Here is a 72,089-nt window from a genome sequence, read left to right on the forward strand (position 1 = left end):
TATATTTGCTACATATCAAAACATGAGACATCATTTGATATTTAACTACAAGGAACCACAGTGGGATCAGAATTTGATAGTTAATGGGAAAAATTCAACATATTTGATGGTGACTAAGGAGATACTCAAAGCAGACTTATATAGAGTTCTGTCAGTCAATGTAATAATTATAATTCTATGTATTCATATTGTAATTCTATAAATCCATTTATTATAGAGTCAAAGAAATATGGCAGTATTAGCATTAATTATCATGCATAAAGATATTAAAAAGAAATACCAAGCATTAACAAAATTTTCCTGAAGAGAAGACAATAAGAAATGTTGTTTGGCTTCTTTTCTTCCACTCTGTATGGATTTTTTCATAATATTTTTATTTTGTACTAGAAAACAAATAATTTTAATTGTTCATGAACATCTTATTTATTTGGATGTAGTTGGAGATAAAGTGCATACACACAATAGTTTCATAATTTTTCTAATTACTGAGGCTACGCAACTGTGAGCTTTTCTAAATAAGAAACTTACGTATATCAGTCCTCTTTTTAGTCTTACATTTTCTTACAACTATAAAGAAGACAAAGAAACTCTGGAAAGATAATCTGTTGACAATATAGTTTAGCTTTCTCCCAGGGCAAAACTTCTTTAGTCGTTCACTGAAAATGTTATTGTGCATTACTTATATCAACTGAAATTGGATCTTCCTTACCTTAGGTGATTCACAGTTTTAACTGCTTAGGCCTGCCAGGTTGCTGTCATATTTCTCCACACATCAGTGTCAGAGATAGCCTGGGCAGTCACCATTTATTTGTAATTGTGTTCTTAAGAATGGAAATAAGTGAAAATGGTAGAAAACTGCAGTCACTCTGCTGAACAGAATCTGGACTCTAAACCGTTAGGGCTGTCCAATAAAGACCAAATTATTTTGCTGAACAGAAATGGGGAAAAAAATGTCAAACTGTCAACAGTAGAAAAAATGCAGGTGTCATTTCTTAGGAACTTAGGAGACTAGATCATACCTTTTCTCAGGTACAGAGAAAGAGAAAGAGACAGAGAGAGAGAAAGAAAATTGAGAGAGAGAAAAGGAAAACGATCTGTCAAAACTACAAGACTTACATTTTGAAGCCATTCTGCTTCCAAACCTTAATATCTATTACTTTTCTTTCTCAGATATACAGCACTCTCAGAAGAGTTAGAGTTTCACCCGCTATTTCTTCGACCTCAGTACAAACTCCTGCGTTAGCGATTGCAAAATTCTCACTCATTCTAGAAGATTCAGCTCAAATTCTACCTTCCTGGACTGCTCTAGGTAGACTTTCCTGCTCATACTTCTATTCACCCAGTTTATCATCCCCTTTATAACAATTGTCTTCTATTGAAACAGATTGGATATTTGTTGAGGACAGAGACAATATAGTTTGACCTTTGTATTCCAAAATCCAAGCAAAATAAATATTTCTGAACCAAAGATCTTAGCAGTGTAACGGTCTGATTCTAATACTCAAACATTTGCTAGCTTTGGGAACATCAACAAAAGAGTTATGCTTCTATTTCTTTAATCATGAAATTAAAATAATGACACACCCTATCTTGTAGAGATGCTGTGAGGGTTAACTCAGATAATATTTGTACAACACTTTGGAAAGGGCCTGGCAGGTAATAAGCCCTCAATAAATACTAGCTTTTATTTCAATAACCAATAGAAGTTTTGGTTTTGTGAAGTAAATTTCACCTATGCCAGATAGGATGGATGGATAGATAGATAAATAGATGATAGATAGATAGATAGATAGATAGATAGATAGATAGATAGATAGAACAAATAGACTAAATAAAAATGAAATAATCTCATTTATTTAAATAGAAACAGAAAAATTAAATTCACACTAAGTATTAGCATCCTCATTTATCCTACTCATTATATACCATTTTTACTAAAATGGAAAGTTATTTTCGCCAAAACCTTTTTTTTATGAATAAACTGTTTCATTTACTTTTTCCATATGAAAACCTTTTTTAAACAAGTGGAAAACAAAAGTATATCCTGTATCTGATTTCTGATGAGAAAACACAGATGTGATATATTTATTCTTAAAGCTTCCTTCTGTATTATCAATCATTTTTCTGACATTCTCATTTACTGTAAGAAGGTTTTAACCTGAACTAGGTAAGTTTGAATTCCTAGCCAGTTCTTCTAAGAGGTGAATAAAGTCATTGTTACAGATGACTGGATTTGCAGGTCTTTAATTTGACTTTTAACTTACCAATGGATCATTAAATACTTCACATGCCATTCTTTTAAATGTAGTCAATCTAGTTGAAATCTAAGTCATTAAATAGTAAGCTCAACTGGGACAAATTTAGGCTGCATTTGTACCAAGAAAATTGTTTCCAAACATTGTGATATGATGATTTCTTAAAGCTAAAATTTAAAAACTACTAAAGTATTTCAGGTATTGTATCACCTTAAAATGTATGTAATGCATGTAGGAAATTTGGATGTGAGTCAAAGAAGTAATATTTATTAAAATGTTAAAAACTAAATGTTTTGAGAACAGTTGACTACTCATACATCCTTCTCATCCTTACCAATCCTGTAGATCGTATTCCCTTGTCCAAAATTCAATTTAAGTAGTTTTAAGAAAATGCTAGGATTACTTCTACCTCTAAACTATCTTTAAATTAAGGAAATAAATGTAATAATGACTTTCTCTGTTATCTGTTTTCCGTAAAACACACATGCACACACAGTGAGAATGTACCTCAACCAACCACAGTGCTTCAGGAATTTTAGGAATATTGGAGACAAATGGATTTAGAGTAAGAGATGTGATAATATGATACATCAGCCTAAGATTCAGCACAGGCAAAAAAGGGAACTTCCTGAAAAATTATGGTAGATTTCTGCAATGCAACACTTAGGAAGTTCCAGAACCAGAGAAGCAGAGGCTTGGAAAAATAGTGCATAATCAAGCAATTTGGATGTAAATTAAAAACAAATTACTTAGAACCCCCCTAATGTCTGGGATTAGAAACAACTTGATTTGGCATTTCATCCCAGGTCCTGAGTTAAGTAATCAGCCCTCAGCCCAGAGTCACATAGGCAGTAGTTAGAACCTGGATCTCTGAACAGGTTCTCACTCACTATTATAAACTGGTATCAGTACAGAACATGAAGAAGTAGAGAGCCAAAGGACACTAATACTTTGGTTCCATCCTCCTAAAATCCTATTGGAATGACAGAAGAAATATTTAAAAATTAAGACATATAAAGAAAATCACAGTGTCGTTAGAAATCATGGGAAGTGATACAGTTCAGATTGGTGATACAGTACAGAGCATGGCAGGTGGGGCCATTGGTCAATTATGCTCCCTACAGTCAGAAATCTAACCGATGCATCTTCATGACCATTCCAGCTCTTACAACCACTGTCCCTGCTTCTTAACAGAAAATAATATGTGGCAATTGTCTTTTTACTTTGGAGGAGATGTGTTGGCATGCTCCTCTCATAAGCAGATGCCAAGTTGGAATTAGCTGTATAAGAGATTTATGAAAAGCAAGTCCAGTGAGACGTAAAATGGGGAGGGAGCCAGGAGAGGCTGAGAGAATGATCAGACCATGGTGTAGGTTTGACTGATTGAAGGAAAGAGGAAAGAAGGAAGATTGGCAGGAAGTGTCTTAGACTGCAGTACAAGCATATAAGAGTACATTGCGGAGTCTTTTAACCAAAATCATTACCTGTCAGAGGAGTCCCACAACTCCTAAGAATAAGCCTTACTTAGTATCCCTGTTGGCCTCAGTCACCTACCCCAGGGATATAGCTTCATTGCAAAAATGATGACGAATTTCTGAGCACCACAATTGGGGGCATTAGTCAACAATACTCTCTGCATATTCTCTGATATTGAGAAACACATCTTTTTGGCCACCATAGTCATAGACAGATACAGATCAAAGCTCAATATTGAACAAAGAAAATATTACATGTTCCTTTAAAAGTAAAGATAATTTTGAATATGTGGAAATATAATGTACTGTGTATTTCAAAAAGCAAACCCAAACCTCTAATAAAAAAATTGAAAATTCTACTAGTAAAGAAAAATTCAAAATTAAAAGATATATTAATGTGGTAACAATATGACACAAATAGAACCAGGTATATTAATTGTCATTGAAAATAAAAATGGGTTATAAATAACTATAAAAATACAGATGCCTTCCAATTTGCTACAAATCTAGAAATATGTGTTCCTGAGAGATGCACCTAAACTTTTACAAAACATTGAAATAAACAAATGTCTGAGATACACTAGAGAAATCTTTATTAGGAAGAATGAAGAACAGGAATGATGAAACAGATATAAATTGAGTTCACAAACTAGATTTATAAGAAATTTAAGATGATGCATTACTGTTTTTCTGTAAATTTATTTAATTTTAACTCCAAGCCCATATCCTCTGAAGCTATAATAAAATTCAGACCACAGCTATTCTTGGAAGATCCCTTTAGGATTAAGGTAAGGTCTTGGATGTTATTCAGCACTAGGATATTGGGGGTGGGTGTCTAATTTAGTCATTATTTTTTCATAATGATTATCATTTAGTCCCTCATTTTTCTACCCATATGGCTCTTTCAAATCTGTCATTCGTTTCATCATTTTTGTGGCACACCTTGGGTCTTGAGTCTTTAATAATATTAGGATTCTTTTCCTAGTGTATGCCATGGCCATATCCTTTTATGACTGCCATATATGAATATCACTGCCAGGGCACAGGGTGTAGGTCTCTGTGGTGCATGGCACAGATCATTCTTTCATATCTCTAGCAAAAAAAAAAAAAGAAAGAAAAATCTCTGTTGTCTGTGGAAAATCACTCTCAGTAGCCTTTGGAAATTCTATGGGCTCTGGATGGTCTCTTCCATTAAACTCTATTGTCTTAAATGAACTACGGTCTTTGGAAACCAAAGCCAGAAAACAAGAGAAATAACTGGAATACAACATCTACTTTTACCTTGCCAGAAAAATGACAGAATTAACTTATTCAATGGGATATGGATAATGAGAAAATACCAAAAGAAAATGCATATGAATATGCCAAAAATTTTTCTGTCACAAAAATATATTGCTGAGATTACAGAACAATGTGTTTCAGAGACTATTATTTCATAGAATGTATGTGCCCCTGTAGATTTTTACGGGTATAACTGGAATAAGACACAGCATATCCTAAAAGAAAGAATCCTGAATTTTTAATCAGAAAACCCTAATATAAGAGCTTTATTATTGTCATGGATCTGAAAAAAGTACCTAATCTCTCTAGGCTACCATTTCTTCATTCATGAAGTAAAGATTTCTCACAGAAACATTGGGAAATTAGATAGGTGCAAATGTAATACAGCAATATTACTAGAATTTATTCTTTCTTCTACTCTACAGACTTCGAATAGATAGAATGAACTGATTTATATCCCAGTAGAGCAAGGCTATAACCAGAGGTTCTTACTACTTAATATTTCTCCACTTTTTGCCTTACTATGCAAGAGAAGAAAAATTAGTAAGTATTAGCATTATCCCTGAATATCTTATTCAAAATACAGTGTGCCCAACCTCCCAAAATTCAATCATGAAGAAGCTGAAAGCCTAAACAGACCAATATCAAGTTCTTAAATTGAACCAGTAATAAAAAGCTACCAATTAACCAACAGGAATGTAGAAGAAAGTGGCAAAATAGAAGCCTCCAGTGACTGTCACCTCCACAGGAATATCAAATTGAACAATTATCCATCCAACAAAGCACCTTCATATGAACCAAAAATCAGTCAAGCAATCACAGGACCTAGTTTTAACATCATATCAAATAAAGAGGCACTAAGGAGGGTAGGAAAGATAGTTTTGAATTGCTGACACCACCCCTCCCCTATCCCCCCCAGCAGTGGCTACATGGCACAGAGATAAAATCTGTGTGCTTAGGGGAGAGAGAGCACAGTGATTGCGAGACTTTGCATTGGAACTCAGTGCTGCCCCATCACACTGGAAAACACCAAAGGGTAGAATCTGAAGGTGCCCATCCAGGGAGCATTTAGACCAGCCCTAGCCAGGTGGGCATCATCAATCCCAGCAGAACCTGAGTTCTAGTTAGCCCCGCCACAAGCTAAAGTACTCTGCGATCCTAAATAAACTTGAAAGGCAGCCTAGGCCACAAGGACTGTAATTTCTGGTTAAGTCCTGGTGCTGTGATGGGCTTGGAGCCAGCGGACTTGGAGTGCATATGACCTAATGAGATACCAGTTAGGGCAGCAAAGGGAGTGCTTGTGTTATCCCTCCCCTAACCCCAGGTAGCTGACAGCTCCAGGAGAAACTCTTTCTTTCTGCTTGAGGAGAAGAGAGGAGAGAGTAAAGAAGACTTTATCTTACTTACAACATGGATTGCAGTTCAGCTACAGTAAAACAGAGTACCAGTTTTGAGGCCCTCATTGCAGGTCGTAGCTCCTAGTTGACATTGCTAGACCTACCTTGGGCCAGAAGGGAACCCACTGCCTTGATGGAAATGACCCAGTTCTGGCAGGGTTTATTACCTGCTGACTAAAGAATCCTTGGGTTTTAAATAAACATCAGTGGTACCCAGGCAGTTCTCACCATAGGCCCTGGGTGAGACCCAAGACCACGCTGGCTTCAGGTGTAACCCAGCACATTCTCAGCTGTGGTGACCCTGGGGAGAGACTTCTTCTGCTCAAGGAAAGGAGAATAAGAGTAAAGGGGACCTTGTTACCTCTACAGCTTGGGTACCAGCTCAGCCACAGTGAGAGAGTACCCAGCAGGCTCTGAGGGTCATTGTTTCCAGGCCCTGGCTCCTGGATGGCACTTCTGGTCATGTCCTGGGCCACAGGGGAGCCGACTGACCTGAAGAGAGATCTAGGCCTGGAAGCATTCACAATCTAACTGCGCCTTGAGTGAACATTGGCAATAGTCAGGTAGTAATTACCAAAGGCCTGGAGAAGTGGTGGCCATGGAGAGATACTCTGTCTGCATGAGGAAAGTACTTTGTCTTGCAGCTTGTGTATTAGCTCAGTCACAGTAAAATGAAGCACAAGTAGGTTCCTGACTCCAGGCCCTGGCTCCTGGATGGCATTCTGGGAACTGCCATGGGCCAGTAGGGAGCTGAATTCCATGAAAAGTAGAAGACTAGCCAGGCTGAATTCACCACCTGCTGACTTAAGAGGCCTTGGACCTTGAGTGAACCTTGGTGGTAGTCAGACAGTGGTTGCTGCAGGGCAAGGAGTACAAGAAGATTATAGAACACCAAGCAGATTAACCCAAAGAAGACTATCTCAAGGTATTTAATAATTAAGCTCCCAAAGGTCAATGATAAAGAAAAGATCCAAAAAGCTGTAAGAGAAAATAAATGACATAAAATGAGCCCCAATACATCTGGCAGCAGAATTCTTAAGGAAACCTTACAGGGCAGGAGAGAGTGGCATGACATACCTAAAGTGCCAAAGGAAAAAAATTTTATCCAAGAATAGTATATCTGGAAAAAACATCCTTCAAACAGAAAGAAGAAATGAATACTTTCCCAGACAAAAGCTGAGAAATTTCATCAACACCAGACCTGTCCAACAAGAAGTGCTAAAGGGAGTTCTTCAATCTGAAAGAAAAGGACATTAATGAACAACAAGAAATCACCTGAAGGTACAAACTCTCTGATAATAAGTACACAGAAATACACAGAATATTAGACCACTGTAACTGTGTTGTACAAACTACTCATACTTCAAGTAGAACAACTAAAAGATATACCTATCAAAATAATAACTACAATAATAACTACAACAACTTCTCAAGACACAGACAGTATGAGATTTAAATAGAAACAACAAAAAGTTAAAAAGAGGTGACCAAGTTAAACTGTACAGTTTCTTTTAGTTCTCTCTTTGCTTGTTTTTGTAATCAGTGATGAGTTTAAATTTGTTTAAAATAATGTATTATATTATTTGCAAACTTCATGGTAACCTCAAATCAAAAACTACATGGATACACAAAAAAATAAGAAGCAAGAAATTAAAACATGCCACCAGAGAAAACTATCTACACCAAAAAGAATACAGGAAGGAAAGGATGGAAGAGAAGGCCACAAAACAACCAAGAAACAAATTACAAAACAGCAGTAATAAGTCCTTACTTACCAATAATAACATGGAACGTTAGCAGACTAAACTCTCCAAGCAAAAGAGGTAGTATAACTAAATAGACAATAAAAACCAAGACCTAATAATCTGTTGTCTACCAGAAACATGCTTTACCTACAAAGGCATGTAGAGACTGAAAATAAAGGGACGGTAAAAGATATTCCATGACAATGGAAACCAAAAAAGAGCAGGAGTAGCTATACTCATATCAGAAAAAAAAAAAAATAGATTTCAAGACAAAAACTACGAGAAGAGACACAGAAGGTCACCATATAATGATAAAAGGGTCAAATCAGTAAGAAGATATAACAATTGTAAATATATATGTACCCAATATCAGAGCACCAAGATCTAAAAAGCAATTATTAATGGAACTAAAGAAAAAAACAGACCCCAATACAATAATAGCTGGAGATTTCAGTACCGCCATTTTCAACACTGGACGGATCTTCCAGGCAAAATATTAACAAAGACATATTAGACTTAATCTGCACTATAGATCAAATGGATCTAACAGATTTTTACATAATGGTTCATTCAAAGGTTGCAAAATATACTTTCTTCTCCTCAGCACATGGATTATTCTCAAGAATAAACCATATGTTAGACCACAAAACAAGTCTTCCAAAATTCAAACAGACTGGGTGTCGTATCTCATGCCTGTAATTCCAGCACTTTGGGAGGCCAAGGTGGGTGGAACATGAGGTCAAAAGATCAAGACCATCCTGGCCAACATGGTGAAACCTCATCTCCACTAAAAACACAAAAATTATTAGCTGGGCGTGGTGGCATGTGCCTGTAGTCCCAGCTACTGGGGAGGCTGAAGCAGTATAATTGCTTGAACCTGGGAGGCAGAGAGAACCTGGGTTGCAGTGAGCTGAGATTGTGCCACTGCACTCCAGCCTGGGAACAAAGTGGGACTCTGTCTCAAAAAAAAAAAAAAAAAAATCAAACAAACTGAAATTATATCAAGTAGCTTATCTAATCACAATGGAATAAAACTAGAAATCAACAACAAAAGGAACTTTGGGAACTATACAAACATATATAAATTAAACAATATGCTCCTGAATGACCAGTTAGTCAATGAAGAAGTTAAGAAGGAAATTTTGAAACTCTTGAAGTTTCTAAATGCAAGAATGGTTCAACATATTTCCATTTTCATTTTGAATGGAACAAATAAACAACCTAATGATGCATCTTAAAGAATTAGAAAAGCAAGAGCAAACCAAACCCCAAGTTAGTAGAAGAAAGGAAAAAAGTCGTAACAGAATAAAATTGAAGTAAAAAGTACAAAAGATTAATGACACAAAAATTGGTATTTTGAAATGGTAAACAATACCAACAAAATATTAGCCACACTATCTAAGAAAAAAAGGACAGAAGAGCTAATAAAACCAGAGATGAAAAGAAAGAAAATAAAACTGAAACTACAAAAATTCAAAGAATCATTTGAGACTGCTATAAGCAATTATATGCCAATAAATTAGAAAATCTAGAAGAAATGGATAAAATCTTAGGCATATACAAACTACCAAGATTGAACCATGAAGAAATCCAAAAGGTGAATAGACCAATAGCAACTAATGAGATCAAGACTCCATCTCTACTAAAAATACAAAAATTAGCCAGGTATAGTAGTGCCTGCATATAATCCTAGCTGTTTAGGAGGCTGAGGCCGGAGAATCACTGGAACCTGGGAGACAGAGGCTGCAGTGAGCCAAGATCATGCCAGTGCAGTCCAGCCTTGGCAACAGAGTGATACTCTGTCTCAAGGGGGAAAAAAAAAAAAAAGAAAAAAAAAAACTGTAGTAAAGTCTCCCAGCAAAGAAAAGCCTGGGACCCAACGGCTTCACTACTACATTTTACCAAACATAAGCACTAATACCAATCTTACTCAAACTATTCTGAAAAATAGAGAAGGAGGGAATACTTTGAAATGCATTCCATGAGGCCCGTATTACTGATACCAAAATAAGATAAAGACACATAAAAAAAAAACTACAGAACAATATCCATGATAAATATTGATGCCAAAATCCTCAACAAAATACTAGCAAACTGAATTCAACAATGCATTAAAAAGAACAGTCATCATGACCAACTGGGATTTAGCCCAGGGATGCGAGAATGGTTCAACATATGCAAATCAATGTGATACATCATATCAACAGAATGAAGAACAAAAAACATATGATCATTTCAACTGATGCTGAAAAATCATTACATAAAATTCAATATCCCTTCATAAAATACTTCAAAAAGCTGAGTATAGAAGGAACACACTTCAACAGAATAAAGGTCATATATAACAGAAGCACTGCTAGTGTCATACAGAATGGAGAAAAACAAAGAGTATTTCCTCTAAGATATGGAGGAAGACAAGGATGCCCTCTTTCAGTACTTGTATTCAGCATAATATTGGAAGTTCTAGCTAGAGCAATCAAACAAGAGAAATAAACAAAGGGCATGTAAATAGGAAAGGAAGAAATCAACTTATTCTTGTTTGCAGACCAAATGATCTTATTTTTGGAAAAACCTAACAACTCCACTAAAGGACTATTAGAACTGATAAATGAATTAAATGAAGTTACAGGATACAAAATCAACATATAAAAATCAGTAGCATTTCTAAATGCCCACAGTGAACAATCTGAAAAGAAAATCAAGAAATAATCCCACTTACAATAGCTAAAAATAAAATAAGATACCTAGGAATAAGCTTGGACTAAGAAGTGAAAGATCTCTACAACAAAAACTATAAAACAATGAGACAAAAAATAGAGGACACACAAAAATTAAAAGATATTTCATACTTATTGATTGGAAGAATCAACATTGTGAAAATATCCATACTAACCAAAGACATCAATAGATTCAATGCAATCTCTATCAAAATACCAATGACATTCTTCACAGAAATAGAAAAAATAACCATATAATTTATATAGAACCACAAAAGACTCAGCCAGAATAGTCAAAGTCATCCTGAGCAAATGGAACAAAACTGGAGGAATCACATTACTGACTTCAGATTATACTACAAAGCTATAGTAACAAAAACAGCATGGCACTGGTCCAAACACAGACACACTGACTTACATGGTTAGGATCTGTGTCTTCACCCAAATCTCATGTTGAAATGTAATCTTCCATGCTGGAGGTGGGGCCTGGTGGGATGTGATTGGATCAGGGATGTAGATTCCCTTCTTGGCATTGTGTCAAAATAATGAGTTCTCATGAGACATAGTTGTTTAAAAATGTGTAGTGCCTCATGCCTGCTTCCCCTTTACCTTTTGCCATGATTGTAGGTTTTCTGAGGCCTCCCTGAAGCAAGTCCTGCCGTGCTTCCTGTACAGCCTGCAGAACTGTGAGCCATTTAAACTTCTTTTCTTTATAAATCACTGAGTCTTCGGTATTTCTTTATAATACTGTGAGAATGGACTAAGACAGAAAATTGGTACCCATGAGTAGGGCATAGCTATAAAGATACCCAAAAATGTGGAAGCAGCTTTGGAACTGGGTAACAAGCAGATGAGGGAAAGTTTGAACCTTCCTAGAGACTTGTTAAATTGTTGTGACCAAAATGCTGACTGTGATATGGACAATGAAATTCAAGCTGAGGAGGTCTTAGATGGAGATGAGGAACTTATTGGGCACTTGAGCAAAGGTAAATTTTGTTATGCATTAGCAAAGAAGTTGGCTGCACTGTGCCTCTAACCTAGATATCTGTGGAACTTTGTACTTGAGAATGATGATTTGGGACATCTGGCAGAAGAAATTTCTAAAGAGCAAAGTGTTGCAGATGTGGCCTGTCTGCTTCTAATAGCATATGATCCTATGCATAAGCAAAGAAATGACCTGAAACTGGAACTTATATTTAAAAGGCAAACAGAGCATAAAACCTTATAAAATTTGCACCCTGGCCATGTTGGTAGGAAAAAAAAAAAAAGAGGAGTCAAATGCTAATATCAGAGACAATGGAAAAAAATGTCTTGAAGGCATTTAGAGATTTTCAGGGATACCCTTCACATCACAGGTCTGGAGGTTTAGGAGGAAAGAATGGCTTCATGGGCCAGGTCGGGGCCCCACTGCCCTTACAGCCTTGGGACACTGCTTGCTCTTTCCCAGTCACTCCAGCTCCAACCATAGCTAAAAGGGGCCCAGGCACAGCTCACACTGCTGCTTTGGAGGTTGCAAGCCATAAGCCTTGGTGGCTTCCACATGGTGTTAAGCCTGCAGGTGCACAGAGTGCAAGTGTTGAGGCTTGGGAGTCTCCACCTAGATTTCAGCAGATGTATGGAAAAGCCTGGATGTCTAGGCACAAGCCTGCTACAAGGGCAGAGTCCTCAAGGAGGACCTCTATTAGGGCAATGCAGAGGGGAAATGTGGGGTTGGATCCCACACAGAGAGTCCCCACTGGGGCACTGCCTCCTGGAGCTATGAGCAGAAGGTCACAATCTCCTTGACTCCATATGGTACAGCCACTGGCAGCTTGCATCCTGTACCTGGAAAAAGCCATAGGCATTCAAAGCCAGTCCATGAGAGCAGCAGTGGGGAATGAACCCTGCAAAGTCACAGGGGCAGAGCTGCCCAAGACCATGGGAGCCCACCCTTTGAATCAGCATGCCCTGGATGTGGGACATGGAGTTGAAGGAGATTATTTGGGACCTTTAAGATGTAATGACTGCCCTGCTGGGTTTCAGATTTGCATGGGACCTGTAGCTCATTTTTTTTGGCTGATTTCTCACTTTTGGAATGGGAGTATTTGTGCAATGCCCATATGCCCATTGTATCTTGGAAGTAACTAACTTGTTTTGTTGTTGTTGTTACAGGCTCTTTGGCAGCAGTGACTATCTTTATTTCAGATGAGACTTTAGGCTGTGGACATTTTAGCTAATGCTGGAATGAGTTAAGACTTTGGTAGACTGTTGGGAGGGCATGATTGTATTTTGAAATGTGAGAAGAACATGAGATTTGGGAGGGGCCACTAAATGTGTGTCCCCACTTAATCTCAAGTTGAAATTTAATCCCCAGTGCTGGAGGTGGGGCCTGGTGGGATGTAATAGGATGATGGGAGTGGATTTGCCTTTGGTACTGTGTTGCAATAGTGAGTGAGCTCTTGTGTGATCTGGTTGTTTAAAATTGTATAGCACCTCTTCTCTCTCTCTCTCTTTCTTCCTACTGTTCCAGCCATGTAAGATGTTCCTGCTTCCACTTGCCTTCTGCTGTATTTGTAAGTCTCCTGAGGCCTCCATGAAGCAGATGTCATACTTCAAGTACAGCACGTGGAGCCATGAGCTAATTAAACTTCTTTTCTTTATAAATCACTGAATCTCAGATGTTTCCGTATAGCAGTATGAGAAAGAACTAATACAAAGACTACTGGAACAGAGTAGAGAATCCAGAAATAAATCCATATACCTATGATGAAATCATTTTTGACAAAGGTGTGAAAAACATAGAATAAGGAAAAAATAACTTTTTCTATAAATTTTGCTGGAAAAACTAGATATCTGTATGCAGAAAAATAAAACTAGACCCCTACATCTCACCATATATAAATATCAAATCAGAATGGATTAAAGACTAAAATCTAAGTCCTCAAATTATGAAACTACTACAGGAAAATATTGGGAAAAATCTCCAAGACATTGGGTTGGGCAAAGATTTCTTGAGTAATAGCTCACAACCACAGACAATCAAACCTCAAACAAATGAGATTACATCAAGTTAAAAAAACTCTGCACAACAAAGAAAACAATCAACAAAATGCAGAGACAGACAACATAATGGAAGAAAATATTTGCAAACTATTCATCTGACAGGATATATACGTGTGTGTGTGTGTGTATGTATATATATAGATATATAAGGATATATATATATATAAGGATATATATAAAAAAATAGAAGGAGCTCAAACAATTCAATTTTTAAAAGTCCAATAATCCTATTAAAAGACGGGCAAAGATCTTAATAAACACTTCTCAAAAGAAGACTTACAAATGGCAAACAGGTATATCAAAAGGTGCTCAACAACACTGACAATCAGGTAAATGCAAATCAAAACTACAATGAGATATCATCTGATCCCAGTTAAAATTGTTTTTATCCAAAAGACAGGCAATAATGAATGCTGGCGAAGACGTGGAGAAAGATGAGTACTCATTCACTGTTGGTAGGAATGTAAATTAGTATAGCCACTATAAAGAACAGTACGAAAATTCTTCAAAAACCTAAAAAATAAACTCCCGTGTGCTCCAGGAATCCCACTACTAGGTACATCCCCAAAAGATCAGTACATCATATAGATACTTGTACTCATATGTTTATTGCAGCACTATTCACAAAAGCCAAGATTTAGAATCAACCTAAGTGTCTATCAACAGAAGAATAAATAAAATGTGGTATACATACACAATGGAGTACTATTCAGCTATTAAAATAATGAAAGCCTGTTGACTTCAGTAATATAAATGGAATTTGACAAGATTATTTTAAGTGAAATTAGCCAGGCACAGAAAGACAATCTTTACAATTTTTCATTCATCTGTGGAACCTAAAAATTAAGACAATTGAACTCATGGAGATAGAGAGTAGAATAAAGGTTACTAGAGTCTGGGAAAGGTGAAGCATGGGGAATGGGGAGGGTTAATAGATACAAAAATATACTTAGAATGAATAAGATCTATCATTCGATAGCACAAGATGACTACAGTCAGCAATAATTTGTTGTACATCTAAGAATAACTGAGTGAGTACAATTGGAAAGCTCATAATGCAAAGAAAGGATGAATGCTTGAGGTGAATGATACCCCATTTTCCCTGATGTGATTATTATATATTGTATACCTGCACCAAAATATTTCATGTAGCCCATACATATATACACCTACTATATATCCATAAAAACTAAAAATGAAAAAATTTTAAAGAAAATAAATCCTGCAATTTGTGACAACATACATGAACCTGAAAGATATTATGCTAAGTAAAAGCCAGAAACAAAAAGACTGCATAGTTACACGTATATGTGAAATCTTAAATACAGTCAAATTCATAGAAACAGAGAGTAGAATAGTGATTATGACAGTGAGGGTGAGGAAAAGGGAAATTTTGACTAAAATAAGCAATAATTTATTACACATTTTAACATAAATAAAAGAGTATAATTGGAATGTTTGTAATATAAAGAAATGATAAAAGTGTGAGGTGATGAATACTCCACTTAAGAAAAACGAAAAACACTACCAGATCAGGAGGATTCAAAGCCAAATTCTACTAGATATATTTAAAAAAAAAAGGCATGGGACCAAATCTAAGAAACTATTCCAAAAATTGAGGAGAAGGAATTAAAGATTTAAATGTAAGACTCTGAACTATAGGAATCATAGAAGAAAATCTAGGAAGCACCATTCTGGATATTGGCCTTAGGAAAGAAGTTATACTAAGTCCTCAAAAGCAATTACCAAAAAAAAAAAAAAGAAGACAATTGGGACCTAATTAAACTAAAGAGCTTTTGTACAGCAAAAGAAACTAAGAGTAAACTGACAACCTACAGACGGGTAGAAAATTTTTGCAAACTATGAATTCAACAAAGGTCTATTATCCAGAATCTATAAGAAACTTAATTCACCAAGCAAAAAACAAACAATCCAATTAAAAAGTGGGCAAAAGATATGAACAGACACTTCTCAAAAGAAGACATAGAAACCAGCAACAAACGTAAAAAAAAACGCACATCATCACTAACCATCAAAGAAATGCAAATCAAAACCACAGTGAGATCTCTTATCACACCTATCAGAATGGCTATTACTAAAAAAGTCAAAAAAGCAACAGATTGTGACAAGGCAGCAGGGAACAAGGAATACTTCTACATTGTTGGTGGGAATGTAAATCAATTCAGCCACTGTGGAAAGCAGTTTAAATATTTTTCAAGGAACAGAACTACTGTTTGACCCAGCAATTCTATTACTGGGTATGTAGCCAAAGGAATATAAATCATTCTACCAAAAAGAAACATGTACTCATGTTCATTACCGCACTATTCACAATAGCAAAAATGAAATCAACCTATGTACCCATCAATGGTGGATTAAATAAAGAAAATGTGGTCCATATACACTATAGAATACTATGCAGCTATTTTAAAAGTACAAAGTCACATCCTTTGCAGCATTATGGATGGCTGGAGGCCATCATCCTAAGCAAATTAATGCAGAACCAGAAAACCAAATGCCACGTTCTCACTTATAAGTGGGAGTTAACGTTGGAACTCATGGACATAAAGATGGCAACAACAGACACTGGAAACCACAAGAGGTGGGAGAAAGGGAGGGGGGCAAGAATTGAAAAACTTCCTGGGTACTATGCACATTACCTGGGTGATGGGATCAATACTACCCCAAACTTCAGCATCATGCAATGTACCCATGTAACAAACCTGTATGTATACCCCAGAATCGAAAATAAAATTTGAAATTATAAAAAATAAATATAATAAAAAAAGCAGTGTGTCATGCTCCTTGTTGAGTTATTCTATTTGCAAAGTTGAAGCATTCCCAAGACTACTGTCATTCTGACACCAAATGCCAAGTTCCATGTTCCCCCATAATCCTCACTCTGGTACCTATTACAAGTTCAGGGGTCCTCCAGACCACCCTTAGTCTCAACAGTTTGCTGGAATTCACTGTGAAAGCTGTTGTACTAATAGTCATGGTTTATCACAGTGAAAGGATACAGTTTAAAATCAGTCATGGGAGGTGGCAAAAAAGAGTACAAACAAGTTCCACATGTGGAATTTCCAGGTGTTCTCTCTCAGTGAGGTTACAGATAATGCTACCTTCTCCAGGCTATCATGTGTTACCATACGCAAGGAGTACTGCCGATTAGAGAAGCTCAAGTAAGCCTTGATATTCAGAGTTTCTATTGGCGCTTGTTAAGATAGATATGGTCGACCACCATATGACTGACCTTTAGTCTCTAGCCCTTCCAGAAGTTGAGTTGATACTACATGATCCAAAATCCACATTATTTATCACATTGTGAGATTATCCAATGTGATCCAAGGCCTTTAACTAAACAGACACTCTTTTCAGGCAGGTCAATCCAAGGCTTAGAGATTACCTTCCAGGAACAAAGAACAAAGGTTATATTTTTCTTTAGGTATGATTAATTATTTAGTAATGTGGTTCAGGGACCAATACTCCAAAATATGGCATGTTGACATGGTGAACCAAAGAAGAAGTCTCAAGTGTTCTGACCTTCTTCCCACCACCATCTTTCCCAAAACCTTTATCTGCCTAAGCTCTAGACTCACAAAAAGAAATAACTGTTTCTTCTTCTCCTTCCTTTACAACCAAGAACAGACCCTTTAATTGTCAAAGAGAACTATTCACAAGTTAATCTCTCTTCCAGGATCCATTCAATCTCCCCAGTAATCCTCTCAACAGAACTTTTCTTCTCCCTACTCCCATAACCTGTTTTGCCAGGATGGTATAAAAGCTTCTGAACCATTTGGGGGATGGGCACTCACTCTGTGATTCTCCCCGTGGACACATTGTGTACATTTCTTAAATAAATTTATATGCTTTTTCCTCTTATTAATCTGCCTTGTGTCAGTGATTTTCAGTGAATCTTCAGAGGGCCAAGGCTCTTGACCCCTACACTACACAGCACCTTTCAAGTGATAGAGTACAAAACAATCATCAGTAGTGTTGGCTGACAACTCCTCAAAAGAGCACTAGGAAAAATGTTACCTAGCAAAGCTAAATGTATTAGACTTAACATAGTAAGGGACTATTGCACTGACCTAATATATATAGTTTTAGGGTCTGAGATCAAGTAGTTTAAGGCTGGTCTTTCAAGGTAGGAAACTGATTTGAATTGGGCGAAGTCCATGATATAGATTAGGATTTGTGGACACAGGAAGAGCACATTGTGAGCACATGTGCTCTTCCTGTGAAGACGAAGTACATCTTCATAAGTCAACTAACTTTTTATTATGTTTGCTGTTTGCCCAAGCAGCAAATCTCTTCCCAGGCAAGAATTTTTTGGAACAAATATTTAGTCATGTTGACACATGTGATCTCATTTCTTACTTCCAAATGTTTAGCTGTGTGAATGCACATGGTCTCAATTTTCCAATGGTAAGAACAGAATTTCTAAGTGATTTTTTTTTTTGAGACAGAGTCTTGCTCAATAGCCAAGCTGGAGTGCAGTGGTGTGATCTCAGTGGTGTGAACCTGCAACCTCCACCTCCCAGGTTCAAGTCATTCTCCTGCCTCAGCCTCCCAAGTAGCTGAGACTACAGGTGCACATCACCATGCCCAGCCTTTTTTTTTTTTTTTTTTTTTTGGTAGAGACGGAGTTTCACCATGTTGGCCAGGATGGTCTCGATCTCTTGACCTCACGATCCACCCGCCTCAGCCTCCCAAAGTGCTGGATTACAGGCATGAACCACCACGCCCAGCCTCTAAGCTTATTTTTAAGTCTTAGAGAAAACTAGTACTACAGAAGACCATGTTAGGCTGCTGGTGTCTGTGACGTTTTTGAGTCATCAAAGCCAGTTGAGATTGTTTTCCTCAAACTTTTGGCTGATCTGTTAAAGCATAAACGGTTGAGACTTGTAAAGCTCCTCAGATTTGGTCTTCTTATCTTTAACGTGGAAAAATATCTCTATTGAAGTATCGTACAAAGTCAAATAGCCACTAAGTGACAAAACTGTGCTGCAAACTCAATCTGTTGGACTCCTAAGCCTCCCACGATACCACCTTGCCCTACACATAGTCTCAATTTTTGTTAAAATAACTGAAATCTTAAATAATATATATGAAAACACTTTCTAGAACATAGTACATAGTGGCTAAGAAGCATCAATATACACTAATGTCCTTCTTTGACTTGTGAGGATTATTGTTCTCATACCTAATTTCAATGACAAAGAAAAAAGGATCTAAATAATAGGAGAAGATATTTAAGTCAAACCCATCACAAACTGAGTTCTTCTCTCCTCCTTGTAATTGAAATACACATCTATTATTAGTAGACAGGTAGGAGTGGCAGGTAAGGTGTAAGGACACAAAATGTTCTTTGGAATCTAGGGTTGAAAAGGCAAGAATTTAAGAACTTCTGCACATATGTTTAATGTTAAAATACTTTGATAAACTGTGAATAGAGCTTTTGTGTTTCTGTTAGTTGACTCTTGTTCCCTTATCACCCACAGTTCCAAAATAATTCTCTGTCTCCAGCAAATGAGTTAAGTATTCTTTTGCAGTTAATTTACAAGTCAAACTCAAGGCTCTATGTTAAAGTAACAGTGAAAGTATTTGTCCTTGAACCTCGTATATTGGGTGATAGCAAGAAAGCATGGAAAGAGGATATAAAGTGAAACTGAAAATAAGCAAGATTGCTAATATTGAATGAATGGGTCCTGGCATTATCATTTACTTCAATGGCAATAGCCTGATGTTCTTACAATTTCATGTCTTAACATAGAAAGTCTGGAAAAGTTGCTGTAAATAGGGCTAGACTGTTCATTAAATGTGCATTTATTTAAACAAAAGTTCCCAAGCTCAGCTACAAAATTTACATCTTTTTGCAGCAATACTTTACTACTTTGCCAACTCACTACCATGATTCAGAAAGTTGGTGCATTTTCTGTACCTGGAGAATATTAAAGCATCATAAACTTGTTCAGGCCTTCAGGTACCTCCCATTCTTGTAAATATTGATTGCTCCTTTAAAATGGCAATAACATATATGGAAGTGTCAAGTTTAGACTGATGCTTAATGGGGGAATAAATAAAACCTTAGACTAAGTCAGTTAAGACTGCTGTCAGCTGCATTTAATAGGAACTTTACTGTGGTATTACTCATTTGTAACAAAAGGTTCATTGGTGAGCAATTCAGGACCAATAAGGCTGAGGAGTCACTGAAGACTCAGTTTCCTTATAACTTACTGTTATATTATCCTTAGGATGAGGCTTCTTTTTTTTTTTTTTTTTTTTTTTTTTTGAGACGGAGTTTTGCTCTGTCGCCCAGGCTGGGGCAATCTTGGCCCTCTGCAACCTCCGCCTCCCAGGTTCAAGCGATTCTCCTGCCTCAGCCTCCCAAGTAGCTGGGATTATAGGCACTCACCACCACACCCGGCTAATTTTTGTATTTTTAGTAGAGATGGGGTTTCACCATGTTGGTCAAGCTGGCCTCGATCTCCTAATCTCATGATCCACCCACCTCGGCCTCCCAAAGTGCTGGGATTACAGGCGTGAGCCACCGAGCCCAGCCGAGGCTTCTATTCTTATGATTTTAAGATGGCTATTCCATTTTAAGACATATCACATTCCAAGCAGGAAGAAGGGGAAGGATGATGGGCAAAAAGCAAAAGGTACATGCTAGCTGAGTATGGACCATTTCCAAATATTCCCTGACATTTCACCCAGAAGTTTTTCCTTATACTCATAGCATCAAAACTCTGTGTCATGTTGCCTCATGGTGCCCTAGCAAATTCATGGGGAAGGAGGGGTGGTGACAGGATATTTTAAATATTTGAGGAAAACATACTAATATTCAACATTTAATCAGACACTGAGTGAACTACTAGCTTGAGAAAATTCAGTTTTAACATTTGCTTTTACTGGTGTGAAATGATGTATCTCAGGAAAACTGCATTTTTAGTGAATATTGTTGTATAAAAAATGCAAGTACTATGTTAAAATCAATATAGAACAGCTTATGAGGATAGTGGTGTCCAATCTGATTCCAAGACTTGAAAAGTTGTGCACCAAAGGACCATCTATTCCAACAACAATATACATGTGGCCAAAAAACATATGAGAAAAGCTCCACATTACTGATCATGAAGAAATGCAAATCACACTAGTCAGAACAGCTATTATTAAAAAGTCAAAAGATAACAGATGCTGGTGAGGTTGTTGAGAAAAAGAATGCCTTATACACTGTTGGTGGGAGTATAAATTAGGTCACCTATTGTGGAAGACAGTGTGGTGATTCCTCGAAGACATAAAGACAGAAATATCATTTGATGCAGAATCCCATTACTGGGCCCAAACCCAAAGAAATATTAGACATTCTACTATAAAGACACACCCACGTGTATGTTCATTGCAGCACTATTCACAATAGCAAAGACAAAGAATCAACCTAAATGCCCATCAATGATAGAATGGATAAAGAAAATGTGGTACATATAATACACCATGGACTACCACACGGCCACAGAAAAGAACAAGACCATGTCGTTTGCAGAGACACAGATGGAGCTGGAGGCCATTATCCTTAGCAAACTAACACAGGAACAGAAAACCAAACACCTCATGTTCTCACTTACAAGTGGGAGCTAAATGATGAGAACACATGAACACATAGAGGCAAACAACATACACTGGGGCCTACTTGAAGGCAGAGTGACGGAGGAGGCAGTAGATCAGGAATAATACTAATGAGTACTAGGCTTAATACCTGGGTGATGATATAACCAATACAACAAACCTCCATGGCGCAAGTTTACCTAGGTAACACACCTGCACATGTACCCCTGAACTTAAATTTTTTTTTAAAAAGTTATGTCACATTCACATCACTAACTTCTAATAGGTAATTTTGGTTGGTAAAGACTGAAATTAAAATAGTTTTTTGTTAATTTATATATATTAGTTCTTCAAATGGCTGCTGCTAGCTTGTTAGAATAGAGATAAGTATTAAGTGATTTGAAGTAAAATACTTAATACAACTGTTAGGTATTTCTTTTGGTTTAAGGGGGCCATGAAAAAATTACTGAGGCACTAAGAGCAGTGACAAAGAAAGTTTGGTAAATGCCGCCTTATACCTTTAGCCATCTCTAGCTGCAGGAAAAGTGGGAAGGTTAGAACTTTTGTTAGACACAAAACCAGGATTCTGCTAATAAGGAAAAAGGAGATAATTAATATTAAGCAGGCAGCAAGCAGTGCCTGCCACACAGATCAAAAATTTTAATGCTACAGCTAATTATTTTCTTTTTGTAACATTTTATTTTCAAGTCCAAGCAAAGGACAATTCAATAATTGAATATGATAAATTAGCAGTCAATGCTCATGCTTGCTATTTACATATTTGAATACATTTGTGCATTTTCAAAAACTCACATCATTTAGTTTATTATATATTAGTTAATATGTTATAAATCTTAAGTTATTTGAAGTATGTTAATTTTCACTATCACTTACAAAGGATCAAATAAATGAGGGTTAAATTAAATGCATTATGGAGTTTCATTAACATTTGCCAAAATTGCATCCCAATAATTAAGCGAGTCAGTTCAGCTTTCCAAACTCAAGAGAGGAAGTAATTTAGAAATCAGAAATATCTAGTAATGACAAAAGTTTAAGCGGTTAGTGAAAGAGCTTAAAATTGGCATTCATATATGTTCAATTCATTCTAAGTCAATAACCTGGGGCTATATTGAGTTAAAGGAGGCAATAATTAACAAGGAATACAGTTCTTTAGAACTCTGTGTTACCATCTCATATATATTGTATAATGACAATTGTAATGCAAGTACGTAAAAGAAATAACCAAGTAGTACTTAGGGAACCAAAACAACCATCCCAAATTTTACTTCAGCAAATTGATATTCGTTTAGATTACAGAACATTGGTATAATGTGTTTTTTTGTAATCACACCCAGAATTACTTAGACTTTAAAATATACAATGACTACATCAGGCTGAAGATTACAGCCAAAAGACAAAATATACAGAGTAACCAGCATATTTAATAATAAAAAAAAAAAATCCTTGATAAATTTGACAGAAACTCTATTCCAAGCCAAAATTGTTACCTCAGTCTATAAAAACTGATTGACATATGGTACACCTTACGATGTAAATTGAATCTCCTCCCGTCCAAATATAAAATAAAATTTTAAAAAGGTAAAAAGGTAAACTCAAACTGGAAAACCCATTATATCTGGAAGGCTCTGATTATCCATATTGTTTGATTACTATAATGTGGAGTTATTAATACTAATAATCTAAACCTTAAAGTATCCAGCTTTCAGATTAAACCAATGTCACTGTGGTGGAAGACCTGAAATAAGTATTATGTGCCTCTCTGACATCTAAGCCTGGGAAGGACTAGCTGCTCAAGAGGTTGAGGTAGGAGGATCATTTAAGCTCAGGAGTTTGAGGTTACAGTTATGATCATGCCACTGCACTCCCACCTGGATGACACAGCAAGACTCTGTCTCTAAAAATAAATAAATAAATATAATGAAATAATTAAAAATAATGCCTTTAGATGTTACTTGGTACAATGCAATTTTTGGACACAAATAAAAGTCAGTCACTAAAATTGCGTGGCGGGACTCACAGGTGAGATCCAGCTAGTGCAGAAACTGCATTTATTAAAATTTTTCATTATAAACAATTTGAAAACTATGCTGGGGGATGCATGGACACCTGGCTTAGCTCATCCTAGTAATACTAGGAATCAAGAATTATTATCTCCACTTCAGTATGTACTAATAAAATAAAGTATAAAAACTACTAATCGAAACAAATTTAAAAATATTAAAAACTGAGCTTGAAAACAACAAATTCCATTTCAATTTGATATAAATTATACTAAAGCTTAATTATATATAAAACAAATTTCCTAAGTCTATTTAGCAAAATAGTAAAAATAAGTTAACCACTTCCTCCAGAAAATACTTCTTCCAGTAATATAAAATTGTAAACCATCTAAAACAGCTTATTTATCAAGATTAACAACTAGTTCATCAAGACTATTCTGATAACAGTTTGTTCATTAAGATATGCCTCTAATCCCTCACCCTATTGTGCCTGCCAATTTAAAGCTATTAGACTGGTATATTATAGACTTTCCCAGTCTGACTCAGTTCCCCATGTTGTAAAGCCTTCCCTTTAAAATCACCCGATTCAGGCGCAGAGATTCTATGTTTTCTTTCCTAAACATCTCCCTTTTTATATGCTGCTAAGACCCTATCAATGTACTGTTGTCTGTGTTGCAATAGGTATAATAAACTTTTTCAACAGTTTTTTTTTCTGGAAATCTTTATGGGGGGTGTTGGTATAATTTTACAAGAAAGGAAATTGAGACCCAAAGAGGTTACACGTAATAAAAAGCAGAGTAAGATAACGACCTATAAAGTTAAGCTCTCAAATAATTCTACTCTGTCCCTCTTAAATTAATGGGAACAAAATTAAAGCATCTAAAGGCATGATTCCATGCATAAACTCCAGTAAATATATACTTTGTTGTTGGGGTGATCGTATAATTAACCATCTCAGCTGGGACATTTTAAGAGTGAAGAGAATTGGCAATCCTATCGAGACACAGCATATACCAGAACTGAAGCTAGCAAACTAAAATATGTGGTCATCATATCTCTCTCACATTTTTAAGTCCAGAGAGAATGATTTCTAAAAATCTCTAGCCATGAGACAAACAAGGTAGAAGTGCAGAAAAGAAAATAAAAAATATGTATAAAGCATGGAAAATATTTTGATACATCACAAATAGTCACTTTTCCATTTGTCCAAGGGCCAAAATCTTCTTTGTAAAAAAACATGCACAGCCTTTGTTACAATTTGCAAGTTGAACTAAGTATTATCTATAAAATATTAATAAATATTAATATACAATATTTTATATATTTTATATAAAATATATACAAATTTATGTTGTATATAATAGAAATATATATAAAATCCTAAAATATTTAAATTACTTTTAATGAGTTATTCATTGTTCACTTGGTAATGAACAAGACTAAAATGTGATTTCTTTTGGAATTGCTTCATTTTCCTAGACAAAATGTTAGAGATTTTTTCATAGTTCTTCTTTTCTACTAAGTTAAACTTATTTAGAGTTAGGCAAAAAGTGCTGAGAGAACAAAATGTTTCCCCAGTCAGTTGAAAATGTAAGCGCTTGAGTGGTTATTGCGTGAAATAAAACAAAAAAAAGGGTATATCGTGATTGGAGAGATGTTAAGGAGTCAAATAAATAATACTTGTTTCTTCCCCTCCTAGGTCTGAAAGCAACTGAGAGATAGACTCAAGTTGCACTCAAAATATCTAGTGAAACAGATAGGAAAATATGGTTTTGACTTGCACTTTCAGTTAGACTCCCCAATATTTCACCCAGAATAAGATAGACATATCTTCAGGCAAAGGCAGTACTGGACTGTTTGGGGCTTCACCCCCAAAGTCAGGAAGAAAGATCCAAATTCAAGCACTCTGCAGTGGTCAAGCTGCAGAACACAAGAGGCAGAGTGAGAAAAGGAATCAAATTGTCCAGTTCCTCTTCTGAAACATAACAAGTAACTCTCTCTTCCTCGGAGGAATGAATGAAATGCAGAGAAAGAAACAAAGATTAAGCTCCATGAAGTTCCTCCATGTGGAAGCAGAGGCTAGTGATACAGAGGTTTCTCTTTAACAAAATAATGTGTGCAGCCAGGTGCGGTGGCTCATGTCTATAATCCCAGTACTTTGTGAGGCCAAGGTGGGAGGATCACTTGAGCCCAGTTTGAGGCCACTCTGGGCAACATGGCGAAACCCTGTCTCTACAAAAAAATACAATAAAATTAGTCAGGAGTGCTGGTGCACACCTGTGGTCCCAGTCACTTGGGAGGCTGAGGTGGGAGGACTGCTGGAGCCCAGGAAGTTGAGACTCCAGTGAGCCATGATCTGCCACTGAACTACAGCCTGGATGACAGAGCAAGACTCTGTCAAAAAAAAAAAAAATAGATAAAAGATGTGTGCTTCAATGTGCTTTATAATTTATATTTTACTATTAAGGAAATTCCTAGGAAAATTTACACTAAAAAACTTACACTAAAATTTAAAATTTAAGTAGTTTTAATTTTTATTTCCAGACAAAATTTGGAAAATAATTTTATAAAGGAAATAAATGTTAATCTGCATGTGTATATATTTTTGTTCTTCTAATAAACCATTGGCAGAAAGTAAATTCAAGAACTTTCATTGAAACTCCTATAGACTATGAACCTAAGAAAACAGCCATGTGATTATGAAAAATAATTAAATGTGAAAACAGAGAGTATAGATTATACTTCTACAACCATCTGAATGTGGTAGAGAATAGAATTGATAGAATCAAATAAAAATTCCAGAAGATGTAGACTATTTGGCCAGGCTTTAAAATTATCGAGTTTTCAGTAAAGAGTAAAATAAGCTACTTTTGAGAGAAATGTGACCATATTTACATAGACAGTAATGCTTATGCCTGTAATACTACCACAGTGGACAAAAATTCCTAATAACCCCTTTTGTATTGTTTAACAAATGGTGGCCTAATTTCCATTTCTAGTCCTACAAAGTCTCTCTTCATGTGACAGTTAACCATCAAGAAACTGTAATAGTCCCTGAAACATTGAAGGACACTTTCCGTAAGTGCCAGAATTACTAATGTTTTCTGGCCATGATAACGCCCTAAGTAGACTCTAGCTTGATTAAATTGGTTCTGTGACTTACCACAGCAATTACCTTAAAGCTAAGTATGATTTTAAGAATAACTTGCTGACTGAATATTGACAAAAGGTTTTGAAAATTCAAATTTCTATCAATATTTGATAAGTAAAATATATTTAAAATCACCCTTGCTTGTAATTGTAATTAAATTGGGATAAACTATCCAAATTTCTCAAAATATGGTATTTTGTGTAACCTTCATCCCAGGCTTCACCTAAGCATCAAAATAATTAAATTCTGTTGAGCACTAAGAGAAAAAAATATTTTGTTAAAGTCTGTTTTTCAGATCTACACTTTTTACTCCGTTAAAATAATTTCTTCTCAATTGTTGCAATTATTTTGACAAAAATTTGTATTGTATTATAATCACCCAAAGTCATTTCAATACATCACCTGCTAACAAAATTTAACAATAATTTACTATGCACAACTGAACAGTAACAAGTACTATGTGGTCACTTATTAAAATTACTTCAACATATATATTTCTACTTATGTAACTATGAAATATTAGAATTATCCCTATAACAGAAAGTAAGATAAATATCAAATTTCATGTTCAAGTTAAAAACTTGTTTTCTACTTCTTAATTTCACTTTTATATCAGGATCATTCCCTCATTCAGAGAATGATGTTATTTTGTTGTTATAGTAATTAGGAGAGGGTATTAGAGTTTCATTTTCAGTAATATCTCAAAAATGTCTTCATATTTTGTATTCTAATATCTCCATCAGTTCCAGGAAGACACTGTTCAAACTGCATCCTTGATATAGAGGAAAAAACATTAGCTTTATCAATTTATAATCCATGATGGTTCCAGGGGATTCCATTTCAGAGCGAATTTTATCTCAAATTTGATCCCGGCAATATTGGAGCTATATGCTATTGAACACACATATAAAATTAAATTACCAGTTTAATTTAATTGATTAGAAACATATATTCTTCTATTGCAAAATACAATAAAAACAATTATTTTCAGCAGTATCAAATTGGAATACAAAATTCTCCAACCCAAAGCAATCATAATAGATTATAATAATTAATAGATCTGAATACAGTATGATATATACTCTAAAGAGAATTTCTACTAATAGAAATTGGTCTGCATTTAATCAACCAAAAGTTATAAGTTATCTGACTTAACCAGAATTACCTAACACCATTCCCTCCTGAGCTCTGCCTCTTAACATCTGCCACTTTCTAGAAATCACCTTTGGCTGTTCCTACTTTTCAAACCTTATCAATTTTTCAAGACCCAGTTCAAGACCCATATCACCCATGAAGTTATCCCTGGTCTCCTCAGTCTAAGTAAGCTTTCTTGCTCCCCTGAAAGCATACAGATACAATTATATAATTCACCTAGCTTTATCTTCTTTTTCCTTGAATTATTAGTTATATTTTCATAGCTCTCTAGACATATAAATATAGAGATATGGTTTGCTTCCCCAATTAGACCAAACACTCTATAAGGAATCAGACTTCTTATCCAAGATTATCTACTCTACGGACAGAATGAAGCAATAAGAGGAATTATATATTCTATAAACTTTCAAGATAGAAATAAACACAATTTATAAGACGAAGACTTGTCCTGTTATGTAACCATCACTGTTATTTGGCTTGATATAAAGGTGACCAATAAATATTTGTTCAACAATCTACTTATTCAAAATGGCACTCATTTTTTAATGTAAAAATTTCCTAAGAAATAAGGTATTCTGACTTGGTTTTCTCCTGCCATACATATATGTTATACATCCCTACAGCAAGTGGCTCAAGTGGACTGCCTAATAGTCTTATCATCTGAAAATCTCTAATTGTCACCAAAAAAACTATTGCATTGGATTAATAAGTAATTCATCACCCCAATCTCAATTAAGTAATCTAAATAGATTCTCAAGTTGTTGCTGGAATCAACAAGCCATAAAAATAATAGCATGGATATTTACCTTAAGGTGTTTCTATTTTGTTTTGCAGTAAAAATTCTTTTTAGAAATACATGTTAGAATTAATTGTTTAAAGTTCATCTTTAAACTGATCAAGTATCTACTTGTTACATTAGGTCCCAAGTAATACACTGTAAGCCTAGATAGGTCAATACATTTTGCAAATTTCTACAGCCAAAACATTCACTCTAATCCAAGCCTTTCAAATAGATTCTACTGCTTACAAAGTTAGAAGAGAAGTAGTCAAATTTTTTTCTTCTTAAATGACATCACAACTCAAAGACCTCTAGGTTCTAATAATTCTTCACTAACAATTTCCATCTTTTTCTAAGAATAAGAAATTACATACCAAAGAAAGTTTCAAAGTTCCCTGCTTCTTCTAAATATTCAAGACAAATAAAACTATGCAAGATGAATGGAAAAAATAAAATCAGTACCAAGATTTAATAGTATCAATTCATTCAGTCCATATTGATAGGTAAGGAAGGACTGTGAAAACCTCTTTCTGCTTGTTCTTAACTCTCAATAGAAAATGGAAACAAATTTTACAATAGAGAGGTAACCACAACCAAATGTATTTCATACATTTCCAAGAAGCAATATGGAATAGTTGGGTTAAAATGTGTCTCTGATGTCAGACTTTCTGGGTTTGAATGCCAGTTCTGCCTCTCTTTAGCATAGTAATGCTGGATAATTTACTAACCCTATCTGTGTTTCAATTTCCTCATATGTAAGATAGGAATAATAACAGAACCTGCCTCATAGATATGTTAGGAGGAGGTACTCCATATAAAGCACTTGGAATAGTACCTGGTACATATTAAGTAGCACTTCATAAGCATTAGCTAAATGTAAATTGCAATTGCCTATAAAGTTTTAATATCCCTATTTTAAAAAAACAAAATAGTTGATTGCTTTTACTAACTAAACCAGAAAAGGGAGTACTTTTTAAGTTTAAACACCTATCATTTTCTCTCAATGACTCAATACGTGGACAAAAGGTAGATGTCAAAATAGATCTAAATGAGAAGGGCAAAATAACAGTTGATGAAAAACATAGGTACTAGGCCACGCACGGTCGCTCATGCCTGTAATCCCCACACTTTGGGAGGCTGAGGCAGGCAGATTACCTGAGGTCAGGAGTTCGAGGCCAGCCTGGCGAATGTGGTGAAACCCCATCTCTATTAAAAATACAAAAATTAGGCCGGGTGCAGAGGCTCACACCTGTAATCCCAACATTTTGGGAGGTCAAGGCAGACAGATCACCTGAGGTCGGGAGTTCAAGACCAGCCTGACCAACATGGAGAAACCCTATCTCTACTAAAAATACAAAATCAGCTGGGTGTAGTGACTCATGCCTGTAATCCCAGCTACTTGGAAGGCTGAAGCAGAAGAATTGCTTGAGCCCGGGAGGCAGAGGTTGCCTTGAGCCGAGATCATGCCATTGCACTCCAGTCTGGGCAACAAAAGCGAAACTCAGTCTAAAAAAAAAAAAAAACTAGCCAGGTATGGTGGCCGGTGCCTGTAATCCCAGCTACACATGAGGCTGAGGCAGGAGAATTGCTTGAACCTGGGAGGCAGAGGCTGCAGTGAGCCGAGATCACGCCATTGCACTCTAGGCAACAAGAATGAAACTCCATCTCCAAATAAATACATACATACATACTTACATACATACAAACTCAGTGGGAAACATTACTGATTCGGCCTAATTGCCTTGCCTTTGATATCCTACCAGTCAAACCAGTCAGTGACCTGAATTAAGCCCAGCTATTTGGTCCACATTACCATGCTAATGGCATCTGTGATCTAATTCACATCTGCCTGTCTTCACTGTTTGCTTCTTAAGTAAATACATCTGGGAAAGTTCTACACCTACAAACAAGCTTCCCACCAATCCTGTTTCCTTGCCTATACGGGATTTTGCAAAGATTGCAGTAAACTTCTCTTACAAAATGTCTCTTAACAAGTACAGAGATGTCAACAACACTCTCATTATAAAAAGAACTCTGATTTAACAGATGAAAGTGTTAAGAATGCATTCTATTAGTGACATCCATTAATCTTAAGTTAAAGTGTATATTTTGGCAGTTTATTTTCTCTAAGTGAACAATTAGTTTAATCAAAGATGTTTGTGAAACAGTTTGATTTTTCTTAATGTCTGCTAAATTTACTTATAATAGACACACTCTTTGGCCAGAACCAAAACAGATATATTGTGTGGTTATTAATTTCCAGTTAGCACCATACAAAATTTTTGAGTTGGAATATTTTCTGCCAATATAGTTTTATTTTTTTTTTCAAGTGAAATAATGTGGGAATGTAACTGGCACACCCATCCAACGAATGTAGTTTTTCAGTGCCTGTCAACTTGAAGACAATGCTTCCCAGTGTCTCCTTCATGGGACTCCAGAGGAAGTTTAGCAAGATTAGGAGAGACACAATGTAACTACAGTATACAAGTTGCTTTTTTTTCCCTCTCTCTTTTACACATTCTGTACACAATAGTGACATCTTCTGGTTGACTGGAATATTGATGTTTGGGCTAACGCTTTGAAACCGTGTCTTAACTCCTTTTCTGATCAAAACATGCTTTGCTTGCCTAAAGATACTATGTGAAATATCCCTGATCAGTAGTAAATCACCTTTTAACAGACACCATCAAAATTCCAATTTAAGTTTTTTAGAATAAAACATAATAAAAGAACATACTTCTTTTTTTCAAAACAAATTTAAGACAGATTAATTGATAAAATTAACTGACCTTAAAAATTCACTTGACACAATAAACAAGTCTGGTTTTTAAGCATCTGCTATGGAAATTTCACTTTCTAGGAAAGTGAAATAAATAATAAAAAAGAGAAAATTTCACCAAGATGATATTTTCAAGTCATTTCTAGTGAGCAGTGAGAGAGATTTGGTGGTCTGGGAGAAGTAAGAGCCTAATGCTAGTGATATTCCTTTCCTCTCTGACTTTTTTCATAAAATTCTATCTATTCCTATGCAGAGCATTGTGGGCCCTGGGGATGCTTTAAGGGTGCTGTCCTTAGTGCTAAACTCTCATTTCACCTATGCAACCCTCTCCTAGTATGGTCAGCCAACCCAGAGCAGCACTGCATTCAGACTGGTTGTAGTGATTTCAGCCCCAGGTCCCAGAATAGCAATCTCTTCCATGAGGATTGAGCCAGGCACTGGTAGCTAAATATAAAATACTTATCTTATGATCCCTTTCCCCAGACTATAGGGGAAGGGTGACCTCAGTAATTTCAAGGTGATTTTCTTGAACCTCTCTTACTACAAAGGATGGAGGATATCACATATAGTTGTCATAAATCAATTAAGTATAATCAATACCAGAAAATTCTAACCAAGGACTAAAGCAAACTTAATTTCATATTAGAAATTATTTGTTAAAAAACAAGAGGAATATTTAAGAGAAATAGAATATTGTTCCATCAATCATTAATACAATGAAACAATGAGCATTATAAGTTCCCATCATGCACTTTTAAAAGATAATTTAATCTTATAAAAATATAATCTTGGCCAGGCGCAGTGGCTCACACCTGTAATTCTAGCACTTTGGGAGGTTGAGGCAGGCAGATCACCTGAGGTCAGGTGAGTTAGAGACCAGCCTGACCAACATGGAGAAACTCCATCTCTACGAAAAATAAAAAATTAGCCAGGCATGGTGGCTCATGCCTGTAATCCCAGCTACTTGGTAGGCTGAGGCAGGAGAATCGCTTGAATCTGGGAGGCAGAGGTTGTGGTGAGCTGAGATCGCGACATTGCACTCCAGCCTGGGCAACAAGAGCGAAACTCCGTCTCAAAATATATCTATATTTTGATTATATATATATACACACACACACACACACACACAATCTTATAAAGAAAATATATGTCATTTAACTGGTTTAATAACAATAAACCAGAGAAGCTTATAATTAAAATTATACTAATTATATTTTTCCTATCATGTGGATCAGCTAGTATCTTTTAGTAATGACAGCTCTTTGCAATCTAGTTATTGTGTGTCTAAATGGATATTTGTAAAGAACAAATCGTGAAGATTTTTAATATGAGAAAATATATTGAAGGGAGGAGGAGCACTGCTAGGAAAAACGTATATATATATAATATGTATGTGTAAGAATATAGGCTACATTCTTCTTTACATTTAGAAATTGAGGCATTTATGTTTTCTGAAATTGCAAATCAAATTGACTAAAGAAACAAGCTATAAATATTTAATTATCTTTTAAATAATGCATAAAGTATATGATTAATAAGGATTTACTATTGCCTTTAAAATTATATACTGGCCGGGCACGGTGGCTCACGCCTGTAATCCCAGCACTTTGGGAGGCCGAGGCGGGTGGATCACAAGGTCAGGAGATCGAGACCATGGTGAAACCCCGTCTCTACTAAAAATAGAAAAAATTAGCCGGGCGCAGCGGCGGGCGCCTGTAGTCCCAGCTACTCGGGAGGCTGAGGCAGGAGAATGGCGTGAACCCGGGAGGCGGAGCTTGCAGTGAGACGAGATTGCGCCACTGCACTCCAGCCTGGGCAACAGAACAAGACTCCGTCTCAAAAAAAAAAAAAAAAAAAAAAAAAATTATATACTGAATATGTTTCTGAATTTATAAAAATTATTCACGCTTGAAAGTCATAGAGATAAAGGCTGAATACAGTAGCTCACACCTGTAATCTCAGCACTTTGGGAGGCCAAGGCAAGTGGATCGCTTGAGCTTTGGAGTTCAAGACCAGCCTGAGCAACACGGTGAAACCTGTCTCTACAAAAAACACAAAAATTAGTTGGGCATGGTAGCGTGCACCTGTAGTGCCAGCTACTTGGGAAGCTGAAGTGGGAGGATGGCCTGAGATTGGGAGGTTGAGACTACTGTGAGCCGAGATCGGGCCACTGTGCTCCAGCCTGGGTGACAGAATGAGACCCTGTCTTAAAAAAAAACAAAACAACCAACCAAAACAAAACAACAACAAAAAAGTAATAGAGATCAGCAATTTATTCATTTCCTTGCCTAGTCTATAAAAGCAACACAAGTTGTTTCTGATATTGTTATTACATTATTACTCAGATTTCTAATCTCAGTTTTTAAAAAATGTCCTCAATGTAAAGAAATAAACCTCATAAAATAGCTGTGCCTACCACAGACATTTTTTCAAAAAGAAATTTTAGAAGTCCTCGAAGTTCATGGTAGTAAAATAAGCAAACTATAAACTTATGAGTCATTATCTGGTAGATAATAAAAATATCATTATGTTCCATGTAAGAAATGCAGATAATATAAGTTTTACTTTTAGGTAAATGTATGCAGTCAATTAGCAATTTTACTAAAAAAAAATAGGTAAATGAAATACTAATATTGACTTATTTTATAATTTATAAGAGTTGGAATTAATCAAAGCTACAACATTGAATTCACCTATACCATGATCTACCTAAACAATTGTATCAACCAAAATAACACTTAAGTTATCTAATATCATAAAAACCAAAAATAATCAATTTATATGATTATCAAGAATGCCATTCTAAGATAGCTTCTATGCACTATGATTTGCAATAGCTGTTTCTCTCAAAAGATTAAGTTTATTTTCAAAATAAGAATTAATGCTAAATTTTAAAGATTTTTGTACTTTCTAAGTTCTTTGCAAAGTTTAATGTAGTTCCAACCAAAACCACAATGGTATTTTATTTAAACTTTATCACCTCTGGTTTTTTAAATAAATTAACTTTAAAAAATTAATAAACTTTCTGTATATGTGTAGTACTTTAGTAAATGTAAAACACATACTAAAGTACAGTACATATAAAATGAACAAATCACAGGTATATAATGGCTTTAACTATATATTTTAGCCTCAATATTTTAAGAATTTCATAACTCTTTTTCTTAGTTCTATTTTAAAGCAAAGATCATTTAATAGCATTGGCCTTGAAACAGTATATGCCACATGGAATTTGGGGGATTTATTGAACATTTGTGACCTAGTTTATTATAAAATTTTATAAATATCACATGTGTGCTGGGAAAGAATATTTCTCCCTCTCCTTGCTGGGTATAAATTTATATATAAGCAAAAGCATGCTAACTGTATTAATTTCTTGCTTACGCTCTTAGTATCAAATTCTGAGAGGAATATATTAAAATCTCTACCTATATTTGTTGTTGGTTTACTTATTTCTATAGTTCTGTCAGTTTTTACTTTACTTACTAGATTGTTGCCTGTGAATATGTTCACAACTATACAATATTTCTTTGTATATATGTCATGTATTTAATTCTTCAATATTTCAAGTTCAAAATTTAAGTGATCACAAGTCCTTTCATATCATAATTTCCAATCCTTGAATTTTCTATTTTAATCCTTTACCTGTTACACTTTCTTTAAAATATCATGTTTTGTTTCATCACCCTTTTCTTTGATGTATTTTTTACAAATTGAAGGCTTGTGGCAACATTGCATCTAGTGAGTCTATTGGCATCATTTTTCCATAAGCATGTGCTCACTTCGTGTCTCTGTATCACAGTTTGATAATTCTCCCAATATTTCCAACTTTCTCTTTATTATTATATCTGTGATGGGGACCTGTGATCAGTGATTTTTTCTGATGGAAAAATATATATTATATCTATTTAGAATTAGCCATCTAGGCTCAGTTTAGCTGATACCAATTTTATTGGCAACATCTGAAGCATCACAATCAGGAGTTAGTGGAATATCTGTGTCTTCTCTCCATCAGGCCTGACCACGGTGTGACCTCGGCCACATAAATGTCATAGATTCTTCGTAGCCTCTTTGATCTGGTGCTTGTTGGCTTTAACATCCACAATGAACACAAGTGTGTTGTGGTCCTCTACCTTCTTCATGGCAGACTCGGTGATAGGATGGAACTTGATGATGGCATAGGCATAGTGAAGCTTGTTTCTCCTGAGGGTGCTCTCCCAAGGATATTTAAGGCTGTCCCTGGAGCTTCAGTGTCTTGGGCCTCCAGAAGGTGAATGACATGCAGATCTTTGTGTGTGTGTGTGTCTGTGTGTGTGTGTGGTGGCGGATGCCTTTCAGCACTACCTTCTTGACCTCAAAAAGACTTTGCTTTGGCTTTGAGTTTAGGAAGAGAAGGAGCTTCCTTCTTCACCTTCTGTGCCATCTTGTGAAAAAGAGCCACTATTTGAGGTCACTATTGTAATTGTTTGGGGGAGTCAGAAAACATACTCATATAAGACAGCGAAGTTAATTGGTACTTTTTGTGTTCTGATTGCTTCACCTACCAACTATTCTAGTCTCTCTCCCTCTTTTCTGGCCTTCTTGCTTTGGCTCAAATAACAAACATGTATTTATCATAGTTGTGGATGTCAGAAATCAAAGATCAAGGTCCCTGCAGAGCCCATATCTGGTGAGTAGCAGCTTCCTGATTTGTGTCATCAAGCTGTATCCTCAGAGGGTGGTGAGCACAGAGAGAAGTCCATTCTTTATCCCTCAGGTAAAGACATGGAGATGGTCACAGAAACCTCCCAGCTATTCTCCAGAAAATCTTAATGTTTTGGCTCAGAGGATGGAGCTTTCTATCAAGTTTCTTAAGCCATCTTCAACAATTTTAAAGAATACCAAAGTACCCTTTTCTTTCTTACTTCCATTTTTCCAGTTATTTATGGAGGTTTTATTTTCTATGTCATTATTATTCTTCCAGTCAGAGTTGAGAATGACAAATCAGCTCTTTATTAGGCCATCATCCTAAACTGGAAGCTTAACATTTCCAATCATTAGTATCACAGAATCCAATTTTTAATCTTAGTTTGTAGGTTGCTATTCAACTAACCAGCTCTAACTCCCAGCTTAATGAAGAAACATCTGAATATTACGTCTCAATTTTTCAGTGATGTGATCATAACAGAATTACCCAATGTTGTAAAAACAAAAAATTAAGTTCAGTAACATCCCAGGCCTGGTTTTACAGTTAATTTTTTTTTTTTAATTATTAAGCCTGAAAGAAACAAGAAGCATCAAATAGTTTATGTCTAGAAAAGCAAATACACAAATTCTCTAAGATGTGCCAGAATTATACTTAAATGGTTAATTAGGTATTTTATAAGTACAATATATGTTATTATTCATAAGAAAATCAGTGTTTTGTTGCCAAAAGTAAGGAAGTATTTCTTAAACTGTTGGCTTATTACAAAGGATTAAGGAATGAGCCATGGGTATTATACAGAACAAACTTGTTTACATTCTCATACCATTTTTAAGAACTAGAGCCTCCTAGAGTTTGAAAGCGAGATCACCTAGTTGATCTTCTGTGCAGCACTCTTACTAGTCCCACTTCTGTTCCTGACTCCCTGAACTTACTTATCACATTTTAATTTCTGCAACATTCTCTAGGATGTGGTCTTCAAACCTATGAGAAGCAATAATGCGGCAAAACACAATGTTTACATTATGATATATATCTTGCACATAAAGCTGGATAAATATCTGTTAAAAGAAATAATGAGGCTGGGAGTGATGGCTCAGGCCTGTAATCTAAATGTTTGGGAAGGTCAAAGCTGAAAGATCACTTGAGCCCTGATGTTTGAGGTTACAGTGAGCTATGATCACACCATGGCAGTCCAGCCTGGGTGACAGAGTGAGACTCTGTCTCTGAAAAAGATAAAAATAAAAGACATAATTACTAGCTGAACACAGGCACTCATCTTTAAAACCCCAAGCATACGTCTTCATCCTACCAAGGATTTCTATGTAAATGCATTTACTAGTATTTTAAAAATCTTTTTTGTGTTTGAGAAGCTCTAACTCTCCAAAGGTTTTGTTAAACACTAGACTGAAATTTGACTCTTTTCAAATCTAACCTTAACTTTTTTCTCTAGTATTGAGTCAATCCATTTTTCCCCATGTTCTGACTAAAACTGCAACATGAGCTCTTCCTGGGTCTCCAGGCTGCCTGCATTTGGATTGGAACTCCATCATCCTGTCCACCATAGTCTGAGAGGATTAATCCTGAATCACGTAAGGAAACTGTAATGGTCTCCCTGAGGCAGTTGCCATGCAATACAGTGCTGAATCTCCTCCTGACTCACCCCTACCACTCCTCTTTGCTTCTAGGCCTATAACTAGACTCAAGTTCCTATAGGCCCCCAACAGAAAAGTAGAAAATGTGACCCACAAGGAAGGTACTACATTCCAAAAGGCCTACTTAAGTTTTCTAATATACAGATAGAAATCTGGGAACTGTGTGACAATGGATATTAAGGGTATGGACTAATGGATGAAAGGATATAAAGTTGGATCAGGCTGAATTTGTTGACATGGGCTCAGTAAGCAGAGATTCAATCTTTAATGTTTCAGCTCAGAGAGTCAAAAAGAGCTCTAACAGTTTGGTTGGTTCGTTGGTTGAAACATGGACCAAAAATTGGCCCACAGTGCCAGACAGTTAAAATGCCATACCTGCCTTGGTTTAGTATAGAGTAAGGGATTCAAAAGCTTAGGGAGATTGGAATGTTATAGTGGATTTGTCTGTTAAGACCTGTGCAACCACACTGGGAGGGTCCAGAAGACATGCCTTTCACCAACATTATGAAAAATAAATTTGTGACGGGAGCTCTAGCATCCTCGAAGCTCTGTCATAGCTCTTCTCTGTAGGCCAGATGTCACAGTAGGAACTACAATCACTGAATTGGGAAACCTAAATACAATGGGAGGGATCCCTTAGTGGCAGGTGCCAAGTGGCAGCATTCAACTACCAAAGGTGAGTTCCGCTTAATGGAGAGCTGAGTCAAAGCAATCCAAATAGTCTAACTCACACAGACCTGTGACATTGGCTAGTTGATCATGGCATTCTTAGAAATAAAGTAGATAGGGAGCCTACTAATTTCATACTTGATCTGTATAAGCAGAAAAATTCTAGGTCAAGTGAACAAAACCCTAACCTGAATTATAAAAAACAGGAAGAGTCATGCTCCCTCAATCAACTCTTAGGATTGAGCCAGTCTCTAGACACAGAAATCCTTGAATAAAGGAGAGGCCAGGTCTCCTTGACGAAGGACCCCAGCACATTGCCAAAAATGTGTATATGTGTATATTAACCTTTCTCCAAACCTTCCTGAAAACAACCTCTGGCATTTTACCAGGGTAAATGTGCACTGGGGAAAAGGAAATGAGCAGACATTTCAGGGAGTGCTGGACACTGGCTCTGAATTAACATTAATTCCAAGAGACCCAAAACATCACTGCGGCCCTCCAATCAGAATAGGCATTTATGGAGAAGAAGTGATCAATGGAGTTTTAGCACAGGGACATCCCACAGTGGCCTTATCCTGTGGTTTTTTCCCCAGTTCCAGAATGCACAATTGGAATAGACATGCTCAGCAGCTGCAGAATCACCAAAAGCTACCTTATCGATTTTTTGAAAAAATTATCATATTTTCTCAAAAGCATCTCTTCTCCAAGTCAAACATTCTCACTTTTTAAAATTTGCTTAAATGAAATTATTTCCAGGGTCTTCATTGTGCCTAACATTGTATCATTTTTGTAACTATACTTAAAGTTCTGGGATACATGTACAGAACATACAAGTTTGTTACATAGGTATAAATGTGCCATGATCATTTGCACCCATCAACCTGTCATCTACATTAGGTATTTCTCCTAATGCTATCCCTCACCTAGCCCCCCATCCCCTGACAGCCCCAGTGTGTGATGCTCCCCTGTGTCCATATGTTCTCATTATTCACCTCCCACTTATGAGTGAGAACATGTAGTGTTTGGTTTTCTGTTCTTGTGATAGTTTGCTGAGAATGATGGTTTCCAGCTTCATCCACATCCCTGCAAAGGACATGAACTCATCCCTTTTTATGGCTGCATAATATTCCATGGTGTATATATGCCACATTTTCTTCATCCAGTCTGTCATTGATGGGCATTTGGGTTGGTTCCAAGTCTTTGCCATTGTGAATAGTGCTGCAATAAACATATGTGTTCATGTGTCTTTATAGTAGAATGATTTATAATCGTTTGGGTATATACCCAGTAATAGGATTGCTGGGTCAAAAGGTATTTCTGGTTCTACATCCTTGAGGAATTGCCACACTGTCTTCCACAATGGTTGAACTAATTTACACTCCCACCAACAGTGTAAAAGCATTCTTATTTCTCCACATCCTCTCCAGCATCTGTTGTTTCCAGAGTTTTTAATGATTGCCATTCTAACTGGCATGAGATAGTATCTCATTGTAGTTTTGATTTGCATTCTCTAATGACCAGTGATGAGCTGTTTTTCATATGGTTGTTGGCCGCATAAATGTCTTATCTTGAGAAGTGTCTGTTCATATCCTTCACCCAATTTTTGATGGGGTTGTTTGTTTTATTCTTGTAAATTTAAGTTCCTTGTAGATTTTGGATATTACCCTTTTGTCAGATGGTTAGATTGCAAAAAGTTTCTCCCATTCTGTAGGTTGCCTGTTCACTCTGATGATAGTTTCTTTTGCTGTGCAGAAGCTCTTTAGTTTAATGAGATCCCATTTGTCAATTTTGGATTTTGTTGCAATTGCTTTTGGCATTTTTGTCATGAAGTCTTTGCCCACACCTATGTCCTGGATTGTATTGCCTAGATTTTCTTCTAGGATTTTTATGGTTTGGGGTTTTACATTTACGTCTTTAATCCACCTTGAGTTAATTTTTGTATAAGGTGTAAGGAAGGGGCCCAGTTTCAGTTTTCTGCATATGGCTAGCCAGTTTTCCCAACACCATTTTTTAAATAGGGAATCCTTTCCCCATTGCTTGTTTTTGTCAGGTTTGTCAAAGATCAGACGGTTGTAGATGTGTCCATTATTTCTGAGGCCTCTGTTCTGTTCCATTGGTCTATATCTCTGTTTTGGTACCAGTACCATGCTGTTTTGGTTACTGTAGCCTTGTAGTATAATTTGAAGTCAGGTAGCATGATGCCTCCAGCTTTGTTCTTTTTGCTTAGGATTGTCTTGGCTATACAGGATCTTTTTTGGTTCCATATGAAATTTAAAGTAGTTTTTTCTAATTCTGTGAAGAAAGTCAATGGTAGCTTGATGGGGATAGCATCGAATCTGTAAACTACTTTGGGTGGTATGGCCATTTTCACAATGTTGATTCTTTTTGTCCATGGGCACGGAACGTTTTTCCAACTCAGGATTAAGAAACTCACTCAAAATCGCACAACCTGCTCCTGAGTGACTATTGGGTAAATAAAGAAATTAAGGCAGAGATGAGTAAGTTCTTTGAAATCAATGAGAACAAAGACACAATGTACCAGAATCTCTGGGACACAGCTAATGCAGTGGTTAGAGGGAAATTTATACCACTAAATGCCCACAGGAGAAAGTGGGAAAGATCTAAAATCAACACCCTAACATCACAATTAAAAGAACTAGAGAAGTAAGAGCAAACAAGTTTAAAAGCTAGCAGAAGACAAGAAAAAACTAAGATCAGAGCAGAACTGAAGAAGATACAGATATGAAAAACCCTTCAAAAAAAATCAATAAATCCAGAGACTGATTTTTTGAAAAGATTAACTAAATAGATAGAATGCTAGCCACACTAATACAGAATAAAAGAGAGAAGAATCAAATAAACATGATAAAAACTGATAAAAGAGGTATCACTACTTACCCCACAGAAATACAAACTACCATCAGAGAATAGTATCAATGCCTATATGCGAATAAACTAGAAAATCTAAAAGAAATGGATAAATTCCTGGACACATACCCTCCCCCAAGACTAAATCAGGAAGAAGTTGAATCCCTGAATAGACCAATACCAGACTCTGAAATTGAGGCAATAATTAATAGCCTACCAACCAAAAAAAGTCCAGGAACAGATGGATTCACAGCTGAATTCTACCAGATGTACAAGGAGAAGCTGGTACCATTCCTTCTGAACTATTCCAATCAATAGAAAAAGAGGGAATCCTCCCTAACTCATTTGATGAGGCCAACATCATCCTGATACCAAAGCCTGGCAGAGACACAGCAAAAAAAGAGAATTTTAGACCAATATCCCTGATGAACATCGATGCAAAAATCCTCAGTAAAATACTGGCACACTGAATCCAGCAGCACAACAAAAAGTTTATCCACCACGATGATCATGTTGGCTTCATCCCTGTGATGCTAGGCTGGTTCATCATGCGCCAATCAATAAACATAATCCATCTCATAAACAGAACCAATGACAAAAAACACCTGATCATCAATAGACGCAGAAAAGGCCTTCGATAAAATTCAACACCCCTTCATGCTAAAAACTCTGAAACTAGGTATTGATGGAACGTCTCTCAAAATAATAAGAGCTGTTTATGACAAACCCACAGCCAATATCATACTGAATAGGCAAAAACTGGAAGTATTCCCTTTGAAAACCGGCAACAAGACAGGGATGCCCTCTCCCAGCACTCCTATTCAACATAGTATTGGAAGTTCTGGCCAGGGCAATCAGGAAAGAGAAAGAAATAAAGGTCATTCAAATGGGATTAAAGAAAGTCAAATTGTCTCTATTTGCCGATGACGTGATTGTATATTTAGACCATTGTCTCAGCCCAAAATCTCCTTAAACTGACAAGCAACTTCAGCAAAGTCTCAGAATACAAAATCAATTGCAAAAATCACAAGCATTCCTATACACCAATAACAAACAGGGAGCCAAATCATGAGTGAACTCCCATTCACAATTTCTACAAAGAGAATAAAATTCCTAGGAATCCAACTTACAAGGGATATGAAAGGCCTCTTCAAGGAGAACTACAAACCACTGCTCTAGGAAATAAGTGAGGACACTATGTAATATTTTTAAATGTATGGCTAATATTGATATTTCATTTACCAAAATACCATGAGGTTTTTGACATGTATTGCTAACAAGCAGAGTGATTCTTAAATTGCACTAAAGCAAATCATTTGAGCCTAAATAATGTAATTTAAATTTACTGCTGTTAATTTCATCTTTTGTTTTTGACCTACACTAAAAGCTATCAAGACTTTTTTGACTCATAAGTAATTCAATAGGCAAACAAGTACTGATGGCCTACTCTGAGTCAAACCTGGTAATGGGGCTATAAAGATGAACAAGACACTATGTTTGACCTCCACTTGCTTTGCCTAGTAAGGGACACAAAAAGTAAATCATATAAATAAGCAATGTGATAAGGACAATGGGAGTGCCATAAGAAAAAAATTGATTAAATGGAGCTGCTGGGAGAAATACAATCAGCCTGAGTACAGCCTAAGGCTGCGGCTGCAAGAAAGCACAGACTGAGGACAGAGATGAGAGAAATGAACAGAAGAGATAGACAATGAAGAGAGAGAAGTAGAAAGGGAGACCAGTGAAGAAGGGCATAAAAAGGTAAAATTGAAGGTTGGGGCAAGACTCTGAAGGCTCAAAAACTGTTAATGGTTCATTAAATGTAATGTAAACTTTAAAAACAAAGAAGTTTTTGGTTAATTGGTAAATGTGGTAAACTAAAAAAACAGGTACTTTGGTGAACTGATCTTTCAACAACTAAGCTTTTGATAAATTGATCTGGAGCCTACTTGGTTATTAAATGAGAGAGCAAACTAATGAAAAGATGTGCTGGTTGTAGAAGATTGTATTTTCTGAAGATGGCTGTAAAAATATCTTTCATCTCCTCTGTCTTTCTGCAGTGTTGCCTTGCCCCATTAAGGAACAGAATTTACTTTTCTGCTGCTTTGTGACTGCTTTAACCAAAATAATATGACAAAAATTCTGCTGTATCACTGGCAGGAATAAACCTTACCCACTCTGTTGCTTTTGCTTCCTGCCTTTTGGAAAGCTTGCTTTGGAGAACTTCCCCTCAAAACTTAATTGCCATATTGTGAGAAGTCCAAGTTACCCGAAGAAGCCACTTGTAGTGATCTGCCAAATGGCACAAACTGAGCGTCAACTGTCAGCCATCTGACTAAGGCATTTTGAATATCTAGCCCAGTCAATCTTTCAGATGGCTTCAGTCCAAATTCGAAATCTGATTGAAACTGTAAGAATGTCCAAGTAAGAACTTCCCAGCTGAGTCCATCAACCCAGAGGAATCACAGTGATAATATATTGTTTTAAAGCATTAAGTTATGGATTTGTTACACATAGTTGTGTCATTTAGGGCAGCTATAACAGAATACCATAGACTGACTGGCTTAAACAACAGAAATTTATTTCTCACAGTTCTGGAAAATGGGAAATCTGAAATAAGGGTACCAGCATGATTGGTTCTGTCAAAAGCCCTCTTCTTGATTTTTGGACAGATGTTTTCCCATTTTATCTTCACATGGAAAGAACAAAGAAAAAGATTCTATGTCCTCTTCTCTTTTTATAAAGGAATTAATCTTATTCATGAGGGCTCCACCCTCATTACCTAATCACCTCTCAACAGCCCCACCTCCTCATACCATCTCGCTTATGATTTAAGTCCTGATGGTTGGGAGAGTAGATAATCTATTCTCAAAGTTCAGATGTGGCCGGGCTGTTTATTTCTGGAACACTGAATTTTCCTGCTTATGAAACTATGTGAGCAGCAATACCATTAACCAAATAGAATTAAAAGAACATGGCTGTGTGCAGTGGCTCATGCCTGTAATCCCAGCACTTTGGGAGGCTGAGGTGGGTGGATCACCTGGTTTGAGACCAGCCTGGCCAACATGGTGAAACCACGTCTCTACTAAAAATACAAAATTAGCCAGGTGTGGTGGTGCGTGTCTGTAGTCCCAGCTACTTGGGAGGCTGAGGCAGGAGAATCGCTTGAACCCAGAAGGTGGAGTTTGCAGTGAGCTGAGATTGTACCATTGTACTCCAGCCTGGGCAACAAGAGTGAAACTTCTCGGAGAAAAAAAAAAAAAAAAAAAGAAGGAAACAACAGTGGGTTTGGACAACAAACATAATAAGCAATTTTTAATATGTTTAAGTTGTTTATGATATATTTATATAGTTATGACCAATAATAACTTATAGATTTTGAACTTGGGAAAGACATATGAACTGTATTTACTAGCATCATTAGCACATGGATTTATTGAAACCATGGGAGATAATGATATTACCTATGAAAGAATGAAGGAAGTTTCCAAAAGAAAGCCATGAAGAACACCAACAATTAAAAGATGGTCAGAGTGGAAAGGTACTTTTTGGCAGAATTCTGTGAAAAACTATCAGTTGCACTCCCAAATAATAGTCAACTCATCACAGGAAATGAAAAGAAAAATTGTTCTTTTGATACAGCAATATTTTGCAAATTTTAGAATTTGGATAGAGAGTGAACAGGTAATGCTGTCACAGATGACTGAATTCAGGCTAAAATTACCAGATGATGACATACTTCATCAGCACTAAACTGTTTAGGATTTACAGTGAATAAATAATGTATATATGTTTGAGTCTATAATTTCCCACAGAAAATTGGCATAACATCATAAATTAAAAGAGAAGTTACATGACCTATAAAACATTAGAAAATGAATTCCTTTCCCACAATGTTTACAAAGCATTGACAGTTTTATCTTATTTTCATGACAACTTTAATCTCTGCACAAAGCTCACACAGATCAAGTTGTAAAGTCAGATAGTTTGAGGGTAAAAATATACAGAAGTCCTCCCTTATCTGTAGGGGATATGTTCCAAGAACCCCAGTGGATGCCTAGAACTGTAGATAGTACCAAACCCTATATATACTATAATTTTTCCTATACATACATACCTGTGATAAAGTTTAATTTATAAATTGGCACAGTAAAAGATTACCAATAACTAGTAATAAAATATAACCATATAACCATTATAATAACATATTGTAATAAAAAGTATGTGAATGTGGGCTCTCTCTCTTAATGTTACTGTACTATACTTATCTATTTTCAGATAACAGTTGATCATGGGTAACTGAAACCATGAAAAGCAAAAGCTTGGATAACGGGGGACTACTGTGTAATACACATTTTAGTGAAAAAATTCTGATGAACTTTATTTCAGGAAAAGAAAAATATTTCTTCCAAGACTCAACACAAAGAAATGTAAATCAAGATATTATTTGTGAATATATAATTGGATTTTTCCCTGAATGGAAACTTCTGTTTGGTCACCAAAGCATACCAATTACATCTGTTGTAAGCAATGTAGCTATTAATTGACAGTCAAAGGACAATGTGGTAGATTAGATGATGTTCAGCAAATATTTATCCTTATCCTAAACCTTCATGGAGTACATTTCCCACTTCACTGACATAGGGTTTGGTCATATGACTTGTTTTAGCCATTGGAACGTAGTCAATTTTGAGCACAAAACTGATGGTGTATCCATTTTGCACTCAGGCTTTGTGATTTCCACTCACCTTGGGGATTTTCTACCTCCCTTTAAAAAAAAAAAAAAGGCCCCAGACACTGTGGGCCCAGAATGAGACATTTAGAGTAGTGCTTCCCTTGCTGGTTTACATGCCTGGAGCCAGAAGCACAGCCAGCAATTGCACTCAGCTGTAACTAGAAGAATAAAATGTAATTTTAAGCCATTTAGTTGAGACAGTGTTGTTGAGGTGATACCTGACTGAAACAGGTAGCTTGGAAAATGTTGGTAATATATGAATTCATATAAAAATATCTCTTACCTTGAAATGTTTCACAAACCAATATTTAATTTGTGAGAAATAGAAAAAAATAGAGGTATGTCATATTTTGAATTAGACCTCATCCATGATAAAAAATAGAAGAGCATCACTTATCACATAGGTTATATATAATTAAGATAAAGTTAAAATGAACTAATTTCTGAATGAGTTATATCTACTTTTATAAGCAAAGTAAAATCACGCAAATTTTATAACTGATGATGAATAATAAGCATTCAAAAATTATACATTTATATATTAATCAAATAATAGATTAATGTCTTTCTCTAAAGAGGGAAAGAAAAATAGAGGGATAAACATATACCATGGTAATAGTCATAATAGTCATAAAAGAAATAATCTATTCAGTTGACTGTAAAATTAATGTCCTATTATGACCATGAAAGCATTTAACTTGACTTCAACTTTTGACTTCTGTATTAAATTATTATCTGATCAAAAAAGTCATACGCTATTCAACCCTTCATAAATCAGGAATTTTTAAATCTCACCAAAACAAAGATAAATTAAATGTTACACATGAGTAAATAAATAACTCATTACTATGATTTGAATGTGTCTCCCAAAAAGCATGTATTGGAAACCTAATCCCCAATGCCACAGTGTTGGGAGGTGGAGCGTTTAAGAAGGTGATAACACAGTGGGGCTTGAGCTTCATAAATGGATTAATGCCACTATTGTAGGAGTGGGTTTGTTACCACTAGAGTAGATTCATTATAAAAGGATGAATTCAGTTCTCTCTCTCTCTCTCTCCCCCCACCCCCTTTCTCTGCCTCTCACCCAACCTCTTATCCTCCACTATGTGATGATACAGCAAGAAGGCCTTTGTAAGATGCCAACTCCTCGATCTTGGACATTCCAACCACAACGGTAAGCCAAAACATTTCTGTTCTTTGTAAGCAACGCAGGCTCAGGTATTGTTACAGCAGCACAGAACTGATTAAGACACTCCTCTTTCGGCCAGGTGGGTGGCTCACCCCTGTAATTCCAGCACTTTGGGAGGCCAAGGTGGGCAGATCACCTGAGGTTGGGAGTTCAAGAACAGCCTGACAAACATGGAGAAACCCCATCTCTACTAAAAATGCAAAATTAGCCAGGCATGGTGGTGCATGCCTGTAATCCCAGCTACTGGGGAGCCTGAGGCAGGAGAATTGCTTGAACCTGGGAGGTGGAGGTTGCAATAAGCCGAGATTACACCATTGCACTCCAGCCTGGGCAACAAGAGAGAAACTGTCTCAAAAAACAAAAAATTCAAAGAAACATTAGAAGATATGGAATTCATATAATAAGCCATTTCTGAGTTTCTAAAATCCATCCCAAGCCTCCATACAAAAGAAAAAAGGAAATACACACCAAATATATTGAAATAAAAATCTGTAAAAGACTTGAAAATCAACAAAGACACTAAGGAAAACAGTATGTATTTTCCTCAAGAAACTAAAAATCAGAACTACCATATGATCCAGCAATTTCACCACTGGATATATACCCAAAAGAAAGGAAATCAGTATGTCAAAGAGATATCCGTACTTTCATCTATATTGCAGCAGTATTCACATTAGCCAAAACATAGAATCAATCTAAGTCCCCCTCAACAGATAAATGAACTTTAAAATATGGTATATCTATACAATGGAATATTATTCAACCATAAAAAAGAATGAAAGTCTGTCATTTGCAGCAACATAAATGGAATTGTAGGTAATTATGTTAAATAAAATAAGCAAGGCATGGAAAAGACAAATGTTACATATTCTCACTCATATGTGAGACCTAAAAAACTGGATCTTGGGAAGATAGAAATAGTTTCATGGTTACCAAAGGCTGAGAAGGTACAGGGGAGGGGTACATGAACAGTGGTTGATTTATGGGTTCAAAAATACAGTTAGATAGAAGAAATAAGACCTGTGTTCAATAAATCTGTAAAGTAACTATAGTAAATAATCTATTGTGTATTTCAAAATAGCTAGAAGAGAATAGTTTGAATGTTCCCAGCAAAAATAAAAGATTAATGTTTAAGGTGATTGATATCATGATTTGAAAACTCACTTATTATATGAATGCATCAAAATATCATATGTACCCTGGAAATATATACATTATCTATCAATAAGTAATAATGACAATAATGATAGAACTTCATTATGGGGAGATGAAAAATTTCTGAAATGAATGATTATGATGGTTGTACAACAATGTGAATGCACTTAATGCCACTGAACTGTATCCTTAAAATGGTAAATTTTACATTATGTATATTTTACCACATAAAAATACAATTTTAAAATTTAAAAACAAAAACTTATCTACAAAAGAGATAACTGGTGTGTGTGTGGATCCTTGATTTGCAACAAATGTGGCAAAACAAAGCAATAAGATGTGTTGTAAATCCAAGAAAACAAGGTGATTATCAATCAATTTAGAAGTTCATTTTGTCAAGATTGAGAACACACTTGGGAAAGAGTAACACAATCACAGGAACATGTGTAATTCATGATTTCTCCAAATATGGTTTTGAGTGCTTCAATTTTAAAATGGAAAAATGCAAGCAAGAGGGGAGAGAGGAAAGAAAAAAAATGCGGGAGTGTAGACAAATGAGACAAAAGGCTATGATTAATGTTCACTGAATCCACATGCTGCCTGTGAAAAGAAGTAGGTAGATGAATATTCAGTTATATATTCATCTCATGCTTAGTAAATCTGCACTTTACGTAAAATAAACATAGTGTAGAGGAAGAAGTCAAATATATATATATATATTTGTCTCAAGTACAATATTGGGCGATGGGATGATTTCCATTCTCCTCGGATCCCATACCTATCAAGATAAGCCATTATTTACATTGTCAGGGTGAGGGAGGCCACCTGAGGACATCTGTTTAGAAACAAAAGGAAATGAAGTTTGTGTGTAAGTGACACAATTTCCAAGCTGAACTTTTTCTTTTAGCATAAAGTTTGAGGTTCCAAGATTTTATTTTCCTTCCACAGTGTGTTAGTTCATTTAGACTACTACAGCAAAATACCACAGATGTAGTGGCTTGTAGACAACAAAATTTATTTCTCACAGTGCTGGAGTTCAATATCGAGGTTCTGGCAGATTTCATGTCTGGTGAAGGCCCTTGGGTTTACAGAAGGCCATCTTTCTGCCATGTCCTCGCATGGTCAAAGGGGCAAGAGAGCTCTTCAGGATCTCTTTTATAAGGACACTAATCCCATTTATGAGGACTTCGCCCTAATGACATAATCACATCCTGAAGGCCTCACCTCCTAATACTATCACATTGTGGGTTAGAATTTCAACATATGGATTTTTAGGGGGGCACAAATATTTAGTCTATAGCAGGTATGGATGATTTTTTAAAATTACTTATATCACTAAACACACAAGGAAATAATTATAAGAGTAGAAGCTGGGTGCAGTGGCTTCTACTGGTAATCCCAGCACTTTGTGAGGCCAAAGCTAGCAGAAAACTTGAGGTCAGAGTTCGAGACCAGCCTGGCCAACATGGTGAAACCCTGTCTCTACTAAGAACACAAAAATTAGTAGCCAGGTGTGGTGGTGTGCACCTGTAGTCCCAGCTACTCAGGAGCCTAAGGCAGGAGAATCGCTTGAACCTGGGAGACTGAGGTTGCAGTGAGCCGAGATGGTGCCACTACATTCTAACCTGGGTGATGGAGCAAGACTCCAGCTCAGAAAAAAAGAAAAAAAAGTAAGGGTTAGAAGCCATATACAATTGCACATCCTTTTAAGACAAAAGGAAAGTTGATCTCATATCAAAAAGTAAATTAGATTATTAGTAATTGTAAATCTATACGTAAAAGGAAAAATAGAATTCATAGAAGGTAATATAGGATAATAAATTTTGTGACTTGAGGTATCAAAAGTCTTTTTAAACAAGATTATAAAAGCATTAACCATAAAAACTTGTTTTATAATTAGACCACATTAAAATTAAGAATATATGTTCATCAAAAATATCATTGAGAGAATTAAAAGAAAAGCCACAGAGTGAAGGATATGTACTAGTCTGTTCTCACACTGCTAATAAAGACATACCCAAGACTGGGTACTTGACAAAGGAAAGAGATTTGATCAACTCACAGTTCCACATGGCTGGGGAGGCCTCACAGTCATGGCAGAAGACGAATAAAGAGCAAAGTCATGTCCTACGTGGCAGCAGACAAAAGAGCTTGTGCAGGGTAACTGCCATTTATAAAACGATCTCCTGAGGCTTATTCACTACCAGTAGAGCAGTATGGGAGAAACAACCCCATGATTCAATTATCTCCACCTGGTCCTGCCCTTGACATGTGGAGATTATTGCAATTCAAGGTGAGATTTGGGTGGGGACACAGCCAAATCATATCAAGATATTTGCTACAAATATAACTAAGATCATAAACTTAATTAGGCTCATATTTTGAACATATCTTAAAACCACATACACTTACAAATTAGTAGAAAAAAGACAAAGTACATGGAAAAAAGTAAACAAAAAAAGGAAACGTAAAACTCTCCTTGACCTTACTGACACCCAGAGAAATCTAATGTAAAATCATAAGGAGTTAGCATTTTACCTCATTGGATTAGTTTTTAAAAATTGAAATTTGACAATGTCAGCTGTTAGAGAGGATATCAAGAATTGAGACTTTTGTCCTCTGCTGGTACATATGTAAATTGGTAGAGTTGCTTTGAAAAGCAATTTTGTATCCTCTGCTAAAGTTGGAGATGCGTATGTCCTACACGCAACACTTATCTAGAGAAAGTCTTACATATATGCATCTAGGAACAAGTGCAAGTTTGTTCACAGCTGTATTTTTCTTTAGAGAAAAAATGGGGGGAGGAAATAATCAGGTATCAATCACTAATAGATCAGATCAATAAATCGTGGTGTAGTAATGCAATAAAATAATATCCAGCAGAAAAAAATACAAATATATGATATTGAGGCAAAAAAGCAAGTCACAGAGGAATATATACAATGTGAATTCAATATTTATAATTCAAAAAGGAAAACTAAACTATATTTGCAGCATATAAAATAACTAGAAAGAAGGTATATGGAATGCAAACATAGAATTCAGATGGGGAGAGACACAGGGGTATTCTATTACTAAGGAATAAGTAGGCTTCAGCACTATTTGTTGATGTAGGCAACATTCTATTTATTAAGTAGTAGATACACACTCTTTTGTATGCATGATATATTTCATAATGAAAAAATACATTAAACCCTCAGTGGAATTCCTTCTCATTGCCCTAAGAATAAAATTCAGAATCATAACGTTGATGTATAAAAGTCAACATGATCTGGTCTCTGCCTTCCTAATCATCTATATCTCATCCTGGGCTCTCCCAAATTCACTACACTCCAGTCCTGCAGACCTTCTTTCAGTTCCTTTAACATTCTAAGTTCATTGTCAACTTCTACTTTCTCTTCCCATGCTTACTACTGTTTCTTCCTGATCTTTGTAGGACTGGTTCCCTCTCACCATGCTCACCACTTAGATCTCAACTCAAATGTCATCTCTTTGGAGAGACCCTTCCTAAATATCTTATAGCAGGTCAGTGGCAGAATTAGAAATGTATTTACTCTTAATGATAAAATTTCTGATAATAAAATTTATGATAATACAACCTCTTTGTCAATACATGCCCCACTATTACATAAATATAGAAAAATTGAAGATTAAATTGCTTCAGTAGATTAAGCAGTGTCAATTATAACCAACAGAGCTAGCAATGGAATGGAGAATGAAGACTGTAGAAATAACTTGTATTTTTCTATTTTAAAAGTTGACTAAAGTGGATTAGATACAGACAAATACAATTTGTATTGTGTTGTATCGTATTTGATACAATATAAATACTTGCTTGAGTTGATATGTTTCTGAATGGTCATAGCTTGTTAATACAAATATTTTATTTACAGAGTTTAATTCAGGAGCTTGTTCTTCTTTTTCTAAACTTTTATTGCAAAGTCAACTGCACTATCATTAATACTCCTCCACTTTCCCCATTTTAATTCCAAGGGATTTAAAACCGACTCCAGTCATTTGTACTTAACAATTGAATATTCTAAGAAAAAAATGCTTGATTAATTTTGAGTTCAGATTAATTCAACAGAACTAAATAGCTTGCACATTTTCTTTTGGAAATGAAGGTGAAAAAGGATACCACTCCCTACTTCAAAGGAACACAAGCAATTATCTACATTTCTATATTCTATCTTTAAACTACTTATAAGCTCATTTGTTACTTAGACCAATTAGTTTTGGTTGCTGAAGATATTCAATATGTAGGAGAGTAATTGCTTTGCTGTAACATTATTATTCCTTTTTAAATTTTTTTTATTAAAAGCCAGCTTTGCACATTTTAATATATTCATTTTATTTCAAATATCAATTTCCTGTCTCCTTGCAGGCATGATATATCTCAAAAGAATGTAGTTTAATTCAAGATATTATTTCTTTTTTTAACTTTTATTTTAGGTTCAGGGGTACATAGGCAGGTATGTTATATAGGTAAACTCATTTCACAAGGGTTTGTTTTACAGATTATTTCATTACCCAGGTAATTAGCCTACTTGTAATAGCTATTTTTTCTGATTCTCTTCTTCTTCCCAACCTGCACCCTCAAGTAGGCCGCAGTGTCTGTTGCTCCCCTCTTTGTGTCCATGTATTCTCATCATTTAGCTCCCACTTATAAATGAGAACATACAGTATTTGTTTTTTTGTTCCTGCATTAGTTTGCTAAGGATCATGGCCTCTAGTTCCATCCATGCTCCTGCAAGAGGGCATGATCTTCCTCTTTGTATGGCTGTGTAGTGTTCCACGATGTATATGTATCACATTTTCTTTATTCAGTCTGTCATTGATGGGCATTTAGGTTGATTCCATATCTTTGCTATTGTGAATAGTGCTGCAATGAACATACATATGCATATGTCTTTATGGTAGAATGATTTCTATTATTTTGGGTATATACCCAGTAGTGGGATTGCTGGGTCGAATGGTAGTTCTGTTTTTAGGTCTTTGAGGAATCACCATACTGCTTTCCACAATGGTTAAACTCATTTACACTCTCAGCAACAGTGTATAGCATTCCCTTTTCTTTGCAACTTCACTAGCATCTGTTATTTTTTGACTTTTTAATACTAGCCGTTCTGGCTGTGAGATGGTATCTCATTGCGGTTTTGATTCTCATTTATCTAATGATTAGTGATATTGAGCTTTTTATCACATGTGTGTTGGATGCATGCATGTCTTCTTTTAAAAAGTGTCTGTTGATGTCCTTTGCCCACTTTTTAATGTTTTTTTTTTTTTCTTTTCTTGTAAATTTGTTTAAGTTCCTTAAAGAGGCTGGATATTAGACCTTTGTCAGACGCATAGTTTGCAAAAATTTTCTCCCATTCTGTAGGTTTCTGACTACTCTGTTGATAGTTTATTTTGCTGAGCAGAAGTTCTTAAGTTTAATTAGATCCTATTTGTCAATTGTTGCTCTTGTTGCAATTGTTTTTGGCGCCTTTTCCGTGAAATCTTTGCCCATTCCTATGTTCAGAATAGTGTTGCCTAGGTTGTCTTCCAGGATTTTTATCATTTTGGGTTTTGCATGTAAGTCTTTAATTCATCTTGAATTGATTTTTGTATTTGGTGTAAGAAAGGGGTCCAGTTTCAATCTTCTGCATATGGCTATCCAATTATCTCAGCACCATTTATTGGATACGGAGTCCTATTCAAAAACTTGTTTTTGTCAGTTTTGTTGAAAATCAGATGGTTTTAGATGTGTGACCTTATTTATGAACTATCTATTCTGTCCCATTGGTCCATGTGTCTGTTTTTGTACCAGTACCATGCTATATTGGTTAGTGTAGCCTTGTAGTATAGTTTGAAGTCAGATAACATGATGCCTCCAGCTCTTCTTGTTTAGGATTGCCTTGGCTATTTGGGCTCTTTTTTGGTTCCCTATGAATTTTAAAATTGTTTTTTTCTAGTTCTGCGAAGCATGTCACTGGTAGTGTGATAGGAATAGCATTAAATCTATAAACTGCTTTGAGCAGTAATGATGGCCATTTTAATGATATTGATCTTCCTATCAATGAACATAGAATGACTCTCCATATGTTTGTGTCATCTCCAATATATTTGAGCAGTGTTTTGTAATTCTCATTGTAAAGATCTTTCACATCTCTGGTTAGCTGTACTCCTAGGCATTTTATTCTTTTTGTGGCAATTGTAAAAGGGGTTGCATTCTTGGTTTGGCTCTCAGCTAGTCTATTGTTTGTGCATAGAAATGCTAGTAATTTTTGTACATTGATTTTGTACCCTGAAACTTTGCTGAAGTTTGTTATAGCTGAAGGAGCTTTTGGGCTGAAACTGTGGGGTTTTCTAGATATGGAATCATGTCATCTGCAAACAGGGATAATTTGACTTCCTCTCTTCCTATTGAGATGTCTTTTATTTCTCTTTTGCCTGATTGCTCTGGCCAGGACTTCCAATACTGTGTTGAATAGAAGTGGTGAGAGAGGACATCCTTCTCTTGTGCTGGTTTTCAACAGTAATACTCCCAGCTTTTGCCCATTCATTATAATGTTGACTGTGTGTTTGTCATAGATGGCTTTTTTTATTTTGAGATATGTTCCTTTGATGCCTAGTTTAAGAGTTTTTATCATGGAGGGGTGTTGAATTTTATTGAAAGCTTTTTCTGCATCTATTGAGATAATTATGTGATTTTTGTCTTAGTTCTGTTGATGTGATGCATCACATTTACAATTTGCATATGTTGAACCAACTTTGCTTCCCAGGGTTAAAGCCTACTTGATCCCTGCAGTGGATGAGCTTTTTGATGTGCTGGTGCATTCAATTTGCAAGTATTTTACTGAAGTTTTTGTATCAAAGTTCATCAAGGATATTGGCCAGAAATTTTCTTTTTATATTATTATGATTATTATACTTTAAGTTCTAGGGTACATGTGCATAACATGCAGGTTTGTTACATATGTATACTTGTGCCATGTTGGTGTGCTGCACCCATCAACTCGTCAGCACCCATCAACTCATCATTTACACAGAAATTTTTTTTTACTGTTTTTTCTCTGACAGATTTTGGTATCAAGATGATGCTGGCCTCATAGAATGAGGTAGGGAGGAGTCCCTACACCTTGATTTTTTGGAATAGTTTCAGTAGGTATGGTAGCAGCTCTTTCTATCTATCTGATAGAATTCGGCTGTGAAACTGTCTAGTTCTGCACTTTTCTTGGTTGGTAGGCTATTTATTACTTATTCCATTTTGGAGGTTGTTATTGGTGTGTTCAGGGAATAAATTTCTTCCTGGTTTAGTCTTGAGAGGGTGTATGTGTTCAGGAATGTATCCATCTCTTCTAGGTTTTCTAGTTTATGTGCATGGAGGCATCCATAATAATTTCTCATGGTTATTTGTATTTCTGTGAGGTCACTATAACATCCCCTTTGGTGTTTATCATTATGTTTATTTAGATATTCTCTCTTTGCTTCTTTGTTAATCTAGCTAGGTGCCCTATCTTGCTTATTAATTTTTTTCAAAAAGCCATCTCCTGTATCCTTGATGATTTTTTTGTGTCTTGATCTTCTTTGGTTCAGCTCTCATTGAGTTATTTCTTGCAAGACATTACTTCTGATTTCTGGAAATACATGACATGCTTACTAAATGTCATGGTCACAAAAATTTAAGCCAATTGCTTTTAATTGACTGACATCTATTAAAAAAACCTACATTTCTGGAAAATTGCTTAAATGTCATTTCAACATAATGCAAAAATGTGTGATTTTTAAATAATCTTTCACTCCTCTTTATTTTCACCAAGATGATTTTAAATGTGCTTCTGCTTATTCTGTATTATCTAGTAATTAAAATATGTAGGATACTGAACAACTGTGATAATATGCCAGAGTAAAATTTTGACTCAGGTTTTGTACAATGAAGAGTGAAAACACATATAGCCATCTTACATAATCCTATGTCTAAAAATTTGTAAAAGGATGGATCACAGTCTAAATATATAACATCCATTACAAAATGTGTTATAAGAAAGAATCTCAACATTTTCAATTGTTACTAGACTATAAGCATTTCTCAAACTCGCAAGAATTTATTTAGGCAGAATTATTCATTGTTCCTTAATGTGCTATTTTTTATCTTTGCCACCACTGATAAAGGACATTTCTTCCATTGTTTGTAGAAACATTAAGTTATACAATTTAGAAATTAGGTTAATTTAAAGCCTTAGTGAAATCATGTAAGCATTAGTGTAAATGCTAGTTAAAAATGAGAAGCATTTAGATCAAAATTATAATTTGCATTATATTTTAGGGTCACAAAATACAATAGGATCCGCATTATAAAATTAATGATTAATACAATAAATCATAACTGACTCAAATTTTGAAATTTTGCACAATTTTCATGTCTTACATTTGTCCTAGTAGAAATATAATTTGAAAAATTTCAGATAATTAGCTCTTCATTTATTAAACTTATTTATGTTACTTTTAACAACATTTGGGAATTATTATTTATTAATCTCACACTTTAAGAAACCTGCCAGTACTAACCACAAAATCTGTGAGTTGAAGCTGATATTAAAAAACAGTAGAACTAAAGTTTGTATTGCTCATCTTAAATTCCCTTAATCCCTCCTGGGGTTGAGAGGAGGAAAGCATGGAGGTTAGAGGTATGAAGACTTCTCACTCATTGAATTGCAGGAGTTCAGTAATACGACATAAATTAATCTAGCCGACTAACAAGAGATGATACCTGGGTTCTCTGGCCCTCAGGAGTAGGTTTGAACTTATAAGATTGTTTTTTTCTTTCTCTAATCTATTTCTTCTGGCAGTACTTTTATCCCATTATAGAATTATGTCTGAAGGATCCACATAAGATTTATATGGACTTGAAACTTTTATTGCCTTTTCTTTGAAGTTTCTTCACTGTTGATTTACCAGACCCTGAAACTGGCCAATAATACAAAACACAGGATTTTGACTTATTCATTTATTTTTTATTGTCTCAACCAACTTCGCCATCAGTAAAAATAATTCTAGTCTAGAAAATGAAACTAAATCCTCTCCCTTCAAATAAATACTTCAAATAAAGAAAAAGAAAAAATATGTCTTCATGACTAGTCCACTTCATAATTTTTGTTTTTAAAAGCTGAAGCCTGGTATCACTTAAGGAGAAGCCAAAGTGAATATAACATTTTTGTAGTGTCTTGTCTAACAATAAGAATTGCCCCCCAAATCTCTCACTATTAAATGCCACTAAATTTTAAAGTCTAGTTTTACATATCTCCAAGAAAATATCTATTTCAGTCCATGAATTTTGCTCTTCAACTATAAACAGTACTAACAATTTTCTCTAAAAGTTATCAGATATTAATTTTAATACTAGTTTCTATCAGGTGATTTATTATGATTGATAAATGAGATTAACAATATTATATGTATTTCTAAATGCAGACACTATTTCACCATCCTTAAGTGACATGAGGTAAACTGCAGCTATCTTCTTCTCCAAATTTAATTCAGAAAATTAGAAACATACCTAGTGCTAGCTAGCTGTGCAAGTTATCAGAAAATAGCTCTTTGAGTTACACAGGATTAAGCAAAGGAGAAGAGAAACAAGGATTTTAGTTAATTAATGTTTGGGTTTTTTTTAATATTAGTTAAATTAAGGATGAGAACATAAATAACCTGGTAGTAGACAGAATTCTAAGATAGCCCTAAGATTCCAACCCCCTGATATGCATACCCTTTATAATCTCTTTTGCCCCATTGTTGGCAGAGCTTGTGAATATGATGGGATACTCACTCTTTTAATTAGATTACATGATATAAGACTTTGGCTGGGTGCAGTGACTCATGCCTGTAGACCCAGCATTTTGGGAGGACAAGGTGGGTGGACCGTATCTGAGGTCAGGAGTTTGACACCAGCTTGACCAACATGATGAAACCCATCTCTACTAAAAATTAAGAAAAAAAAATTAGCTGAACATTATGGTGCACGCCTGTAATTCCAGCTACTCAGGAGGCTGAGGCAAAAGAATCACTTGAACCTGGGAGGCGGAGGTTGCAGTGAGCGGAGATCGTGCCACTGCACTGCAGCCTGGGCAACAAGAGTGACACACCGTCTCAAAAAAAAAAAAAAAAAAAAAAAAGACTTTATCTTAGCAGACATAAGTCAGAATTTTCCTGTTGGCCTTGAAGAAACAAGCTGTCACAAGTCCTACAACTGAAATGAATTGAATTCTGCCAACAACCTGAAGGAGCTTGGAAGAGGATCCTAAGCTCCATATGACAATCCCGCCACAGTTGACACCATGATTTCAGCCTTGTGAGACTCTTGAGAAGAAGACCCAGTAAAAATGGGTTGGTTTCCTGATCCACAGAAACTGTGACAGAGTAAATTTTTGTGGTTTTAAGTCCCTACACTTGCGGTAATTTGTTATGCAGCAACAGAAGACTAATACAATCCCTAATATATTTTGTAGATAATTCAGATAAAGTTTATACAACGGGCAAAATATAAACTGACAAAAACATACAAATTGCACTGAACATTTAGCCAGTTGAAGGAGAACCCTGGTCCCTCACAATGTATTTGCTGCACCTATAAGATAATTATGAAATATGAGATTTATGTGTGAAGATTTTACCTTCAATCTGAAGAGACAAAAATGATATCGTATCATTATCCATGGACTGTGTAATTATTACCATAATTTTTTTCTATTCCGGCAAATATTTTGTTTACAAATATTAAAGCAATCAAGTAAAAACTGCATATTATATTGTTATTTGAATAGTGTTTACCTGCAATATCTAATATCTACATTTTTTAGATCAAGTTCTTTCAATCCAGAAAAATAGCTTTTAAAGAGAAAATTCATGAAGTAGATTTTATGATCCACTTCAGAGAAAATGGTTAGAAAGAAAATTAACATCTCCATCTTGCACACATATTTTATACTAAACAAAATATTGTTTCACCTTCAATTTCTGAGTGGAAAGACAGAAGAAACATTAATCTATTCATGGAATTACAATTCATAAGCTAACATCAGCTTACATAATTTATAATCTATGAATTGTAAAGTACTTCTCACATTTCAGTTTTATCTGCTAAATTCCCTTCAAAACATTTACCTGTTTCCAATTTCAATATTTCTTACGTCTACTCAATATATAATTTAAAAGGTTATATTTTAAATCAAAGAATAACTGGATAACCTTATCATTTTTTAAAGCTGCTATTATACAATACATATCTATTTGTTCTGTCAAAGTGAAATTGACCATTTTAAAGGTATGCCTTCAACATACTTGTTCACCTTTAGCCTCAATTATACCTCACTAATAAAAAGAATGATCCAATTATAGAAGCAGTTAAATTATTCTTTTTGTTCAGGATGCAATCCCAGATTAGTACATTCTTTATTTTGTTATTCTCAATGTTTCAAACATATGGAAAAAAGCTGTTATATATGAAAAATTTATCATCCCTTGATCTATAATTTTATGTTAGATATTCTATCAGCCTAAAACCTTTTTAAGGAATAAAAAAATATTAACTTAGTTGAAATGCTCTGTATGCTTTTCCTTACATACCTTTGCATCCCTCTATCTCAGAGGTAACCACTCTCTAGAATTCAATGTCATCAAGATTTATTGGCCTGTATTTTTTTCAGAAATGCTAAAATCTAATATTCATACTGAGGTCTTTATTCCACCTGGAAAATTATTTTGCTACAGCTTGAGATAAATGTATCATTTTTGTTTTTTAACACAGATGATCAATCATCCAAGCACCAAATAATTATTAAAATGATCTTCTTTGCACTTAGGATTTCACTGTGCCATTATAGCTGTATCTCTGACTGTATCTATCTATCTGTCTATCCATCTATCTGTCCATCTATCATCTATCTATCTATCTATCTATCTATCTATCTATCTATCTATCTGCATAATACTAATCCTAGTCTCTCATCACTGGATTTTTATGATTTTGCCACAATCTTAATTTCTATAGTTGTGAGATGTCGTGATAAGTAGGAGTAAATGGTTTCTGACATCAGCCTTCTCAAGAAGAATGTTGTCTATTTTTGGCCCTTTTTTCTTCCATGTCAACTTAGAGGGAGAAAATTTTTATCGTAATTGCATTCAGTTATAAATTGGGAAGGGATAACTTTTAAAATACTAGGTAAATGTAATTATTAGTTATTCTTTTTAACATCATTTAATATTATTCTATTAATTTCTCCCTATAGATCTTGTGGGGTGTTTGTTAGGTTTAGTCTTGGATAACTTATAAATTTTATGTTACTTTAAATAAGATTTTTCTTGAACATTATATATTGTTAGCAATTGTTACTGCATAAGAATGTTATTAATTATTTAAATATTTTTCTTCAGGAAATTGCTAAATTCTTGTAGTTCTAATGGATTCTTTTGGGTTTTTTATATAGATAATTATAGCATCTGAAGAAAAGAAGTGAACACATTTTCATTTCAATATTAAACCCCATTTTCTTTCCTTATTGTATTGGTTAGGACCTCCATTACAAAAAAAAAAATGAAAATGACAGCCTTTTTTCTTGCTCTTGACTTAACTGAGAATGCTTGTACAGTTTCACCATTGGTAAGCTTGCCATCAAAATTTTTTTATTTTTTTTCAGGTTAATAAAGTTTCTTTCCACTCCTAATTTGTTAATGGTGTTTTTCTGGTGAGTGTTGAACTTACCAATTTCTTTGTCTGTATCTGCTAAAGTGACTCCACCCTCTTTAATCTATTAATGTCAAAAATTTCTTGTGTATCTGGTATGTATCACTGGGTTGAGATGTATTATTGAGTTTTACACAATGGTGAAATTGATTTGAGAGTATGTAAACTAGAATCTGATTATTTTCTTTCTTAAACAAATTGGTCTATAATTTTCTTTTCTTGCACCATAGCTGTTTAGTTTTTGTATCAATATAATAGTAACTTCATAAAATGACCTGACTAGCTTTTGCTCTTTTTCTGCTCTCTGAAAAAAATACACATATTTATAATAAAGATGTTAGAAATATCTTTTTTTCTGGGAAATTTGGTAAAATTTATCTCTAAGACCATCAAGGTATGGTGTCTTTTGTTGAGCGAGATTTTGATTCAATTTATTTAATTTTTATTAATTTACTTGAATTCCTACTTTTTCTTCAAATTTCCTCATTTATATTTACTGCAAATTATTTATTTCATCTAGGTTCTGGAATGTATTGGCATAAAATTGTTCATAGACTTCTCCTAAGGTTACTTTTAATTTTAATATATGTCAGTTCATGTTACCTTTATTGTATAAATATTATATAATATATTTACTTTTTATCTTCATTAATTGATTATTCCTGCTAAAGATTTATACACAATTATTTTTTCTAATAACCATCTTTTTTTGAACCTATGGTTTTTAGTGTTTCCATTTAATTATTTTCTACTCATCTTTATTTTTCTTTATTCCTACTTTTTTGTTGGTTACTCTATTCTTTGCTAGTTTCTTAACTTCACACATAACTTTTTCCTGCTTTTTGATAAATGTAATTGAGGCTCTAAATTTACCTGTAGGCCCCATTTTAAATTTCACATGTAGTACTTTCATTTTGATTCAATTATAAATACTATTAGTTTCCCTATGTTAATAATAATTCTGAGAACATTACATCAAACCTCGACAATATTTCGCTATGCCTGCATTGAATAGGGTGGCATCTACAATGCAAACTGAGGTTCTCCTCTCACTGAATTAACTGTCAAGCTCATTTGAAGATAATCTATATGATCCTGAGGAAGTAGATTTAATTGTCATTAGGGCAAAAGGGAGCATCTTAGGCCAAGATAATTAAGACTCTTCGGTGAATTTGGCAAGCTTGCATTTTAGAATGCCACTTCGTCTTCATTTTTCTCAGACCATAGAGGAAAAGAACAATGTAGTTTTGGCGCTTAAGGATGTAAGACTCTGATTCTTTAATAACTGTGAAAATAAACTGATTCCTCTATCACTAGAGAGGTAGATAGGGATTCTCCAGCTGAGAAGCTTAGGGCCAAGTAACATTTTACTTTCAAATGTTTACTGAAAGCTGTGACTTTCAGACAGGGAAAAGTTTTGATTCACGCTGAGAATAAGCATACAATAATCAAAACACTGTCATATCTCAGTGCTGGAGGCAATTATATAAAACCCATTTGGAGATGCTCAACAGGCCTCCTCCAGGATTTAGTTCTGTTCCCCATACCAGCTTTACAGCTTTGACAAGATTACATTGTAGGCAAGTAAGACATGGACAAGATTACGTTACAGGCAAGTAAGACATGCACTAGAAGCAAACACCTTTGGCTATGCTGGTTTAGATATTTAGTCAATTTACCCCTGCCATGGTAGTAAAACTAATAGCTCTGGCTAATGTGTTATGTTAATCAGCACTAGCAGAATGGAAGAGTTGAATCTTCTTTTAAGTTATAGCACACAATTGATTTATAAGGATACAGTCAAAGATTACCCTGGAAGTAAGAACAGTCTGACCTTGAAAAACCTTTAGGTCTTTTGATGTATGTTATAAAGTATCATGATGATTCCTAATTTATGAAACATAGAAAGAAAATCACTTGGTAGATATTATACCAGTATGTATGAACATGAATATACTTCCTTTAACCTGAAAACCACACAATCATTGAAGTATATATAAATAGTAATCTTTTTATTTATATATAAATCAGCTAAAAATAAACTTTTCTTTTGATCCGTCAGTCTTTTATCTCAAAATTTATTATCACAATTGATTTGACTTAATGAAATTTGGAAAATGTCAAAATGAACTTAATCTTGTTCTTATTTATAAATGATGGAGTGAAATTTTGTGTTACTTAGGGCCATTACAAAAGCACATACATGATTCAAGCATAAAAGACATCGTGACAGTTTCATTATTCAGAATTTAGGGCCTGATAGTGAAAGAAAATAAGTAAAGTGAATTGTCCATGAGGCAAGAAATAATTATAAGTTGTAATTTTTCAACATATAATTATTTTAAATATTATCTTAAAGCATAGCAATAAGTAACTGTGACTTTTTAAAACTGAACATTAAAAAATAATGAATGTTTCATAAATATGTCTTAAGAGTTTGCCAGAAGTACAGAATTTAATAGAATATATTGGCAATAAAAAGGAACTTTTGTTATATAGACATACAATAATTTGAGCATTTAACAATAGAAAAACCTAAATTTTAATTTTACTCATAATAGTTTTCATTAAAGGCAGCAATGCCTTTTGTATTAATATTTTCATTAACTTTTGAAGGTATCCTTAAATTCGTCTCTGCCATTTACAGGATTTTAAAAAATTAATATTAACATAACTTTATATGTATGCATTTAGAAATACATAAATACATAATCATGGGAATATATAATAAAGCTCTTATCTTTATCTTAGGAAATAATTAAACTTATCAGTATACTAAATTTAAAAATGTATAGATTACATTGAAGTTTCACTTTAATAAACTAAACATTTTCTTAAGGAATATACAATATCCATTATTTTGCATACATATGTATATTATTCTGTAATTATTATATTGAACATAGACATAATCATTTTATTAATGAAATGGTTTTGTTCTGTGTCCCCATCCAAATCTCATCTTGAATTTTAATCCCCATGTGTCTAGGGAGGGACCCAGTGGAAGGTAACTGGATCACAGGGACGGTTTTCCCCATGCTGTTCGTGTGACAGTAAGTTCTCATGAGATCTGATCATTTAAAAGTGGCAATTACCCCTTCATTCTTTCTCTTACCACCGCATAAGTCATATCTTCCTTCCCCTTCAACTTCCATGTAAGTTTCCCGAGGCCTCCCCAGTCATACTGAAATGTGACTCAATTAAGCCTCCTTTCTTTATAAATTACCCAGTCTTGGGTAAAAGCAGTGTGAAAACAGACTAATTCAATTAATTACCACTTTTTTTAAAGTAGCCAATTTATTTTCTTTAGATGCACAGAACATTAGAAAACAGGAAATCATGGACTATGTGATTTACTTTTTTTATGAGTACTCATTTTACATTACCTTTACAATTTTGGGGGAGTAAAATAAACATATTTATAACTTCAAGATATTTATACATTTGGTTAATGCATACTCATGGTATAATCAGTAAGAATATAGCTAAATAGTGACCACAGTTTTACAGAGTTTTATGGTTTTATATTTAGAAATTGTCTACAAATCCAAAGCTTTTTTGTCCATTGATATAATTTTTACAAGTTTATATCTAGTTTGGAGGATTTTCAACTATAAAATAGGAAAAGGTATTGCTGTACAATATGTTAGTCATGTTCCTAATCTAATATACACAAGATCTTTCAAATGTCTGATAATTTGGAAATTTTTATTGCAAGAGTTTTAGTCAAATTAGAAATAGCAGTCTCGAAACCTTGATTAATATTTTTGTTTTACAGATTACAGTTCATAAGAAAGAAACTGATGATTTCAAAATGAAAGATGTTATGGGAGAACAGTTTATCGCACTGTCGCCCAGGCTGGAGTGCAGTGGCGCCATCTCGGCTCACTGCAAGCTCCGCCTCCCGGGTTCACGCCATTCTCCTGCCTCAGCCTCAGGCGTAGCTGGCCTACAGGCGCCCGCCACCACGCCAGGCTTTTTTTTTTTTTTTTAGTAGAGACGGGGTTTCACCGTGTTAGCCAGGATGGTCTCGATCTCCTGACCTCGTGATCCGCCCGCCTCGGCCTCCCAAAGTGCTGGGATTACAGGTGGGAGCCGCCGCGCCCGGCCGGCGCGAGGTGATCCTTCTAAGACATAGTTCATAGATATTCAAACCATATAATTTCAAGACAAAAGAAGTCAGTTAAAATTATTTATTATAATAATAGTACTTTTATGAGAAGCAAAATGAATTTGCAGTTTTATTTCTACTAATACACGCCTCAGACAAAGAAGAAGAAAAGAAAACCAAGCTAAAGGAATTCAGCACTTAAAATAGGTGTCAGAGAATCACAGGGAGCATCTGCAATGTAATTTCACAGGTTATCATCTCAAGCAAACCCTAGGACACACGAACAAATAATCAAGGAGTCTTAGGAACAGTGGCAAAAAAAAGCTACCAAATTCAGGCAAACTTGAAAACCCCTTCAGTTTGGCACCATGGCGTATGGTTTCACTGTACACCATTATCTTTCCTTCCTGACTCTTTCTCTCTTAAGGCGACTAATACCTTTAAGGTCTACCATCCCACACCCTACCAAGTAATGATGGTGGCAATTAAGATTATCACTGTAATAATGACAGCTGACCACATTCATCTAAGTGCTTGAGTACATTAACTCTGTAATCCTCACAACTGCCCATGAGGTGAGTGCTGTTAACCTCTGCATTTTAGCACACAGAGGCAGGGTTGGAGTAACTTGCCAAAGCCGCACAGCTAGTAAGTGGCGGAGTGAATAATCACATCCTTGGTCATGTAATACAGCTAATACTCAGCAAGTTGATTTTTTTCCGCTAGATGGACTCTTGGGATTCCTTTATAAGTTATCCTAAAGTTTATGGTCACATAGTTATTTAGCTGAAGAGCCAGGACAGAGCGCCTATTTCTATACAAAGATGTAAATGACAGATGGCAAAGTATTTTCCCCTGACTTACTTGTCTCTGAAAAAGAATAAAGCCTTATAAGAATAGGATTGAATTCTAGATTTGGACTTCCATGTATCAGGCAAAATGCAGACAATTGTTTTCTTTCTTGGACTACTAGAAAATTATAGCTCAACAGGCAATAAATACCCGACAATTAAGAGAGCCAATGGGTGGTTACAGCTTATGAGATGCATGGCATAGTTCATGTAAAATGAATATATATCCAATCTTTGTGTAATCACTGAAGATACCTTACTATGAGAAAACTTTAAGCACCAGCCATTTGCCAAGATTTGTTTGACCTTCTAAAAAACACGTAAAAAAAATTAAGGTTAATGTAATATTCTTAAAAGTATCATGCTAACATTAATAAAGATGAAAAACCTCAAATAATAAATACAGTAATTTGTTAAAAAGCTTTTTAAAAACTATATTGTTCAGTGGTTCCTCTCTCATCTCCAGGGTTAAAAAAGGAATACACCGTTCTAGTCCTTGGAGTTTAAAAATCCACTGCTGAGAAGAATGCTAGAAAAATATATCTATTTGAGGTCAGGTGGGGTCAACTACAGGACTGAGACCCTGACCAAATCCTTTGTTTATAAACATGACTTAGTAATTCATAGAAGCAGAATAGTGACTATCAGAATAGTGACTATCAATAGTGACTATCAGAGGTTGGGGGTGAGGGAAATGGGAAGTTGTTCAATAGATATAAAATTTCAGTTATGTTAAATTAATATATTACAGATGTCTGCTGTACAATATTGCTCCTATAGTTAACAATACATACAGTATTATGCACTTCAAACTTTGTTAAAAGGGAAGATCTAATGCTATGTGTTCTTACCAAAAAAAAAAAAAAAAGAAAAAGGATGCAGGAAACTTTGGGAGGTATTGGATGTGTCTATTACCTTGACTGTGGTGATGGTATCTCCAGTGTTTGTGTATATTAAATATGTATGGTTATTTGTGTATTGATTATATTTTAATAAAGATATTTCAGAAAGTGACTTAGTGGGTTGGGAAACTCCTGATTATCCACCCCTGGAATCTTATCTAAAATATTCCTAAACCTTAATATTTTAAGTACCTATATTATATTATTTCCTAAAGGAAAATCATAATTATCATAAATCATTATGAAATAATGGAATATAATTTATTATCAGAAGAAGCATTACTCTTCTATCCATCCTGTTTTGAGGGTTCCACTTGAAGCCTTTCCACTTGAAGGAGACCGCATTGATATAAAGTCACATATAGAAAATTGATAACAAGTACAAACACAGTCTAAAGAAATATAAAAATATAAACTGTTGAATAATTTCTGTTACTTTAGCTGTCTCAAAAATTTATATTGCTAACCATAAGATATATGCAATCATTTATCATTAATTAACGAAGAGTAATATTTCTTGTAAAAATTTTTTAAAAATTAAGACTTTTCTTCTTGATTGCTCCTTAAATTCTGAAATATTTTCTGAAGCTGGAAATAAGGGAATAAAGTTAGAGTTAATGTGCTGGGAATTTTTTTTTTACAGCACTGGGGCTATTGCTGAATTATTTCTCTATACATAGAATGTCATCACCCATCAAAACTCTTAGGAGACATAGGGTTAAGAAGTACTGTTAGCTAATATACATGTGGGCAGATTCTAAGGAAGAGAGTGACATTATCAGACAGTATTTAAAAAAAAAATAACCATGGAAGTAGTGTGGAAAATTACCTGTAATAGGAAAACTGGTTCAGAGGTAAATATAGATGAAAGTTGAAGGGATTCTGAGATGGTATATTGGCAACAGATTTAGAAAAAAGAGAATGGTTTAGAAAGGAGAAAGTAAAAGAATAGATAGAAGGCTGAGATTCTGTGAACCATGTATTACAGGCCAGATATGGACAAACATGCACGGCACTTTCTACACATTCATGCAATATAGGTGTTAGCCTATTTTATGAAAAACCTGAAGTTCAAAGAGTTACTTATGAAACATCAAATACTACATTTAATTATCTATAAGCAATTAGAATAGGCTATAGTGGCAATTGATTGTGCTATTTTTCTTGTTACCTTGAGGGTAATTCCCTACTCCATATTGTCCTGGTGGGGCCGTAATGCACACTGCTACTGGACAGTGAAGAAGTAGGCAAGTGGCTAATTCTACAGTCTTCTGAGGACAGCAATTGGTTCAAAAATGAACACTTGACACAAAAATAGATTCATGGGGAAATTAGACATTAGAGTTTGAGTATAGAAGAACAATAAAATGAAAAAAATGTAGAAAAATAACAAAACGGATTAATCTCATGTGTGCCAAGAGTAGCAGCATAGTAATCTATATTATTTTTTCATTTTCTTTGTTTTTTCTCCCATACACTAGAGAATTATCAGGAGGAAAATAGCAATAGTGTAAAAATAAAATAAAATATTTTCGAAGAGTATGAAGTATAATATACATGTATACTACATCTTAAGTAGATAGACTCCATAAATGACTGGCAATTAACTATTGGAAGATCTCTGTCTATAAACTTCACTTGTGTTTTCTGTACACTGTGATGCCTTATCTCTCTTACAGAGTAAGAGAACCCCTTGCATTGCTTTTGGGTGTAACCAACCTTTACTCTCACAAGTGGGTGGGCAGAACACTGGACATACACTGGGCTTTAGTGTCCTTGGTGTTCTAAAGCAGGTATGAGGAAGGGGCGACACATACACAACACAGTGTAGAGTCAAAGGGAGGCAACCTCCAAGGGAGAGACCAAAATTAAATCAAGCAGCATGATGAATAAATAACCAAGCCACAAGGAATAGGCAGGGCAGAAAAACCTAGATTCAGAGCTACAGCATAGAAACCCATAAACTGGGCAAAAGAAGATTTAAAATGGAAGAGAATTGCATCCTGGTTTTAAGTATGTGCCTTCAGCCAGCCTATGCAGAGTGCCTATGGCTTTAAAGAAAGTGTAATACTCTCAAATGATGCCAAAATTAAGATTGAAAAGTGTTTCTTACATCTAGTACTTAGGAGATAATTAGAAACAGTAGCAACATCAGTGGCAATAGAGTGGCATCGATAGGTAGGTAGGTAGAAGAATAAAATAGAGCTGAGGAATCAGAGAGGAAAAAATGTAATCCATAAACATGGCTGCAGAAGAAATGAGATAACAGAGCATTGGGAGAGAGTTGTAGATTGGAAGAAATATAAACATGCTCAGATCTCAAGACATAGGAGAGAAATAAACAGAGAGCTACTGCAAAACATAAAGACACACACAGAGAAGAGACAGAAAAAGAAACTGATAAAGCAAGAACCTGAAAAAAAATCAGAACACGGCATCAAAAGTACAAGGAAGGAAATGCTGTGAACAGAAGGACAAACATGTATTCCCCTGAGGATCACTAAAGGAAGGACAGGATTCTATATATGTAGCCATGTTGACCAATAGTGGTCATTGATTTGAGAGAATTAGCTTTTCTGTGATGTTGGCAGTGAGGTCATTGCCTGAATATGATGGCATTCACCTTAGAGGGTTTGAGTAGAATGTACTTCTGAAATAAATACATGCAAAGGAATTCAGTAAATACAAGTAATGGGATTGGCAAAGGGTGCTGGGAGTTCAAATGATATAGAAACTGAACTTGTAGAGGGAACAGTATATTAACATGTAAATTTCTCTGCTGCACTGAGCACTCAGGATTAAGAGCAAAAAAAAGTAAATTATGTGAACTAAGAAGTAATTTATAAGAAGGACATGGAATTGAGGAGGTTAGGGACACAGGCAAGAGAATTGCTGAAGTAAACCTGAAAGGTTCAGTGTTTGAAGACCAAAAGAAAAAAATAATAATAAAAAGAGAATATAAGAAAAGGAATGAATATTTATACAGTGCTTGCAAAAATCTTGCCACTTGGCCAAGTAATTTGTCTACATGATCTTATTGAGGTTTTACAATAACTCTATGTAACAGTGTCTATTTTACTGACGGTTAAAATGAGGTTCAAAGAATTAAAGTGAGTTTGGCCCAGACTACCAACCTGGAAGGAAAGGGGATTGTGATGAAAGAAAGAGATAATCAAGTTTAAGATTTCAGGCATAGAACCAAAGAATCTGGGTATATTTGGACATAATTTAGTATTGTAATCAAATAAAACCTATAAGTAATAACTTGACAGATACTAATGATAGTCATCATAGCTGTTACACATAAGAAAATTATCCATAGATAAGCAGTTTTTATTATTTTTATTGATGACCATCATAAGTATTAATTTTATACACCAAAGTCAAGTATTTTTCTCTTAACTAGTTCTCTGACAACTGTAAAATCCCTCAGTGGTGACAGATATGTCTGATACCAAGAAGAGTGAAATCATTATCACACAGTGTTAGAAAATTGCTTCCAAGCCAACTTATTATTTTACTGTGCTCTTCTTTCATTTCTTTGCAGTTCACTCAATAATAGCAGACACTAAAAAGGAGAAAAAGCCTATTAATTGTGTGTAGTGAATAAAAAGACAATGAGCAAAGAGAAATCAATTGCTCTGCCCCCTAATGTAATACTCCTAGCCTTAGGGTAGAAAATTCTTCTATAGGATGGATGTGTTAGCAAAAGGTTGATGTACAATGATCATTCTTTCTCAGACCAGGACAAAGTATCTGAAAAAACTACCAGTTTTAATTGGTTTATTGTCTTCCCCAGAAAAGAATAAGCAGCAGGTGTACAAAGAGGGTAGGAACTACAATCAGACGCCCTAGTTTCTAATTTCAGCCCTGCTACCTCTAGCTATGAGCCTACAATAAGTTAGTGAATGGTATTGTAGAGAGGTCATCTGGAAGACAGGAATAGTAAGCATGCTAGTAATGATTTTGGGTATTAAAGCATCTTGTAATCCAACAAGATAATCTGCCACAGCAGTTAACCCCTAGTGAGGCTCTGCTCCTTTTATTATTATCTGACTGGCAGAGAAAGGCTAATTCTTCACCAGTCCATTTCCCTTAGGCTATTGTTTAAGAAGCAAAAGATTCTTTGATTATTTAGGCTCTTTTGCCAATGTGCTGATCAGTACAAAATTCACTTTTATAAATTTTACATTTTAAATGAAAACATGGTTATTATCTGAATATTTGACATTAATAAAGGACACGTTTCTATATTGCAAGGAGAGGAAATAATAACTATGTCCTGCAAAGAAAAAAACCCCACATACAGGCTGACTCCTACTGTCATCTCAACCCCTAAGATTATCTATCACAAGCAGTACCTTATGAACTGACTCTATGTATCAACACACACATTTAGTTTAAAGTACATGTTTTTGGTCCAGCCCAGTAGCCAAAGGTCTCGAGCTTCTCCCACACTGGAGTGCTAAGTGTGTATCTTTCATGGGAGCAATGTAAGTAGCAACAGAGTCATGTTATTTAGAGCCCTGGAAGTAATCCCAAAATAATCCTCAAGAAAAGGTACAAGTAGTTCCCTCCAAAAAAAAATGGTTTTAGAGTTCCACACCTAGGCAGCCTATGATGCTCAAACTTTCTTTTGCAGAGCATCCTCTTGCATGACTCCAAGAAATCCTCATATCTCTCTGAGGATGCTTAACAGAGTGAGTATTCTTTGTTTACTTCTTTGTCCTTGAATTATTACTGTTTTTCTAAGGTAGTTTTTCCAGTGGGGTTATCTCTATTCTTATGGATAAACTTTTCTCTATACCTACAGATCCTTGATTGAATGTTCATATTTAAGAATTAAGACCTAATAGACATTCTCCAAAGAAGGCATATGAGTGGACAATCAGCATATGAAAAGATGCTCAACATTATTAATCATTAGAAAAATCAAAATCACAAAGTGATATCTCTTAACACCCATTAGGATGATTATTATCAAAAAGACAATAACACATATTGGTGAGAATGTGGAAAAATTAGAATTTTTATACATTGCTAGTGGAAATGTAGAATGGAGCAGTCATTTTGGAAAACTGTTTCACAGTTCCTTGAAATATTAAGCACAGAGTTACCATATGACAATGTAATTCCACTCTTAAGTAC

Source organism: Theropithecus gelada, chromosome 12 (assembly GCF_003255815.1).
Source record: "Theropithecus gelada isolate Dixy chromosome 12, Tgel_1.0, whole genome shotgun sequence".
Lineage (NCBI taxonomy): Eukaryota > Metazoa > Chordata > Mammalia > Primates > Cercopithecidae > Theropithecus > Theropithecus gelada.